Below are 72,089 nucleotides of genomic sequence, written 5' to 3'. Positions count from 1 at the left end.
TATAGTAACATTATACAGTCAGTGTCTGTTATAGTAACATTATACAGTCAGTTTGTCTGTTATAGTAACATTATACAGTCAGTGTTTGTCTGTTATAGTAACATTATACAGTCAGTGTTTGTCTGTTATAGTAACATTATACAGTCAGTGTCTGTTATAGTAACATTATGCAGTCAGTGTCTGTTATAGTAACATTATACAGTCAGTGTTTGTCTGTTATAGTAACATTATACAGTCAGTGTTTGTCTGTTATAGTAACATTATACAGTCAGTGTCTGTTATAGTAACATTATACAGTCAGTGTCTGTTATAGTAACATTATACAGTCAGTGTTTGTTATAGTAACATTATACAGTCAGTGTTTGTCTGTTATAGTAACATTATGCAGTCAGTGTTTGTCTGTTATAGTAACATTATACAGTCAGTGTTTGTTATAGTAACATTATACAGTCAGTGTTTGTCTGTTATAGTAACATTATACAGTCAGTGTTTGTTATAGTAACATTATGCAGTCAGTGTTTGTCTGTTATATTAACATTATACAGTCAGTGCTTGTCTGTTATAGTAACATTATACAGTCAGTGTCTGTCTGTTATAGTAACATTATACAGTCAGTGTTTGTCTGTTATAGTAACATTATGCAGTCAGTGTTTGTCTGTTATAGTAACATTATACAGTCAGTGTTTGTTATAGTAACATTATACAGTCAGTGTCTGTTATAGTAACATTATACAGTCAGTGTCTGTTATAGTAACATTATACAGTCAGTGTCTGTTATAGTAACATTATACAGTCAGTGTTTGTCTGTTATAGTAACATTATACAGTCAGTGTTTGTCTGTTATAGTAACATTATACAGTCAGTGTCTGTTATAGTAACATTATGCAGTCAGTGTCTGTTATAGTAACATTATACAGTCAGTGTTTGTCTGTTATAGTAACATTATACAGTCAGTGTATGTTATAGTAACATTATACAGTCAGTGTTTGTCTGTTATAGTAACATTATGCAGTCAGTGTTTGTCTGTTATAGTAACATTATACAGTCAGTGTTTGTCTGTTATAGTAACATTATACAGTCAGTGTTTGTCTGTTATAGTAACATTATACAGTCAGTGTTTGTCTGTTATATTAACATTATACAGTCAGTGTTTGTCTGTTATAGTAACATTATACAGTCAGTGTTTGTCTGTTATAGTAACATTATACAGTCAGTGTTTGTCTGTTATAGTAACATTATACAGTCAGTGTTTGTCTGTTATAGTAACATTATACAGTCAGTGTTTGTCTGTTATAGTAACATTATACAGTCAGTGTTTGTCTGTTATAGTAACATTATACAGTCAGTGTTTGTCTGTTATAGTAACATTATGCAGTCAGTGTTTGTCTGTTATAGTAACATTATGCAGTCAGTGTCTGTTATAGTAACATTATACAGTCAGTGTTTGTTATAGTAACATTATACAGTCAGTGTCTGTTATTTTAACATTATACAGTCAGTGTTTGTCTGTTATAGTAACATTATACAGTCAGTGTCTGTTATAGTAACATTATACAGTCAGTGTCTGTTATAGTAACATTATACAGTCAGTGTTTGTTATAGTAACATTATACAGTCAGTGTTTGTCTGTTATTGTAACATTATACAGTCAGTGTTTGTCTGTTATAGTAACATTATACAGTCAGTGTTTGTTATAGTAACATTATACAGTCAGTGTTTGTCTGTTATAGTAACATTATACAGTCAGTGTTTGTTATAGTAACATTATGCAGTCAGTGTTTGTCTGTTATAGTAACATTATACAGTCAGTGTCTGTCTGTTATAGTAACATTATACAGTCAGTGTTTGTCTGTTATAGTAACATTATGCAGTCAGTGTTTGTCTGTTATAGTAACATTATGCAGTCAGTGTCAATGTCCATGTTATAAACAACTCTAACTCAATTATCAGTGTACCAGACAGTCTGTTCTAGAACACTAACTCAATTATCAGTGTACCAGACAGTCTGTTCTAGAACACGAACTCAATTATCAGTGTACCAGACAGTCTGTTCGAGAACACTAACTCAATTATCAGTGTACCAGACAGTCTGTTCTAGAACACTAACTCAATTATCAGTGTACCAGACAGTCTGTTCTAGAACAGTGTACCAGACAGTGTTATTTATTATATATCTAGCAGGTTAACCCAGTGGTATATTTATTATATATCTAGCATGTTAACCCAGTGGTATATTTATTATATATTTAACCCAGTGGTACATTTATTATATATCTAGCAGGTTAACCCAGTGGTATATTTATTATATATCTAGCAGGTTAACCCAGTGGTATATTGATTATATATCTAGCAGGTTAACCCAGTGGTATATTTATTATATATCTAGCAGGTTAACACAGGGGTATATTTATTATATATCTAGCAGGATAACCCAGTGGTATATTTATTATATATCTAGCAGGTTAACACAGTGGTATATTTATTATATATTTAGCAGGTTAACCCATTGGTATATTTATTATATATCTAGCAGGTTAACCCAGTGGTATATGTATTATATATCTAGCAGGTTAACACAGGGGTATATTTATTATATATCTAGCATGTTAACCCAGTGGTGTATTTATTATATATCTAGCAGGTTAACCCAGTGGTATATTTATTATATATCTAGCAGGTTAACACAGTGGTATATTTATTATATATTTAGCAGGTTAATCCAGTGGTATATTTATTATATATTTAACCCAGTGGTATATTTATTATATATCTAGCAGGTTAACACAGTGGTATATTTATTATATATTTAGCAGGTTAATCCAGTGGTATATTTATTATATATTTAACCCAGTGGTATATTTATTATATATCTAGCAGGTTAACACAGTGGTATATTTATTATATATTTAGCAGGTTAACCCAGTGGTATATTTATTATACATTTAACCTAGTGGTATATGTATTTTATATCTAGCAGGTTAACCCAGTGGTATATTTATTATATATCTAGCAGGTTAACACAGTGGTATATTTATTATATATCTAGCAGGTTAACCCAGTGGTATATTTATTATATATTTAACCCAGTGGTATATTTATTATATATCTAGCAGGTTAACCCAGTGGTATATGTATTATATATCTAGCAGGTTAACCCAGTGGTATATTTATTATATATCTAGCAGGATAACCCAGTGGTATATGTATTATATATCTAGCAGGTTAACCCAGTGGTATATGTATTATATATCTAGCAGGTTAACACTGGTATATTTACTATATATTTAACCCAGTGGTATATGTATTATATATCTAGCAGGTTAACCCAGTGGTATATTTATTATATATCTAGCAGGTTAACCCAGTGGTATATTTATTATATATTTAACCCAGTGGTATATGTATTATATATCTAGCAGGTTAACCCAGTGGTATATTTATTATATATCTAGCAGGTTAATCCAGTGGTATATTTATTATATATCTAGCAGGATAACACAGTGGTATATGTATTATATATCTAGCAGGTTAACACAGTGGTATATTTATTATATATCTAGCAGGTTAACACAGTGGTATATGTATTATATATCTAGCAGGTTAACCCAGTGGTATATGTATTATATATCTAGCAGGTTAATCCAGTGGTATATTTATTATATATTTAACCCAGTGGTATATTTATTATATATCTAGCAGGTTAATCCAGTGGTATATTTATTATATATCTAGCAGGTTAACACAGTGGTATATTTATTATATATCTAGCAGGATAACCCAGTGGTATATGTATTATATATCTAGCAGGTTAACACAGTGGTATATGTATTATATATCTAGCAGGTTAACCCAGTGGTATATGTATTATATATCTAGCAGGATAACCCAGTGGTATATTTATTATATATCTAGCAGGATAACCCAGTGGTATATGTATTATATATCTAGCAGGTTAACACAGTGGTATATTTATTATATATCTAGCAGGTTAACACAGTGGTATATTTATTATATATTTAGCAGGTTAACACAGTGGTATATTTATTATATATCTAGCAGGTTAACACAGTGGTATATTTATTATATATTTAGCAGGTTAACACAGTGGTATATGTATTATATATCTAGCAGGATAACCCAGTGGTATATGTATTATATATCTAGCAGGTTAACCCAGTGGTATATTTATTATATATCTAGCAGGTTAACCCAGTGGTATATTTATTATATATCTAGCAGGTTAACCCAGTGGTATATTTATTATATATTTAACCCAGTGGTATATTTATTATATATCTAGCAGGTTAACCCAGTGGTATATGTATTATATATCTAGCAGGTTAACCCAGTGGTATATTTATTATATATCTAGCAGGTTAACCCATTGGTATATTTATTATATATCTAGCAGGTTAACCCAGTGGTATATTTATTATATATTTAACCCAGTGGTATATGTATTATATATCTAGCAGGTTAACCCAGTGGTATATGTATTATATATCTAGCAGGTTAACCCAGTGGTATATTTATTATATATTTAACCCAGTGGTATATGTATTATATATTAAGCAGGTTAACCCAGTGGTATATTTATTATATATTTAGCAGGTTAACCCAGTGGTATATGTATTATATATCTAGCAGGTTAACCCAGTGGTATATGTATTATATATCTAGCAGGTTAACCCAGTGGTATATGTATTATATATCTAGCAGGTTAACCCAGTGGTATATGTATTATATATCTAGCAGGTTAACCCAGTGGTATATTTATTATATATTTAACCCAGTGGAATATTTATTATATATCTAGCAGGTTAACCCGGTGGTATATGTATTATATATCTAGCAGGTTAACCCAGTGGTATATTTATTATATATTTTACCCAGTGGTATATGTATTATATATCTAGCAGGTTAACCCAGTGGTATATTTATTATATATTTAGCAGGTTAATCCAGTGGTATATTTATTATATATTTAACCCAGTGGTATATTTATTATATATCTAGCAGGTTAACCCGGTGGTATATGTATTATATATCTAGCAGGTTAACCCAGTGGTATATTTATTATATATTTAACCCAGTGGTATATTTATTATATATCTAGCAGGTTAACCCAGTGGTATATGTATTATATATCTAGCAGGTTAACCCAGTGGTATATGTATTATATATCTAGCAGGTTAACCCAGTGGTATATGTATTATATATCTAGCAGGTTAACCCAGTGGTATATTTATTATATATCTAGCAGGTTAACACAGTGGTATATTTATTATATATCTAGCAGGTTAACCCAGTGGTATATTTATTATATATCTAGCAGGTTAACCCAGTGGTATATGTATTATATATCTAGCAGGTTAACCCAGTGGTATATTTATTATATATCTAGCAGGTTAACACAGTGGTATATTTATTATATATCTAGCAGGTTAACCCAGTGGTATATTTATTATATATTTTACCCAGTGGTATATGTATTATATATCTAGCAGGTTAACCCAGTGGTATATGTATTATATATCTGGCAGGTTAACCCAGTGGTATATGTATTATATATCTAGCAGGTTAACCCAGTGGTATATGTATTATATATCTAGCAGGTTAACCCAGTGGTATATTTATTATATATTTTACCCAGTGGTATATGTATTATATATCTAGCAGGTTAACCCAGTGGTATATTTATTATATATTTAGCAGGTTAATCCAGTGGTATATTTATTATATATTTAACCCAGTGGTATATGTATTATATATCTAGCAGGTTAACCCAGTGGTATATTTATTATATATCTAGCAGGTTAACCCAGTGGTATATTTATTATATATTTAACCCAGTGGTATATGTATTATATATCTAGCAGGTTAACCCAGTGGTATATTTATTATATATCTAGCAGGTTAACCCAGTGGTATATGTATTATATATCTAGCAGGTTAACCCAGTGGTATATGTATTATATATCTAGCAGGTTAACCCAGTGGTATATGTATTATATATCTAGCAGGTTAATCCAGTGGTATATTTATTATATATTTAACCCAGTGGTATATTTATTATATATCTATCAGGTTAACCCATTGGTATATGTATTATATATCTAGCAGGTTAACCCAATGGTATATGTATTATATATCTAGCAGGTTAACCCAGTGGTATATTTATTATATATTTAACCCAGTGGTATATGTATTATATATCTAGCAGGTTAACCCAGTGGTATATTTATTATATATTTAACCCAGTGGGATATTTATTATATATTTAGCAGGTTAACCCAGTGGTCTATTTATTATATATTTAGCATGTTAACCCAGTGGTATATTTATTATATATTTAACCCAGTGGTATATTTATTATATATCTCGCAGGTTAACCCAGTGGTATATTTATTATATATTTAGCAGGTTAACCCAGTGGTATATGTATTATATATCTAGCATGTTAACCCAGTGGTATATTTCTTATATATCTAGCAGGTTAACCCAGTGGTATATGTATTATATATCTAGCAGGTTAACCCAGTGGTATATTTATTTTATATCTAGCAGGTTAACCCAGTGGTATATGTATTATATATCTAGCAGGTTAACCCAGTGGTATATGTATTATATATCTAGCAGGTTAACCCAGTGGTATATGTATTATATATCTAGCAGGTTAACCCAGTGGTATATTTATTATATATCTAGCAGGTTAACCCAGTGGTATATTTATTATATATTTAACCCAGTGGTATATGTATTATATATCTAGCAGGTTAACCCAGTGGTATATTTATTATTATTTTCTAGCAGGTTAACCCAGTGGTATATTTATTATATATTTAACCCAGTGGTATATGTATTATATATCTAGCAGGTTAACCCAGTGGTATATTTATTATATATCTAGCAGGTTAACCCAGTGGTATATGTATTATATATCTAGCAGGTTAACCCAGTGGTATATTTATTATATATCTAGCAGGTTAACCCAGTGGTATATTTATTATATATCTAGCAGGTTAACCCAGTGGTATATTTATTATATATCTAGCAGGTTAACCCAGTGGTATATTTATTATATACCTAGCATGTTAACCCAGTGGTATATGTATTATATATCTAGCAGGTTATTCCAGTGGTATATTTAGCTGGTTGTGATGAATGTTTTATCCTGCAGCGTGGGCTGAATGCAGGGCAGCTATTAAATATGTATATCTGCCACAGTCATGACCTCCTGGCGTTTCAACCAGTCATCATTGAATTAACATGATTGATTTCCATCATGCTCTCCAACAACACAACACACTCACCAACACGACACCAACACAGAGTTCTGGGTCTTGCAACAATAGATTTTTCTGCCTTTTATCTGTCCTTATTTGCGTGAAACTCCACCTCTGTGTATTGGTTGAGTGCTATTAGCTGTATCCTCTGTGTTTCATGGTTCCGTGATTCCCCACACTGTGTTTCATGGTTCCGTGACTCCCCACACTGTGTTTCATGGTTCCGTGATTCCCCACACTGTGTTTCATGGTTCCGTGACTCCCCACACTGTGTTTCATGGTTCCGTGATTCCACACACTGTGTTTCATGGTTCAGTGACTCCCCACACTGTGTTTCATGGTTCAGTGACTCCCCACACTGTGTTTCATGGTTCAGTGACTCCCCACACTGTGTTTCATGGTTCAGTGACTCCCCACATTGTGTTTCATGGTTCAGTGACTCCCCACACGGTGTGCCAGCTGTGTTTGTACCAGGTGTGTGAAAGCTGTGTTTGTACCAGGAGTGTAAAAGCTGTGTTTGTATCAGGTGTGTGAAAGCTGTGTTTCATCAGGAGTGTGAAAGCTGTGTTTGTATCAGGTGTGTGAAAGCTGTGTTTCATCAGGAGTGTAAAAGCTGTGTTTGTATCAGGTGTGTGAAAGCTGTGTTTGTATCAGGTGTGTGCCAGCTGTGTTTGTATCAGGAGTGTAAAAGCTGTGTTTGTATCAGGTGTGTGAAAGCTGTGTTTGTATCAGGTGTGTGAAAGCTGTGTTTGTATCAGGTGTGTGCCAGCTGTGTTTGTATCAGGAGTGTAAAAGCTGTGTTTGTATCAGGTGTGTGAAAGCTGTGTTTGTACCAGGTGTGTGTGAAAGCTGTGTTTGTATCAGGTGTGTGTGAAAGCTGTGTTTGTACCAGGTGTGTGTGAAAGCTGTGTTTTGTCAGGTGTGTGTGAAAGCTGTGTTTTATCAGGTGTGTAAAAGCTGTGTTTGTATCAGGTGTGTGTGTGAAAGCTGTGTTTTATCAGGTGTGTGTGAAAGCTGTGTTTTATCAGGTGTGTGTGTGAAAGCTGTGTTTGTATCAGGTGTGTGTGAAAGCTGTGTTTTATCAGGTGTGTAAAAGCTGTGTTTGTATCAGGTGTGTGTGTGAAAGCTGTGTTTTATCAGGTGTGTGTGAAAGCTGTGTTTTATCAGGTGTGTGTGTGAAAGCTGTGTTTGTATCAGGTGTGTGAAAGCTGTGTTTGATCAGGTGTGTAAAAGCTGTGTGTATCAGGTGTGTGTACCAGCTGTATGTTTTTTGGCTCTATGAGGCTGGGGCTCTTAGGCACAGTTTAGCAGCAGCTCAGCCCGCCTGCATTATTCAGCCACGACTGAGCCCCAGGATAGGGTTACCCCAAGCAGTACAGCTGATACATTAAGGTGCCCTTTGCAACTATAACGGGCCACACACACACATACACACACACGCTGTGAGGCGGTGACAGGTCCCAGGGCTGAGGTGAATGGGGGATGGAGGCTGCATAACCACAGAGAGAGTGTCGTCTCGGCTCAGTGGGAGAGACACAATGGACTGCTGCGGGACACAAAGGACCGCTGACGTGGGATATGCTTTCTCACACACCTGACACACACCTGACACACCGTGTGTAGGAGAGGATACCCCTGAGCAGGGGAGTCTCTCAGACACACTTCTCTCTGTGTGGGGGGAAACTGCTGCCAAAACTCAGGCAGCAGCCAAGAAGACAACCAACGGCTGCAGAGCACCGACAGAACACTGGCAGAACACTGGCAGAACACTGGAAGAGCACCGACAGAACACCGGCAGAACACTGACAGAACACTGACAGAACACTGGCAGAAAACTGGCAGAAAACTGGCAGAACACTGACAGAACACTGGCAGAACACTGGCAGAAAACTGGCAGAATACTGGCAGAATACTGGCAGAACACCGGCAGAACACTGACAGAACACTGACAGAACACTGACAGAACACTGGCAGAAAACTGGCAGAAAACTGGCAGAATACTGGCAGAATACTGGCAGAATACTGACAGAACACTGGCAGAACACTGACAGAATACTGGCAGAATACTGGCAGAACACTGACAGAACACTGGCAGAACACTGACAGAACACTGACAGAACACTGGAAGAGCACCGACAGAACACTGGCAGAACACTGGAAGAGCACCGACAGAACACCGGCAGAACACTGACAGAACACTGACAGAACACTGTAAGAGCACCGACAGAACACTGGCAGAACACTGGCAGAACACTGGCAGAACACTGGCAGAACACTGGCAGAACACTGACAGAACACTGACAGAACACTGGAAGAGCACCGACAGAATACTGGAATAACACTGACAGAACATTTGCAGAACACTGACAGAACACAGACAGAACACTGGCAGAACACTGACAGAACACTGGCAGAACACTGGCAGAACACTGACAGAACACTGACAGAACACTGGCAGAACACTGGCAGAACACTGGCAGAACACTGACAGAACACTGACAGAACACTGGCAGAACACTGGCAGAACACTGACAGAACACTGGCAGAACACTGGCAGAACACTGGCAGAACACTGACAGAACACTGACAGAACACTGACAGAACACTGGCAGAACACTGGCAGAACACTGGCAGAACACTGACAGAACACTGGCAGAACACTGGCAGAACACTGACAGAACACTGACAGAACACTGGCAGAACACTGGCAGAACACAGACAGAACACTGGCAGAACACAGACAGAACACTCGGACAATGGGAGACAGTCGGAGGACGATACAGCTGACATATCTGGAGCATTTTTAAACCACAGAGGAAACACTTTTGATTCTTTCTGCCTGGAAATATCCTGTATGATCATTCCTGCTATGCTAGACTGTCTGGACCCTTTTGGGCTGTTTTCAAGGGGACTTGCCTATTGAGTCTGTGTGGTAAGTGTGGCTGAGCCTCTGGCAGCCTGGTATGGTACAGTAGTGAATGATGGGAGCTGTGCTGTAAAGAGCCCCAGTCTGGATCAGTCTGCTAGACTACAGAGCTGTCTGACTTTGAGAAGTAATGTGACCAACCGCTGACCGCTGTGATTCAGACTCCGTTACTAGATCGTGTTTTGGATGGCATTGGTTTGGTTGGGCTGTTTTTTCAGTTCACGTTACAGTCTTCACAGAGAAGAGTGGGTCTGAGGCGTAGCTTCATTCAGACAGAGACAGACAGACAGGAGGAGATGCTGCTGTGTTTGACGGCCGGGTGGACAGCAACCCTCTGACCGGCTCCATCTCCCTCTAGCAGGATCCCTGGCCGGAGACAACATGCCACCTAAGAAAGGAGCAGCAGCCAAGAAAGGAGGAGGGAAGGAGGACAAGAAAGGAGGGAAGAAAGAGGAGCCGGCTAAAGATAAAGCAAAGGATGATGGGAAGAAAGGAAAAGGAAAGAAGTCAGAGGAGGAGGAGGAGGTGCCAAGCGAGGAGGAAGAGGAGGATGAACAGAGTGAGGAAGAGCAGAAAGCTCCACCGCCACAGAAAGGGAAGGGGAAGGTCGCTCTGAAGGGAGCCTCTAAAGCCGTAGCCATGAAGGCTATGGTCAAGCCGCCCCCCAAACGAGGCCAGCCCCCGCCCCCCGACGACGACGACGAGGAGGACGAGGAGGTGAAGAAGCCGCAGATGAAGAAGATGGGAGTGTTGAACCTGAAGAAGATGACTCAGGGGAACATCAAGGGAACCAAGGCCATGATGGGGTTCACTGCCGAGGGACAGAAGAAGACAGTCGCCGCCCAGAAGGTCCAGAAGAAACAGGAAGCCAAGTCTCACCTGAAGGCTCTGAGCGGTCTGACCGGTAAGGCCTCGCCCTTCTCTGCCTCCACACCTAAAACCCCCCCGCCGCCGGTGAAGACCCAGCCCAAGAGGAACATGAAGAGCACGTCTCGTCTGTTCCTCAGGATGTCAGGGCATAAGAAGACCAAACCTCCCCCCAACACCAAGCAGATCCTAGGCACCACTAAGTTCTTCGCTGGCTTCGGGAAGTCCAAATCTCCTCCTCCGGAGAAGCCAGCGCTGCCCAGCACCTCCAAGTTCTCCATGTTCACCAGGAAGGAGGAGAAGCCCAAAGAGCCTCCTGGTAACAAGGGCCTGCTGCTGTCTAACCTGGGGGCCCGTGGCCCCGCCGCGTCAGAGCAGGCTAAAGGACTGGGGGGGAAGTTTAAAGGAATGTTTGTCAAGAAGAAGGACGAGAGCTCTGAGTCTGGGTTTAAGAGTAAAGGCTGGATGCTGGGGAGGATAGCGGGAGCTACTAACTGGCTGACTGGGAGATTCCTGTCCTCTAAGGGCCAGGGGCGTCTGAGGGCAAGTAAGAAGCTGTCGTTCGCCACGCGGGACCCCCGTGCCAGGCTGAGGGGGGGCTACTACAACGAGGACTATGAGGATGATGAGGAAGAGGAAGAATTCACCTATGATGAAGATGAGTACGACCAGAGGTCCCGAGGTCGTTACGGACGACCTTTAACCTACGCCTCCTACGACCCCTACGGAGAGGTCACAGAATACTGCGAGGACAAGTACGGTTACTACGACGACAAGGGCAACTACTACGACTACTACAGCGAGGACGACTATGAGTACCGTGATGATGAGGTGGAGTACTACGACCCGTACCGTTACTACGATGACGGGTTTGACTACCTCGACCACAGGCAGGGGTTGACGATGGAGGAGTATTGTTACTACGGCGACGATGGTCTGGAGTATTACTATGGCGATGATGGACTGCTGTATCCGATGGAGACGGGGGAATACGGTTACTACTACGACACTAACGAGATGTTGGATTACTATGACGACCAGTTGGGCTATTACAACCCGCAGTACCTGGATTATGGGATGTCTGAGCAGTATGGGATGTTGCCGGGTTACGATGGTTACTATCTGTCAGACCAGTCCCTCCTGTACCACACAGACCCTGCTGCTGGGATGATGGGATATGCTGCTGTTGATCAGTTCAACCCCTATCCCCCCTACCCGCTCCACCAAGCCTACCCTCAGCCCTACCCTTTCCCCATGGAAGCTGTTCTGGAGTCAGTGCAGCCGGGGGTGGTGTACGGGGCTGACCAGCTGTCCTACCCAGCAGCTGTCCCAGGATCAGACCAGTTCCGGCTGCCGCGGCCGCAGGTCAGGCTGTTTGGCAAGGAGAGATTAGAGGTCGGCCACGCCCCCTCCTCCCCTCACCTGGCCCTCAAAGACCTGGACATTATGTCAGAGATACAGTACGAGCCGCTCCTCCTCCCCGAGTACACCCCCAGATCTCACCCCCGGCCTCCCTCGCCCACCCCCACAGCCAAGCTCATCCAGCAGGCCCACGGCCGCACCCCTCTCTCTGCCTCCCCCAGCCGGATCTCCCTCACCCCTGTTGGGGTGACACAGCTCCCACTTCATGACCCCCCCTTCTATCACCACTCCCCCATACCTCTAGAGCCTGTGTTCCAGCAATACACCCCACAGATGGGAGAGATCTCAGGGATGGGACCCTATCCACCCATGGCTTCACCTTACCCATCGATGGCTCCACAGAGGGTCACCCCATTTTCCCCCATGTTTTCCCCAATGCCAGTGCGTCGTCTCGGCCCCCACCCATACCCTCAGCTCTCTCTAAGGCCTGGTTCTCCAGGTATGGGGTGCGTCCCTCATCCCACTCACCCCATGGACCCCCACCTCTCCCCTCGGCTCTCCAGGAGGGGGATTCCTCCCCCCCATCTGCCCCCCTCTCCGCTAGCCAGGAGGCGCACCTCCCCCCCCTCCTCGCCCCTCCCAGCCAGACGAGGCCCCTCCCTCAGGGCTCAGAGTCAGCCGTCTAGGAGGAGGAGACTCCTCTCTCACCCGTCTCACCCGTCTCCCCCCTGCTCCCCCCTGGCCAGTCCCCCCTCCTCCCCCCGAGGATCCCTGAGGAAAAGGAGCCCTCCTCATTCCCCCAGGCCCCCCTCCCCTCCTCTCTCCAGAGCTCGCCTGATTGGAGGAAGGAAGCAAGGAAGCACCTTGTCTCGCCCCTCCTCCCCCTCTGCCTCCCCTCTCAGAAGGAACCCCCCCCTCGGGGAATACAGACCCCTGTCTCCAACATTCCGTCCTGCCTCCCCCTCCCCTAACCTCTCCTCTCCCACCCCCTCCTGTATGTCCAGCCGCCCCCTCCCTTCCCGCACCTCCACACGTCACCTCAGAGGGGTTCGTGGCCAGGTGCCCATGGGGGCGGTGAAGCCCTCGCCAGGTAACCCCTACCTGCAGAGACGTAGTCGGCACGGCACCCCTCTCACCCAGAACGTGGCTCCCTTCAGGTCGTCGGTTCACAGCGTCCCCGAGGGTCAACCCCCCCCAGCAGGACAGCTGCAGGGCCCCGGCCCCCCCATGTTGGCACGCTCAGTGTCCCGGCCGGGAGGGGTCAGGGAGTCGCAGCGGACCCCCAGGGAGGTTTCCATCGCCCTGTAGGGAAGGGCCACCCTCTCGTCCGCATGCCCAGGAACCCTCCTCCTGGCAGGCAGTCGTTCAGAGGCCGTCCTCTCTCCCCCCAGCCCTCCATGAAGCAGCAGGGTGGTCCTCTCTCTCCACAGCCCTCTGTTAGACGCCCCTCCTCCCCACAACACAAGCAACCCTCTTCCCCCCTGCCGCCCCGTGCCCCCTCTCCCATCCACCACTTCTCCCCAGCCTCCTTCAGACCTCCCCCCCACCACCCCAGTCTCCCCCATCACTCCCAGGTCGTGACCCAGTACAACCACACTATGGAGCCAGGGGCCTCTCCCTTACTGACCAACGCTCACCTTAGAGGAGTAAACTACACCTCCCCTCAGCAGCGGCCCCCCTCCCCCCATCCCTCCCTCCGTTACGATCCTCGTTCCTCCCCCCTCCAGAACTCTTACCTGCGTAACACGTCCTATAGTTCACCTGTACAGAGAGGTCCCTCCCCCTCGCCTGGTGGCCAGCTGATGATGTCATATGATGGACAGGTTAGCCAGGGTTCTTCCCCCCAGCTGTCTAACGCCTTACAGCAGAACACTAAGCTGTCTAACGCCTCCTACTCCTACCCCCTGGCCTCCTCTCCTCTCCAGAGGAATGCCTCCCTCTACACCCCCGTCCTCTCCCCCTATCAGACCCAGTCCTCCTCACCTCGTCTCTCCAGCACCGTGCTCAGCCCTCGGCTCCGCAACGCTTCCTACGCCTCCCCCGCTCTTCACAGACCTCATCCACCCTCCTCCCCCACGCTGTCCACCACTCTTAGCACCTCCCACCACCTACAGGGGTCAGCGTTCCGCCTACCCGATGGTTCCGTGATGATGTCGGGGGGTTCCGAGGGGAACAAGAGCAGTGGAGGTTCTCCCGGTTCTGTCTCTCTGATGTCTAATGCTCTGCAGAACACTAGCATGAGACAAGCTACCTACCGTCTACCAGACGGTTCTCTGGTCACCAGGACTGAACCCAATCCTCAACCATCCTCCTTCTCTCCAAACCTCTCCTCCGCTCTCCTCAACCCCAACATGCAACAGGCTATGTATAAATTACCAGATGGGACGCTAGTAACCCAGAACGAGCCTCAACCGATTCCCTCTCCCTCCTTCTCTCCGAATCTCTCCTCAGCTCTTCTCAACCCAAACCTCCGCCTGGCTACGTACAGATTACCGGATGGAACTCTAGTAACCAGGACGGAACAAACTCTTCAGCCATCCTCTCCTAACCTCTCCTCTGCCCTCCTCAACCAGAATCTTACCAAGGCTACGTACAGATTACCAGATGGAACTCTAGTAACCAGGAACGAGCCTCCACAACCTTCTCCTAACCTCTCCTCTGCCCTCCTCAACCAGAATCTTACCAAGGCTACGTACAGATTACCAGATGGAACTCTAGTAACCAGGAACGAGCCTCCACAACCTTCTCCTAACCTCTCCTCTGCTCTCCTCAACCAGAATCTTACCAAGGCTACATACCGTCTACCAGATGGAACTCTAGTAACCAGGAACGAGCCTCCACAACCTTCTCCTAACCTCTCCTCTGCTCTCCTCAACCAGAATCTTACCAAGGCTACGTACAGATTACCAGATGGAACTCTAGTAACCAGGAACGAACCTCCACAACCTTCTTCTCCTAACCTCTCCTCTGCCCTCCTCAACCAGAATCTTACCAAGGCTACATACAGATTACCAGATGGAACTCTAGTAACCAGGAACGAGCCTCCACAACCTTCTTCTCCTAACCTCTCCTCTGCCCTCCTCAACCAGAATCTTACCAAGGCTACGTACAGATTACCAGATGGAACTCTAGTAACCAGGAACGAGCCTCCACAACCTTCTCCTAACCTCTCCTCTGCTCTCCTCAACCAGAATCTTACCAAGGCTACGTACAGATTACCAGATGGAACTCTAGTAACCAGGAATGAGCCTCCACAACCTTCTTCTCCTAACCTCTCCTCTGCCCTCCTCAACCAGAATCTTACCAAGGCTACGTACAGATTACCAGATGGAACTCTAGTAACCAGGAACGAGCCTCCACAACCTTCTTCTCCTAACCTCTCCTCTGCTCTCCTCAACCCTAACGTCCGTGGAGCCTCCTATAGTGGGGGGTCTCTGGCCCCCCCTAGCCCCTCCCCCAACCTGTCCAATGCTCTCCAGAACCAGAACCTGCGTTCCGCCACTTACAGACTACCTGATGGGACCTTAGTGACCCGGGCCCAGCCAAGCACTCCCCAGCTCTCCAACGCTCTACAGAACCAGAACCTGCGTTCAGCCACGTACAGACTTCCTGACGGGAGCCTGATGACGAGACCTGTTCCCGCCACCCCCCAGCTTGGCAATGCCCTACAGAACCAGAACCTCCGTGGGGCCTCCTACCGCCTGCCCTCCTCGCTGGAGGAGCCTGGAGGGGGGCGATACGCCGTGGTCATGCCCCAGGTCCAGGGCTCTGGGCCGGGGCAAGGGGCAGGGCATCACTGGGCTCAGGGCCCAGGGCCTGGGACGGGGACACAGCCTAGGGGTCCAGGGGAGCAGGTGGATGTGTGGGGGTCAGAGACAGTGCTGCCCCACCCCACCGTCCAGAACCTCACCAAGTGGTCCATGTACCGGGATGAGGAGCTGCTGGATCCCCCGGGGCCCCCCCACCATGGACAGAGAGAGATGGACCTGGAGCCGGACTGGGCTCCTAACAGGGAAGGGGAACCCACTGGGCCCTGGTACGATAAGGTAATACTGGTTTAACTATAGAACCCACTGGGCCCTGGTATGACGAGGTAATACTGGTTTAACTATAGAACCCTCTGGGCCCTGGTATGATAAGGTAATACTGGTTTAACTATAGAACCCACTGGGCCCTGGTATGATAAGGTAATACAGTAACTATAGAACCCACTGGGCCCTGGTATGACGAGGTAATACTGGTTTAACTATAGAACCCACTGGGCCCTGGTACGATAAGGTAATACTGGTTTAACTATAGAACCCACTGGGCCCTGGTATGACGAGGTAATACTGGTTTAACTATAGAACCCTCTGGGCCCTGGTATGATAAGGTAATACTGGTTTAACTATAGAACCCACTGGGCCCTGGTATGATAAGGTATTACCGTAATACTGAAAATTTAATTTTAATTTTACCTTTATTTAACCAGGCAACTCAGTTAAGAACACATTCTTATTTTCAATGACGGCCTGGGAACAGTGGGTTAACTGCCTGTTCAGGGGCAGAACGGCAGATTTGTACCTTGTCAGCTCGGGGGTTTGAACTCACAACCTTCCAGTTACTAGTCCAACACTCTAACCACTAGGCTTTTACTGTTATGATATGGTAATACAGTAAGCTACTACTGGTATGATATGGTAATACAGTAAGCTACTACTGGTATGATAAGGTAATACAGTAAGCTACTACTGGTATGATATGGTAATACAGTAAGCTACTACTGGTATGATATGGTAATACAGTAAGCTACTACTGATATAAGGTAATACAGTACGCCACTACTGGTATGATATGGTAATACAGCAAGCTACTACTGGTATGATATGGTAATACAGTACGCCACTACTGTTATGATATGGTAATACAGTACGCCACTACTAGTATGATATGGTAATACAGTAAGCTACTACTGGTATGATAAGGTAATACAGTAAGCTACTACTGGTATGATAAGGTAATACAGTAAGCTAGTACTGGTATGATATGGTAATACAGTAAGCTACTACTGGTATGATAAGGTAATACAGTAAGCTACTACTGTTTTGATAAGGTAATACAGTAAGCTACTACTGGTATGATAAGGTAATACAGTAAGCTACTACTGTTTTGATAAGGTAATACAGTAAGCTACTACTGATATGATAAGGTAATACAGTAAGCTAGTACTGGTATGATATGGTAATACAGTAAGCTACTACTGGTATGATAAGGTAATACAGTAAGCTAGTACTGGTATGATAAGGTAATACAGTAAGCTACTACTGATATGATAAGGTAATACAGTAAGCTAGTACTGGTATGATATGGTAATACAGTAAGCTACTACTGGTATGATAAGGTAATACAGTACGTCACTACTGGTATGAGAAGGTAATACCGGTGATATTAGTAATACTGGTACGATGAGATAATACAGTAACCTACTATTGGTACGATATGGTAGTACAGTAATCCTCTACTGTAATGATAAGGTAATACAGTAGGCTGCTACTGATATGATAAGGTAATACAGTACGCACTACTGGTATGATATGGTAATACAGCAAGCTACTACTGGTATGATATGGTAATACAGTACGCCACTACTGTTATGATATGGTAATACAGTAAGCTACTACTGGTATGATAAGGTAATACAGTAAGCTACTACTGGTATGATAAGGTAATACAGTAAGCTAGTACTGGTATGATATGGTAATACAGTAAGCTACTACTGGTATGATATGGTAATACAGTAAGCTACTACTGTTTTGATAAGGTAATACAGTAAGCTACTACTGGTTTGATAAGGTAATACAGTAAGCTACTACTGGTATGATATGGTAATACAGTAAGCTACTACTGTTTTGATAAGGTAATACAGTAAGCTACTACTGGTATGATAAGGTAATACAGTAAGCTAGTACTGGTATGATATGGTAATACAGTAGGCTACTACTGATACGGTATGGTAAAACAGTAAACTGCCTCTGGTATGATATGGTAGTACAGTAATCCACTACTGTTGTGATACAGAAGGCTACTACTGTTGTGATAAGGTAACACAGTATGCTGCTACTGGTACGGTATGGTAAAACAGTAATCCACTACTGGTATGATATGGTAATACAGTAGGCTACTACTGTCTTGATAAGGTAATACAGTAGGCTACTACTGTTGTGATAAGGTAATACAGTAGGCTGCTACTGTTGTGATAAGGTAATACAGTAGGCTACTACTGTTGTGATAAGGTAACACAGTAGGCTACTACTGTTGTGATAAGGTAACACAGTAGGCTACTACTGTTGTGATAAGGTAACACAGTAGGCTACTACTGTTGTGATAAGGTAATACTGCTACTACTGTCTTGATAAGGTAATACAGTAGGCTACTACTGTTATGATAAGGTAATACAGTAGGCTGCTACTGATACGGTGCATTAATACTGGTACTATTGGTAATACTGCTACTACTGTTGTGATAAGGTAATACAGTAGGCTACTACTGCTGTGATAAGGTAATACAGTAGGCTACTACTGGTACGGTGCATTAATACTGGTACTATTGGTAATACTGCTACTACTGTTGTGATAAGGTAATACTGCTACTACTGTTGTGATAAGGTAATACAGTAGGCTACTACTGTTATGATAAGGTAATACAGTAGGCTGCTACTGATACGGTGCATTAATACTGGTACTATTGGTAATACTGCTACTACTGCTGTGATAAGGTAATACAGTAGGCTGCTACTGTTGTGATAAGGTAATACAGTAGGCTACTACTGTAATGATAAGGTAATACAGTAGGCTACTACTGGTATGATAAGGTAATACAGAAGGCTGCTACTGGTATGATAGGGTAATACTGTTACTACTGGTAATACTGGTACGATGATTTCATACAGTAGGCTGCTACTGTTATGATAAGGTAGTACTGGTACTATTGGTACAATGAGGTCATACAGTAGCCTGCTACTGTTATGATAAGGTAGTACTGGTACTACTGGTGCAATATGGTACATTTGGTATTACTGGTACTACTGGTACAATAAGTTAACACTCAATCAATCAAATGTATTTATAAAGCCCTTCTTACATCAGCGGATGTCACAATGTGCTAAACAGAAATCCAGCCTAAAACCCCAAACAGTAATCAATGCAGGTGCAGAAGCACAGTGACTAAGAAAAACTCCATAGAAAGGCCAGAACCTATGAAGAAACCTAGAGAGGAACCAGGCTATGAGGTGTGGCCAGTCCTCTTCTGGCTGTGCCGGGTGGAGATTATAACAGAACATGGCCAAGATGTTCAAATGTTCATAGATGACCAGCAGAGTCAAAAATAATAATCACAGTAGTTGTCTGAGGTGCAGCAAGTCAGCACCTCAGGAGTAAATGTCAGCTGGCTTTTCATAGCTGATCATTCAGAGTGTCTCTACCGCTCTTGCTGTCTCTAGAGAGTTGAAAACTGCAGGTCTGGGACAAGATAGCACGTCCGGTGAACAGGTCAGGGTTCCATAGCCACAGGCAGAACAGTTGAAACTTGAGCAGTAGCATGACCAGGTGGACTGGGAGTCATGCTAGGAGTCATCAGGCCAGGTAGTCCTGAGGCATGGTCCTAGGACTCAGGTCCACCGAGAGAGAGAGAAAGAAAGAAAGAAAGAAAGAAAGAGAGAGAAAAATAGAGAGAATTAGAGAGAGCATACTTAAATTCACACAGGACACCGTATAAGACAGGAGAAATACTCCAGATATACAGTGGGGCAAAAAAGTATTTAGTCAGCCACCATGTATGTCTTGTATGTCTTCCATTTCCTAATAATTGCTCCCACAGTTGATTTCTTCAAACCAAGCTGCTTACCTATTGCAGATTCAGTCTTCCCAGCCTGGTGCAGGTCTACAATTTTGTTTCTGGTGTCCTTTGACAGCTCTTTGGTCTTGGCCATAGTGGAGTTTGGAGTGTGACTGTTTGAGGTTGTGGACAGGTGTCTTTTATACTGATAACAAGTTCAAACAGGTGCCATTAATACAGGTAACGAGTGGCATTTCAAGGTCCTGGGACAGAGGAGCCATGGAGGAATGGGCCAAAATACCAGCAACAGTGTGTGAAAACCTTGTGAAGACTTAAAGAAGAAATTACAGGTCTGTGAGAGCCAGAAATCTTGCTTGTTTGTCGGTGACCAAATACTTATTTTCCACCATAATTTGCAAATAATTTTTTTTTTAAATCATACGATGTGATTTTCTGGATTTCTTTTCTTCTCATTTTTTCTGTCATAGTTGAAGTGTACCTATGATGAAAATTACAGGCCTAATCTCATCTTTTTAAGTGGGAGAACTTGCACAATTGGTGGCTGACTAAATACTTTTTTGCCCCACTGTAACAGACTGGCCCTAGCCCCCCGACACATAAACTACTGCAGCATAAATACTGGAGGCTGAGACAGGAGTGGTCGGGAGACACTGTGGCCCCGTCCGACAATACCCCCGGACAGGGCCAAACAGGCAGGACATAACCCCACCCACTTTGCCAAAGCACAGCCCCCACACCACTAGAGGGATATCTTCAAACACCAACTTACCATCCTGAGACAAGGCAGTATAGCCCACAAAGATCTCCGCCACGGCACAACCCAAGGGACGACGCCAACCCAGACAGGAAGATCACATCAGTGACTCAACCCACTCAAGTGACGCACCCCTCCTAGGAACGGCATGAAAGAGCACCAGTAAGCCAGTGACTCAGCCCCTTTAATAGGGTTAGAGGCAGAGAATCCCAGTGGAAAGAGGGGAACCGGCCAGGCAGAGACAGCAAGGGCGGTTCGTTGCTCCAGAGCCTTTCCGTTCACCTTCACACTCCTGGGCCAGACTACACTCAATCATATGACCCACTGAAGAGATGAGTCTTCAGTAAAGACTTAAAGGTTGAGACCGAGTTTGCGTCTCTCACATGGGTAGGCAGACCATTCCATAAAAATGGATCTCTATAGGAGAAAGCCCTGCCTCCAGGTGTTTGCTTAGAAGTTCTAGGAACACTTAGGAGGCCTGCGTCTTGTGACCGTAGCATATGTGTAGGTATGTACGGCAAGACCAAATCGGAAAGATAGGTAGGAGCAAGCCCATGTAATGCTTTGTAGGTTAGCAGTAAAATCTTGAAATTAGCCCTTGCCTTAACAGGAAGCCAGTGTAGGGAGGCTAGCACTGGAGTAATATGATCAAATGTTTTGGTTCTAGTCAGGATTCTAGCAGCCGTATTTAACTAACTGAAGTTTATTTAGTGCTTTATCCGGGTAGCCGGAAAATAGAGCATTGCCGTTGTCTAACGTTGAAGTAACAAAAGCATGGATTCATTTTTCTGCATCATTTCTGGACAGAAAGTTTCTGATTTTTGCAATGTTACGTAGATGGAAAAAAGCTGTCCTTGAAACAGTCTTGATATGTTCGTCAAAAGAGAGATCAGGGTCCAGAGTAACGCCAAGGTCCTTCACAGTTTTATTTGAGACGACTGTACAACCATTAAGATTAATTGTCAGATTCAACAGAAGGTCTATTTGTTTCTTGGGACCTAGAACAAGCATCTCTATTTTGTCCGAGTTTAAAAGTAGAAAGTTTGCAGCCATCCACTTCCTTATGTCTGAAACATAGGCTTCTAGCGAGGGCAATTTTGGGGCTTCACCATGTTTCATTGAAATGTACAGCTGTGTGTCATCCGCATAGCAGTGAAAGTTAACATTATGTTTTCGAATGACATCCCCAAGAGGTAAAATATATAGTGAAAACAATAGTGGTCCTAAAAGGGAACCTTGAGGAACACCAAAATTTACAGTTGATTTGTCAGAGGACAAACCATCCACAGAGACAAACTGATATCTTTCTGACAGACAAGATCTAAACCAGTGCAGAACAGTGTAGACCAATTTGGGTTTCCAATCTCTTCAAAATAATGTGGTGATCGATGGTATCAAAAGCAGCACTAAGGTCTAGGAGCCTCAGTCTGAGGCCATTAAACGGTAATTTACTACATTTCCAAGTGCAGTCTAATTGCTATGATGTGGTCTAAAACCAGACTGAAGCATTTCATATACATTGTTTGTCTTCAGGAAGGCAGTGAGTTTTATTTCACCTTTATTTAACCAGGTAGGCTTGTTGAGAACAAGTTCTCATTTGCAACTGCGACCTGGCCAAGATAAAGCATAGCAGTGTGAACAGACAACACAGAGTTACACATTGAGTAAACAATAAACAAGTCAATAACACAGTAGAAAAAAAGGGTCTATATACATTGTGTGCAAAAAGGCATGAGGAGGTAGGCAAATAATTACAATTTTGCAGATTAACACTGGAGTGATAAATGATCAGATGGTCATGTACAGGTAGAGATATTGGTGTGCAAAAGAGCAGAAAAGTAAATAAATAAAAACAGTATGGGGATGAGGTAGGTATAATTGGGTGGGCTATTTACCGATAAGCCTATGTACAGCTGCAGCGATCGGTTAGCTGCTCTGATAGCAGATGTTTGAAGTTGGTGAGGGAGACAAAAGTCTCCAACTTCAGCAATTTCTGCAATTCATTCCATTCACAGGCAGCAGAAAACTGGAACGAAAGGTGGCCAAATGAGGTGTTGGCTTGAGGGATGATCAGTGAGATACACCTGCTGGAGCGCGTGCTACCGGTGGGTGTTGCCATCGTGACCAGGGAACTGAGATAAGGCGGAGCTTTACCTAGCATGGACTTGTAGATGACCTGGAACCAGTGGGTCTGGCGACGAATATGGAGCGAGGGCCAGCCGACTAGAGCATACAAGTCGCAGTGGTGGGTGGTATAAGGTGCTTTAGTGACAAAATGGATGGCACTGTGATAAACTGCATCCAGTTTGCTGAGTAGAGTGTTGGAAGCTATTTTGTAGATGACGTCGTCGAGGATCGGTAGGATAGTCAGTTTTACTAGGGTAAGTTTGGCGGCATGAGTGAAGGAGGCGTTGTTGTGGAATAGAAAGCCGATTCTGGATTTGATTTTCGATTGGAGATGTTTGATATGAGTCTGGAAGGAGAGTTTACAGTCAAGACAGACACCTAGGTACTTATAGATGTCCACATATTCAAGGTCAGAACCATCCAGGGTGGTGATACTAGTCAGGCGTGCAGGTGCAGGCAGCGAACGGTTGAAAAGCATACATTTGGTTTTACTAGCGTTTAAGAGCAGTTGGAGGCCACGGAAGGAGTGTTGTATGGCATTGAAGCTTGTTTGGAGGTAAGATAGCACAGTGTCCAAGGACGGGCCGGAAGTATATGGAATGGTGTCGTCTGCGTAGAGGTGGATCAGGGAATCGCCTGCAGCAAGAGCAACATCATTGATATATACAGAGAAAAGAGTCGGCCCGAGAATTGAACCCTGTGGCACCCCCATAGAGATTGCCAGAGGACCGGACAGCATGCCCTCCGATTTGACACACTGCACTCTGTCTGAAAAGTAGTTGGTGAACCAGGCAAGGCAGTCATCAGAGAAACCAAGGCTACTGAGTCTGCCGATAAGAATATGGTGATTGACAGAGTCGAAAGCCTTGGCAAGGTCGATGAAGACGGCTGCACAGTACTGTCTTTTATCGATGGCCGTTATGATATCGTTTAGTACCTTGAGCGTGGCTGAGGTGCACCCGTGACCGGCTCGGAAACCCGATTGCACAGCGGAGAAGGTACGGTGTGATTCGAGATGGTCGGTGACCTGTTTGTTGACTTGGCTTTCGAAGACCTTAGATAGGCAGGGCAGGATGGATATAGGTCTGTAACAGTTTGGGTCCAGGGTGCTCCCCCTTTGAAGAGGGGGATGACTGCGGCAGCTTTCCAATCCTTGGGGATCTCAGACGATATGAAAGAGAGGTTGAACAGGCTGGTAATAGGGGTTGCGACAATGGCGGCGGATAGTTTCAGAAATAGAGGGTCCAGATTGTCAAGCCCAGCTGATTTCTACGGGTCAAGGTTTTGCAGCTCTTTCAGAACATCTGCTATCTGGATTTGGGTAAAGGAGAACCTGGAGAGGCTTGGGCGAGTAGCTGCGGGGGGGGGGGATCTGTTGGCCGAGGTTGGAGTAGCCAGGTGGAAGGCATGGCCAGCCGTTGAGAAATGCTTGTTGAAGTTTTCGATAATCATGGATTTATCGGTGGTGACCGTGTTACCTAGCCTCAGTGCAGTGGGCAGCTGGGAGGAGGTGCTCTTGTTCTCCATGGACTTCAGTGTCCCAGAACTTTTTGGAGTTGGAGCTACAGGATGCAAATTTCTACCTGAAGAAACTGGCCTTAGCTTTCCTGACTGACTGAGTGTATTGGTTCCTGACTTCCCTGAACAGTTGCACATCACGGGGACTATTCGATGCTATTGCAGTCCACCACAAGATGTTTTTGTGCTGGTCGAGGGCAGTCAGGCCTGGAGTGAACCAAGGGCTATATCTGTTCTTAGTTCTGCATTTTTTGAACGGAGCATGCTTATCTAAAATGGTGAGGAAGTTACTTTTAAAGAATAACCAGGCATCCTCAACTGACGGGATGAGGTCAATGTCCTTCCAGGATACCCGGGCCAGGTCGATTAGGAAGGCCTGCTCACAGAAGTGTTTTAGGGAGCGTTTGACAGTGATGAGGGGTGGTCGTTTGACTGCGGCTCCGTAGCGGATACAGGCAATGAGGCAGTGATCGCTGAGATCCTGGTTGAAGACGGCGGAGGTGTATTTGGAAGGCCAGTTGGTCAGGATGGATCTTGACGAAAAATGTTATAGTTGGGTATGGAAATCTCAGAATTATTGGTGCCCTTCCTAAGCCAGGATTCAGACACGGCAAGGACATCAGGGTTCGCAGAGTGTGCTAAAGCAGTGAGTAAAACAAACTTAGGGAGGAGGCTTCTGATGTTGACATGCATGAAACCAAGGCTTTTTCGATCACAGAAGTCAACAAATGAGGGTGCCTGGGGACATGCAGGGCCTGGGTTTACCTCCACATCACCCGCGGAACAGAGGAGGAGTAGTATGAGGGTGCGGCTAAAGGCTATCAAAACTGGTCGCCTAGAGCGGTGGGGACAGAGAATAAAAGGGGCAGATTTCTGGGCATGGTAGAATATATTCAGGGCATAATGCGCAGACAGGGGTATGGTGGGGTGCGGGTACAGCGGAGGTAAGCCCAGGCACTGGGTGATGATGAGAGAGGTTGCATCTCTGGACATACTGGTTGTAATGAATGAGGTCAACGCATGTGTGGGAGGTGGGGCAAAGGGGGTGCCAGGGGTATGAAGAGTGGAACTAGGGGCACCATTGTAAACTAAAACAATGATAACTAACCTGAACAACAGTATACAAGGCATATTGACATTTGAGAGAGACATATCGGGAAGCATACAGTAATCACAGGTGTTGAATTGGGAGAGCTAGCTAAAACAGTAGGTGAGACAACAACAGCTAATCAGCTAGCACAACAACAGCAGGTAAAATGGCGTTGACTAGGCAGGGAGGGTCGGATTAACTACACACAGAGACTGAGTGCGGCTGGGGTCGACAGATAAAACATAAACAAGCAGAATGGAGTACCGTGATTAATGGACAGTCCAGCATGCATCAGCTATGTAGCCAGGTGATTGGTGTCCAGGGGGCAGCGGTGGATGGGGCAGGGAAGCAGAAGGTGCAGAGGGTAAAGCCGCTAGCAGTGGCTAACCATGGCTAAATAGCTTGTAGCGAGTTAGCTTCTGGAGGTTCTTGAATGTGTTCTACAAATTAAAAATAACAGCAGATTCCGTATCACATTGGGTGAGGCAGGTTACCGCGAGGTATAATCGAATTAAAGTTCTAAAATGTTTGAGAGGAATGTTTGAGAGGAATGGGAGATTCGATATAGGCGATAGTTTTTGATATTTTCTGGGTCAAGGTTTGGCTTTTTCAAGAGAGGCTTTATTACTGCCACTTTTTAGTGAGTTTGGTACACATCCGGTGGATAGAGAGCCATTTATTATGTTCAACATAGGAGGGCCAAGCACAGGAAGCAGCTCTTTCATTAGTTTAGTTGGAATAGGGTCCAGTATGCAGCTTGAAGGTTTAGAGGCCATGATTATTTTCATCATTGTGTCAAGAGATATAGTACTAAAACACTTGAGTGTCTCTCTTGATCCTAGGTCCAGGCAGAGTTGTGCAGACTCAGGACAACTGAGCTTTGAAGGAATATGCAGATTTAAAGAGGAGTCCGTATTTTGCTTTCTAATGATAATGATCTTTTCCTCAAAGAAGTTCATGAATTTATTACTGCTAAAGTGAAAGCCATCCTCTCTTGGGGAATGCTGCTTTTTAGTTAGCTTTGCGACAGTATCAAAAATACATTTAGGATTGTTATTATTCTCCTCAAGGTTAAATGGAGTTCCTCAGTTAGGTGGTTAACTGATTTTTTGTCCTCTTCTGTCCTTGGGGAAGGCAGAGGGAGTCTGGAAGGGAATCAAGGAATCTTTGGGTTGTCTGAGAATTTATAGCACGGCTTTTGATGATCCTTGGTTGGGGTCTGAGCAGATTATTTGATGTGATTGCAAACGTAACAAAATGGTGGTCCGATAGTCCAGGATTATGAGGAAAAACATTAAGATCCACAACGTTTATTCCATGGGACAAAACTAGGTCCAGAGTATGACTGTGACAGTGAGTAGGTCCAGAGACATTTTGGACAAAACCCGCTGAGTCGATGATGGCTCCGAAAGCCTTTTGGAGTGGGTCTGTGGATTTTTTCCATGTGAATATTAAAGTCACCAACGATTAGAATATTATCTGCTATGACTACAAGGTCCGATAGGAATTCAGGGAACTCAGTGAGGAACGATGTATATGGCCCAGGAGGCCTGTAAACAGTAGCTATAAAAAGTGATTGAGTAGGCTGCATAGATTTCATGACTAGAAGCTCAAAAGACAAAACCTGTAACGCACTTCTATAAGTAGTGGGTGTGGAGTCAGGCACAGGAAGCAGAGAGTAAAGAACAATGTTTTATTCCGGGGCAGGAAAAATGGCCAAAACACCAGGCGCAATAACAAGACCGGCCCAAAACCAGGACCCAACCAGTCCGGAGAAAACAAAGGAAATTGCTCAACCACAAACATAAACAGAGGAAAAATAAGCCTGCACAAAGAGCAGGTGGGCATTACCAGCATAAATAGCCCAACTAAAACCTAAACAAGAAACAGGTGTAACCAATAAGACAAAACCAACAGAAAAGGGAAAGGGGTTGGTGGCAGCTAGTAGACCGGTGACAACGAACACCGAGCGCCGCCCGAACAGTGAGAGGACAAAAAATGATTTTTTTGTTGTTATAAATTGACATTTGCTATCGTAAATGTTAGCTACACCTCCGCCTTTGCGGGATGGGTAGGGGATATGGTCACTAGTGTGACACAGTTACACTCGCCAGTTTTGGCTTAAGCCAGCACCATCTTCAGAATGGCCTTAACGTCGGTAGCCCTGCCCCCTGGTAAACAGTGTATGATCGTTGGATGATTCGTTTTAAGTCTAATACTGTGTGTAATGGAGTCACCAGTGTCTAGGGTTTTCAATTTGTCAGAGCGACTACCGACCCGGTGGGAGGCTTTGGCATCTCAGACCCCGTTACGGGAGAAGTAGAGACAAGAGAAGGCTCGGCCTCTGACTCCGACTCGCTGCTTAATGGGGAAAACCGGTTGAAAGTTTCTGTCGGCTGAATGAGCGACATCGAAGCCATGAGAAAATTGTCTGGCTGCGGGGACCGTGCGAGGGGATTTATACTACTATCTGTACTTACTGGTGGCCCAGACGCTGTTTCATCCTTTCCTACACTTAAATGACCCTTGCCTAACTATTGCGTCTGAAGCTGGGCTTGTAGCACAGCTATCCTCGCCGTAAGGTGATCGTTCTCCTGTATATTATGAGTACAGCGACTGCAATTAGAAGGCATCATGTTAATGTTACTACTGAGCTTCGGCTGGTGGAGGTCCTGACGAACCACGTCCAGATAAAGCGTCCGGAGTGAAAAAGTTGAATGAAAAAAGTTGAGTGAGGGAAAAACTACAAATATAAACGGTAATTAAAAAGTAAAAACCGTAAAGTTGTCAGGTAGCAAAATAGGTTGGCAACAAAATGCACAGCAATACATCAAATCAAATAAAATGTATTTGTCACATACACATGGTTAGCAGATGTTAATGTGAGTGTAGCGAAATGCTTGTGCTTCTAGTTCCGACAATGCAGTAATAACCAACAAGTAATCTAACTAACAATTCCAAAACTACTACCTTATACACACAAGTGTAAAGGGATAAAGAATATGTACATAAAGATATATGAATGAGTGATGGTACAGAGCGGCATAGGCAAGATGCAGTAGATCGTATCGAGTACAGTATGTACATATGAGATGAGTAATGTAGGGTATGTAAACATTATATTAAGTAGCATTGTTTAAAGTGGCTAGTGATGTATTTTACATCAATTTCCATCAATTCTCATTATTAAAGTGGCTGGAGTTGAGTCGGTGTGTTGGCAGCAGCCACTCAATGTTAGTGGTGGCTGTTTAACAGTCTGATGGCCTTGAGATAGAAGCTGTTTCTCAGTCTCTCGGTCCCAGCTTTGATGCACCTGTACTGACCTCGCCTTCTGGATGATAGCGGGGTGAACAGGCAGTGGCTCGGGTGGTTGATGTCCTTGATGATCTTTATGGCCTTCCTGTAACATCGGGTGGTGTAGGTGTCCTGGAGGGCAGGTAGTTTGCCCCCGATGATGCGTTGTGCAGACCTCACTACCCTCTGGAGAGCCTTCCGGTTCTGGGCGGAGCAGTTGCCGTACCAGGCGGTGATGCAGCCCGACAGGATGCTCTCGATTGTGCATCTGTAGAAGTTTGTGAGTGCTTTTGGTGACAGGCTGAATTTCTTCAGCCTCTTGAGGTTGAAGAGGCGCTGCTGGGCCTTCTTCACGACGCTGTCTGTGTGGATGGACCAACTCAGTTTGTCCGTGATGTGTACGCCGAGGAACTTAAAACTTACTACCCTCTCCACTACTGTCCCGTCCATGTGGATAGGGGGGTGCTCCCTCTGCTGTTTCCTGAAGTCCACAATCATCTCCTTAGTTTTGTTGACGTTGAGTGTGAGGTTATTTTCATGACACCACACTCCAAGGGCCCTCACCTCCTCCCTGTAGGCAGTTTCGTCGTTGTTGGTAATCAAGCCTAGCACTGTTGTGTCGTCCACAAACTTGATGATTGAGTTGGAGGCGTGCATGGCCACGCAGTCATGGGTGAACAGGGAGTACAGGAGAGGGCTCAGAACGTACCCTTGTGGGGCCCCAGTGTTGAGGATCAGCGGGGTGGAGATGTTGTTACCTACCCACACCACCTGGGGGCGGCCTGTCAGGAAGTCCAGTACCCAGTTGCACAGGGCGGGGTCGAGACCCAGGGTCTCAAGCTTGATGACGATTTTGGAGGGTACTATGGTGTTAAATGCTGAGCTGTAGTCGATGAACAGCATTCTCACATAGGTATTCCTCTTTTCCAGATGGGTTAGGGCAGTGTGCAGTGTGGTTGAGATTGCATTGTCTGTGGACCTATTTGGACGGTAAGCAAATTGGAGTGGGTCTAGGGTGTCAGGTAGGGTGGAGGTGATATGGTCCTTGACTAGTCTCTCAAAACACTTCATGATGACGGAAGTGAGTGCTACGGGGCGGTAGTCATTTAGCTCAGTTACCTTAGCTTTCTTGGGAACAGGGACAATGGTGGCCCTCTTGAAGCATGTGGGAACAGCAGACTGGGATAAGGATTGATTGAATATGTCCGTAAACACACCAGCCAGCTGGTCTGCGCATGCTCTGAGGACGCGGCTGTGGATGCCGTCTGGGCCTGCAGCCTTGCGAGGGTTAACACGTTTAAATGTTTTCCTCACGTCGGCTGCAGTGAAGGAGAGTCCGCAGGTTTTGTTTGCAGGCCGTGTCAGTGGCACTGTATTGTCCTCAAAGCGGGCAAAAAAGTTATTTAGTCTGCCTGGGAGCAAGACAACCTGGTCCGTGACAGGGCTGGTTTTCTTTTTGTAATCCGTGATTGACTGTAGACCCTGCCACATACCTCTTGTGTCTGAGCCGTTGAATTGTAACTCTACTTTGTCTCTATACTGATGCTTAGCTTGTTTGATTGCCTTGCGGAGGGAATAGCTACACTGTTTGTATTCGGTCATGTTTCCGGTCACCTTGCACTGGTTAAAAGCAGTGGTTTGAGCTTTCAGTAAACAAATCTGCAAGTTGTGACCTGAAATTATGAAACAAAACACACTCTATCATTTACAAGCGCATACCATTGGTAGTACTGGTATGATAAGGTACTACTGGTACGATAAGGTACCATTGGTAGTACTGGTATGATAAGGTACTACTGGTATGATAAGGTACCACCGGTAACCTGGGGACGATAAGGCAATACTGGTATGCTAAGGTAATACTGGTACGATAATGTAATACTGGTAATACTGGCACGATAAGGTAATACTGGTACGATAAGGTAATACTGGTACGATAAAGTAATACTGGTACGATAAGGTAATACTGGTAATACTGGTAATACTGGTACAATAAGGTAATACTGGTAATACTGGTAATACTGGTACGATAGGGTAATACTGGTACGATAAAGTAATACTGGTACGATAAGGTAATACTGGTATGATAAGGTAATACTGGTATGATAAGGTAATACTGGTAATACTGGTACGATAGGGTAATACTGGTACGATAAGGTAATACTGGTACGATAAGGTAATACTGGTATGATAAGGTAATACTGGTACGATAAAGTAATACTGGTACGATAAGGTAATACTGGTACGATAAGGTAATACTGGTACGATAAGGTAATACTGGTAATACTGGTATGATAAGGCAATACTGGCACGATAAGGTAATACTGGTACGATAAGGTAATACTGGTACGATAAGGTAATACTGGCACGATAAGGTAATACTGGTACGATAAGGTAATACTGGTACGATAAAGTAATACTGGTACGATAAGGTAATACTGGTACGATAAGGTAATACTGGTATGATAAGATAATACTGGTATGATAAGATAATACTGGTACGATAAAGTAATACTGGTACGATAAGGTAATACTGGTAATACTGGTACGATAGGGTAATACTGGTAATACTGGTACGAAAAGGTAATACTGGTACGATAAGGTAATACTGGTAATACTGGTACGAAAAGGTAATACTGGTACGATAAGGTAATACTGGTACGATAAGGTAATACTGGTACGATAAAGTAATACTGGTACGATAAGGTAATACTGGTAATACTGGTACGATAGGGTAATACTGGTAATACTGGTACGAAAAGGTAATACTGGTACGATAAGGTAATACTGGTAATACTGGTACGAAAAGGTAATACTGGTAATACTGGTACGATAAGGTAATACTGGTAATACTGGTACGATAAGGTAATACTGGTACGAAAAGGTAATACTGGTACGATAAGATAATACTTTTACTATAAAGTAATACTGGTAATGCTGATATGATAAGGTAATACTGGTAATACTGGTACGATAAGGTAATACTGGTAATACTGGTACGATAAGGTAATACTGGTACGATAAGGTAATACTGGTAATACTGGTACGATAAGGTAATACTGGTACGATAAGGTTATACCGGAATGATAAGGTAATACTGGTAATACTGGTACGATAAGGTAATACTGGTAATACTAATATGATAAGGTAATACTGGTACGATAAGGTAATACTGGTAATACTGGTACGATAAGGTAATACTGGTAATACTGGTACGATAAGGTTATACCGGAATGATAAGGTAATACTGGTAATACTGGTATGATAAGGTAATACTGGTAATACTGGTACGATAAGGTAATACTGGTATGATAAGGTAATACTGGTAATACTGGTACGATAAGGTAATACTGGTATGATAAGGTAATACTGGTAATACTGGTACGAAAAGGTAATACTGGTACGATAAGGTTATACCGGAATGATAAGGTAATACTGGTAATACTGGTACGATAAGGTAATACTGGTAATACTGGTAATACTGGTACGATAAGGTAATACTGGTATGATAAGGTAATACCGGTAATACTGGTACGATAAGGTAATACTGGTACGATAAGGTAATACTGGTACGATAAGGTAATACTGGTAATACTGGTACGATAAGGTAATACTGGTAATACTGGTACGATAAGGTAATACTGGAATGATAAGGTAATACTGGTAATACTGGTACGATAAGGTAATACTGGTATGATAAGGTAATACTGGTACGAAAAGGTAATACTGGTATGATAAGGTAATACTGGTATGATAAGGTAATACTGGTAATACTGGTACGATAAGGTAATACTGGTACGAAAAGGTAATACTGGTACGATAAGGTAATACTGGTACGATAAGGTAATACTGGTACGATAAGGTAATACTGGTACGATAAGGTAATACTGGTAATACTGGTACGATAAGGTAATACTGGTAATACTGGCACAATAAGGTAATACTGTTACGATAAGGTAATACTGGTACGATAAGGTAATACTGGTAATACTGGCACAATAAGGTAATACTGGTACAATAAGGTAATACTGGTACGATAAGGTAATACTGGTAATACTGGCACGATAAGGTAATACTGGTACGATAAGGTAATACTGGTACAATAAGGTAATACTGGTACGATAAAGTAATACTGGTAATACTGGTACGATAAGGTAATACTGGTAATACTGGTACGATAAGGTAATACTGGTATGATAAGGTAATACTGGTATGATAAGGTAATACTGGTAATACTGGTACGATAAGGTAATACTGGTATGATAAGGTAATACTGGTAATACTGGTACGATAAGGTAATAGTGGTAATACTGGTACGATAAGGTAATACTGGTATGATAAGGTAATACTGGCATGATAAGGTTATACCGGAATGATAAGTGGTACTGGATGCGATGTCTTGTGAATGTCGGTAGATGAACTCAACGGTGTGTCTGTGTGTAGATGTACTCCATCCGCAGCCTGCCCAGCATGGTGTACCGGGAGCAGCCAGAGGAAGACGGAGTAGAGGACATGACGCAGCTGGAGTGAGAACACAACACAACACAACAGCCTTATTTAAAGGATGTGGAAGCTGCTATTTCAGCTGGTCTGTGTGCTTCTGTGTCTGTTGTTCCAGGGAGCTGTCTGAGGGATCTGTGCTGCTCAACCTGAAGAAGAGGTTTGAGAGAGAGATCATCTATGTGAGTTTACTAACAACACACTGGACACTGTACACTTATTACCTGATAAATTAATAACATTCACACATGTCCCTCTATCCCCTGTACAGACGTATAGCTAGGATCCTGGTGTGTGTGTTATGAGCGGTGTGTGTGTGTGTGTGTGTGTGTGTGTGTGTGTGTGTGTGTGTGTGTGTGTTATGAGTGGTGTGTGTGTGTGTGTGTTATGAGTGGTGTGTGTGTGTGTGTGTGTGTGTGTGTGTGTGTTATGAGTGGTGTGTGTGTGTGTGTGTGTGTGTGTGTGTTATTAGTGGTGTGTGTGTGTGTGTGTGTACAGGGGTGGAAAAACTACCCAATTCTCATACTTGAGTAAAAGTATAGATACCTTAATATAAAATGACTCAAATTAAAGTGAAAGTCACCCAGTAAAATACTACTTTAGTAAAAATCTAAAAGTATTTGGTTTTAAATATACTAAAGTATCAAAAGTGAAAGTATAAATAATTTGAAATTCCTTTTATGAAGCAAACCAGACGGCAGCATATTGTTTTGTATTTATTTACGGATAGCCAGGGGCACACTCCAAAACTCAGACATCATTTACAAACCAAGCATGTGTGTTTAGTGAGTCTGCCAGATCAGAGGCAGTAGGGATGACCAGGGATGTTCTCTTGATCAGAGGCAGTAGGGATGTTCTCTTGATCAGAGGCAGTAGGGATGACCAGAGATGTTCTCTGTTTAGTGAGTCCTCCAGATCAGAGGCAGTAGGGATGACCAGGGATGTTCTCTTGATCAGAGGCAGTAGGGATGACCAGGGATGTTCTCTTGATCAGAGACAGTAGGGATGTTCTCTTGATCAGAGGCAGTAGGGATGACCAGAGATGTTCTCTGTTTAGTGAGTCCTCCAGATCAGAGGCAGTAGGGATGACCAGGGATGTTCTCTTGATCAGAGGCAGTAGGGATGACCAGGGATGTTCTCTTGATCAGAGGCAGTAGGGATGTTCTCTTTATCAGAGGCAGTAGGGATGATCTCTTTATCAGAGGCAGTAGGGATGATCTCTTGATCAGAGGCAGTAGGGATGACCAGGGATGTTCTCTTGATCAGAGGCAGTAGGGATGTTCTCTTGATCCGAGGCAGTAGGGATGACCAGGGATGTTCTCTTGATCAGAGGCAGTAGGGATGTTCTCTTGATCAGAGGCAGTAGGAATGACCAGGGATGTTCTCTTGATCAGAGGCAGTAGGGTTGACCAGGGATGTTCTCTTGATCCGAGGCAGTAGGGATGACCAGGGATGTTCTCTTGATCCGAGGCAGTAGGGATGTTCTCTTGATCAGAGGCAGTAGGGATGTTCTCTTGATCAGAGGCAGTAGGAATGACCAGGGATGTTCTCTTGATCAGAGGCAGTAGGAATGTTCTCTTGATCAGAGGCAATAGGGATGATCTCTTGATCAGAGGCAGTAGGGATGACCAGGGATGTTCTCTTGATCAGAGGCAGTAGGGATGTTCTCTTGATCCGAGGCAGTAGGGATGTTCTCTTGATCAGAGGCAGTAGGGATGTTCTCTTGATCCGAGGCAGTAGGGATGATCTCTTGATCCGAGGCAGTAGGGATGTTCTCTTGATCCGAGGCAGTAGGGATGTTCTCTTGATCCGAGGCAGTAGGGATGTTCTCTTGATCCGAGGCAGTAGGGATGATCTCTTGATCCGAGGCAGTAGGGATGATCTCTTGATCCGAGGCAGTAGGGATGTTCTCTTGATCCGAGGCAGTAGGGATGTTCTCTTGATTCGAGGCAGTAGGGATGTTTTCTTGATCCGAGGCAGTTGGGATGTTCTCTTGATCCGAGGCAGTAGGGATGTTCTCTTGATCCGAGGCAGTAGGGATGTTCTCTTGATCCGAGGCAGTAGGGATGTTCTCTTGATCCGAGGCAGTAGGGATGTTCTCTTGATCCGAGGCAGTAGGGATGTTTTTACTTAAGTACTTTACACCACTGTGTGTGTGCCGTCTTTCCCCTGTCTCAGACATACACCACTGGTCACTTAGAAATGTCCTCGTTTTAGAAAGAATTGATCAGAAATACAGTGTAGACATTGTTAATGTTGTAAATGACTGTTGTAGCTGGAAACTCCAGATTCTATCTGGAATATCTACATAGGAGTACAGAGGCCCATTATCAGCAACCATCACTCCTGTGTTCCAATGGCACGCTGTGTTAGCTAATCCACGTTTATCATTTTATAAAGGCTAGTTGATCATTAGAAAACCCTTTTGCGATTATGCACAGCTGAAAACTGTTGTCCTGATTAAAGAAGCAATAAAACTGTCCTTCTTTAGACTAATTGAGTATCTGGAGCATCAGCATTTGTGGATTCGATTACAGGCTCAAAATGGCCAGAAACAAAGACCTTTCTTCTGAAACTCGTCAGTCTATTCTTGTTCTGAGAAATGAAGGCTGTTCCATGCGAGAAATTGCCAAGAAACTGAAGATCTCGTACAACGCTGTGTACTACTCCCTTCACAGAACAGCGCAAACTGGCCCTGACCAGAATAGAAAGAGGAGTGGGAGGCCCCGGTGCACAACTGAGCAAGAGGCCAAGTACATTAGAGTGTCTAGTTTGAGAAACAGACGCCTCACAAGTCCTCAGCTGGCAACTTCATTAAATAGTACACGCAAAACACTAGTCTCAACGTCAATAGTGAAGAGGCGACTCTGGGATGCTGGCCTTCTCTCTAGCCTCAGTGAACCCCTATAAAATGTTCAACATGTATCTCTCTGTCTCTAGACATATATAGGCAGTATCCTGGTCTCAGTGAACCCCTATAGGATGTTCAACATGTATCTCTCTGTCTCTAGACATATGTAGGTAGTATCATGGTCTCAGTGAACCCCTATAGGATGTTCAACATGTATCTCTCTGTCTCTAGACATATATAGGTAGTATCCTGGTCTCGGTGAACCCCTATAGGATGTTCAACATGTATCTCTCTGTCTCTAGACATATATAGGTAGTATCCTGGTCTCAGTGAACCCCTATAGGATGTTCAACATGTATCTCTCTGTCTCTAGACATATATAGGCAGTATCCTGGTCAACATGTATCTCTCTGTCTCTAGACATAAATAGGTAGTATCCTGGTCTCGGTGAACCCCTATAGGATGTTCAACATGTATCTCTCTGTCTCTAGTCATATATAGGTAGTATCCTGGTCTCGGTGAACCCCTATAGGATGTTCAACATGTATCTCTCTGTCTCTGGTCATATATAGGTAGTGTCCTGGTCTCGGTGAACCCCTATAGGATGTTCAACATGTATCTCTCTGTCTCTAGACATATATAGGCAGTATCCTGGTCAACATGTATCTCTCTGTCTCTAGACATATATAGGTAGTATCCTGGTCTCAGTGAACCCCTATAAGATGTTCAACATGTATCGCTCTGTCTCTAGTCATATATAGGCAGTATCCTGGTCAACATGTATCTCTCTGTCTCTAGACATATACAGGTAGTATCCTGGTCTCGGTGAACCCCTATAGGATGTTCAACATGTATCTCTCTGTCTCTAGACATATATAGGTAGTATCCTGGTCTCAGTGAACCCCTATAGGATGTTCAACATGTATCTCTCTGTCTCTAGACATATATAGGTAGTATCCTGGTCAACATGTATCTCTCTGTCTCTAGACATATATAGGTAGTATCCTGGTCTCGGTGAACCCCTATAGGATGTTCAACATGTATCTCTCTGTCTCTAGACATATATAGGTAGTATCCTGGTCAACATGTATCTCTCTGTCTCTAGACATATATAGGTAGTATCCTGGTCTCAGTGAACCCCTATAGGATGTTCAACATGTATCTCTTTGTCTCTAGACATATACAGGTAGTATCCTGGTCTCGGTGAACCCCTATAGGATGTTCAACATGTATCTCTCTGTCTCTAGTCATATATAGGTAGTATCCTGGTCTCGGTGAACCCCTATAGGATGTTCAACATGTATCTCTCTGTCTCTAGACATATATAGGCAGTATCCTGGTCAACATGTATCTCTCTGTCTCTAGACATAAATAGGTAGTATCCTGGTCTCAGTGAACCCCTATAAGATGTTCAACATGTATCGCTCTGTCTCTAGTCATATATAGGCAGTATCCTGGTCAACATGTATCTCTCTGTCTCTAGACATATGTAGGTAGTATCATGGTCTCAGTGAACCCCTATAGGATGTTCAACATGTATCTCTCTGTCTCTAGACATATATAGGTAGTATCCTGGTCTCGGTGAACCCCTATAGGATGTTCAACATGTATCTCTCTGTCTCTAGTCATATATAGGTAGTATCCTGGTCTCGGTGAACCCCTATAGGATGTTCAACATGTATCTCTCTGTCTCTAGACATATATAGGTAGTATCCTGGTCAACATGTATCTCTCTGTCTCTAGACATATATAGGTAGTATCCTGGTCTCAGTGAACCCCTATAGGATGTTCAACATGTATCTCTTTGTCTCTAGACATATACAGGTAGTATCCTGGTCTCGGTGAACCCCTATAGGATGTTCAACATGTATCTCTCTGTCTCTAGTCATATATAGGTAGTATCCTGGTCTCGGTGAACCCCTATAGGATGTTCAACATGTATCTCTCTGTCTCTAGACATATATAGGCAGTATCCTGGTCAACATGTATCTCTCTGTCTCTAGTCATATATAGGTAGTATCCTGGTCTCAGTGAACCCCTATAGGATGTTCAACATGTATCTCTCTGTCTCTAGACATATATAGGTAGTATCCTGGTCAACATGTATCTCTCTGTCTCTAGTCATATATAAGTAGTATCTTGGTCTCAGTGAACCCCTATAGGATGTTCAACATGTATCTCTCTGTCTCTAGACATATATAGGCAGTATCCTGGTCAACATGTATCTCTCTGTCTCTAGACATATATAGGTAGTATCCTGGTCTCGGTGAACCCCTATAGGATGTTCAACATGTATCTCTCTGTCTCTAGACATATATAGGTAGTATCCTGGTCTCGGTGAACCCCTATAGGATGTTCAACATGTATCTCTCTGTCTCTAGTCATATATAGGCAGTATCCTGGTCAACATGTATCTCTCTGTCTCTAGACATATATAGGTAGTATCCTGGTCTCGGTGAACCCCTATAGGATGTTCAACATGTACGGAACTGACATGGTGCTGAAGCACAAGGGAACCGCTCTGGGAGAGAACCCTCCGTAAGAACACTTCCTGTTCCTGTGTTGTTGTGATGCGTGTCTGTTTGTTAGAAGTGTATTATGTGTGTGTGTGTGTGTGTGTGTTTTGTGTCTATGTGTGTATGTGTTAATGCAATGTGGCGTGTGTGTGTTGTTGGTGTATTGTGTGTTGTTGGTGTATTGTGTGTTGTTGGTGTATTGTGTGTATTAGTGGTGTGTTATTGGTGTATTGTGTGTATTATTTGTGTATTGTGTATTATTGGTGTATTGTGTATTTTTGGTGTATTGTGTGTTATTGGTGTATTATTGGTGTATTGTGTGTTATTGGTGTATTGTGTGTATTATTGGTGTATTGTGTGTATTAGTGGTGTGTTATTGGTGTATTGTGTGTATTATTGGTGTATTGTGTGTGTTATTGGTGTATTGTGTGTGTTATTGGTGTATTGTGTGTGTTATTGGTGTATTGTGTGTGTTATTGGTGTATTGTGTGTATTATTTGTGTATTGTGTGTGTTATTGGTGTATTGTGTGTGTTATTGGTGTATTGTGTGTGTTATTGGTGTATTGTGTGTGTTATTGGTGTATTGTGTGTTATTGGTGTATTGTGTGTTATTGGTGTATTGTGTGTGTTATTGGTGTATTGTGTATTATTGGTGTATTGTGTGTTATTGGTGTATTGTGTGTTATTGGTGTATTATTGGTGTATTGGTGTGTTTTTGGTGTATAGTGTGTATTAGTGGTGTGTTATTGGTGTATTGTGTGTTATTGGTGTATTGTGTGTTATTGGTGTATTATTGGTGTATTGGTGTGTTATTGGTGTATTGTGTGTATTAGTGGTGTGTTATTGGTGTATTGTGTGTATTATTGAAGTATTATTGGTGTATTGTGTGTATTATTGAAGTATTATTGGTGTATTATTGGTGTAATGGTGTGTTATGTGTGTGTTATTGGTGTATTATTGGTGTAGTATTGGTGTATTGTGTGTGTTATTGGGGATTTTTGTGTGTTATTGGTGTATTGTGTGTGTGTTATTGGGGATTTTTGTGTGTTATTGGTGTATTATTGGTGTGTTATGTGTGTTATTGGTGTATTATTGGTGTATTGTGTATTGTGTGTGTTATTGGTGTATTATTGGTGTGTTAGTGGTGTATTGGTGTATTATTGGTGCATTGTTGGTGTATTGGTGTATTGTGTGAGTTATTGGTGTACTATTGGTGTACTATTGGTGTATTGTGTGTGTTATTGGTGTATAATTGGTGTGTTATTGGTGTATTGTGTGTGTTATTGGTGTATTGTCTGTTATTGGTGTATTATTGGTGTATTGTGCGCTTGTGTATTGTGTTTGTTATTGGTGTATTGTGTGTGTTACTGGTGTATTGTGTATTATTGGTGTATTATTGGTGTGTTATTGGTGTATTGTGTGTGTTATTGGTGTATTGTGTGTGTTATTGGTGTATTATTGGTGTATTGTGTGTTATTGGTGTATTGTGTGTTATTGGTGTATTGGTGTGTTTTTGGTGTATAGTGTGTATTAGTGGTGTGTTATTGGTGTATTGTGTGTGTTATTGGTGTATTGTGTGTTATTGGTGTATTGTGTGTTATTGGTGTATTATTGGTGTATTGGTGTGTTATTGGTGTATTGTGTGTATTAGTGGTGTGTTATTGGTGTATTGTGTGTATTATTGAAGTATTATTGGTGTATTGTGTGTATTATTGAAGTATTATTGGTGTATTATTGGTGTAATGGTGTGTTATGTGTGTGTTATTGGTGTATTATTGGTGTAGTATTGGTGTATTGTGTGTGTTATTGGGGATTTTGTGTGTTATTGGTGTATTGTGTGTGTGTTATTGGGGATTTTTGTGTGTTATTGGTGTATTATTGGTGTGTTATGTGTGTGTTATTGGTGTATTATTAATGTATTATTGGTGTATTGTGTGTGTTATTGGTGTATTATTGGTGTATTGTGTATTGTGTGTGTTATTGGTGTATTATTGGTGTGTTAGTGGTGTATTGGTGTATTATTGGTGCATTGTTGGTGTATTGGTGAAGTATTGGTGTATTGTGTGAGTTATTGTGTGTGTTATTGGTGTACTATTGGTGTACTATTGGTGTATTGTGTGTGTTATTGGTGTATAATTGGTGTGTTATTGGTGTATTGTGTGTGTTATTGGTGTATTGTCTGTTATTGGTGTATTATTGGTGTATTGTGCGCTTGTGTATTGTGTTTGTTATTGGTGTATTGTGTGTGTTACTGGTGTATTGTGTATTATTGGTGTATTATTGGTGTGTTATTGGTGTATTGTGTGTGTTATTGGTGTATTGTGTGTGTTATTGGTGTGTTATTGGTGTATTGTGTATTATTGGTGTATTATTGTTGTGTTATTGGTGTTATTGTAGTACTGTGTGTATTATTGGTGTATTGTGTGTGTTATTGGTGTATTGTGTGTGTTATTGGTGTGTTATTGGTGTATTGTGTGTGTTATTGGTGTATTGTGTATTATTGGTCTATTATTGGTGTGTTATTGGTGTATTGTGTGTGTTATTGGTGTATTGTGTGTGTTATTGGTGTATTGTGTATTATTGGTGTATTATTGTTGTGTTATTGGTGTTATTGTAGTACTGTGTGTATTATTGGTGTATTGTGTGTGTTATTGGTGCATTGTGTGTGTTATTGGTGTATTGTGTGTGTTATTGGTGTGTTGTGTGTGTTATATGTGTATTATTGGTGTGTTATTGGTCTATTGTGTGTGTTATTGGCGTATTGTCTGTTATTGGTGTATTATTGGTGTATTGTGTGTTTGTGTATTGTGTTTGTTATTGGTGTATTGTGTGTGTTATTGGTGTATTATTGGTGTGTTATTGGTGTATAATTGGTGTGTTATTGGTGTATTGTGTGTGTTATTGGTGTATTGTTTGTTATTGTTGTGTTTTTGGTGTATTGTGTGTTATCGGTGTATTATTGGTGTATTGTGTGTGTTATTGGTGTATTGTGTGTGTTATTGGTGTATTGTGTGTGTTATTGGTGTATTGTGTATTATTGGTGTATTATTGTTGTGTTATTGGTGTTATTGTAGTACTGTGTGTATTATTGGTGTATTGTGTGTGTTATTGGTGTATTGTGTGTGTTATTGGTGTGTTATTGGTGTATTGTGTGTGTTATTGGTGTATTGTGTATTATTGGTGTATTATTGGTGTGTTATTGGTGTATTGTGTGTGTTATTGGTGTATGGTGTGTGTTATTGGTGTATTGTGTATTATTGGTGTATTATTGTTGTGTTATTGGTGTTATTGTAGTACTGTGTGTATTATTGGTGTATTGTGTGTGTTATTGGTGTATTGTGTGTGTTATTGGTGTGTTGTGTTTGTTATTGGTGTATTATTGGTGTGTTATTGGTCTATTGTGTGTGCTATTGGTGTATTGTCTGTTATTGGTGTATTATTGGTGTATTGTGTGTTTGTGTATTGTGTTTGTTATTGGTGTATTGTGTGTGATATTGGTTTATTATTGGTGTATTGTGTGTGTTATTGGTGTTATTGGTGTATTGTGCTATTGGTGTATTGTGTGTATTATTGGTGTATTGTGTGTGTTATTTGTGTATTGTGTGTATTGGAGTATTATTGGTGTATTGTGTGTGTTATTTGTGTATTGTGTGTATTGGAGTATTATTGGTGTATTGTGTGTGTTATTGGTGTGTTATTGGTGTGTTATTGGTGTATAATTGGTGTGTTATTGGTGTATTGTGTGTGTTATTGGTGTATTGTGTGTTATTGTTGTGTTTTTAGTGTATTGTGTCTTATTTGTGTATTATTTGTGTATTGTGTTTGTTTTTTGTGTATTGTGTGTGTTATTGGTTTATTGTGTGTGTTATTGGTGTATTGTGTGTGTTATTGGTGTATTATTGGTGTGTTATTGGTGTTTTGTGTGTGTTATTGGTGTATTGTGTGTTATTGTTGTGTTTTTGGTGTAGTGTGTGTTATTGGTGTATTATTTGTGTATTGTGTTTGTTTTTTGTGTATTGTGTGTGTTATTGGTGTATTGTGTGTGTTATTGGTATATTGTGTATTATTGGTGTATTATTGGTGTATTGTGTGTATTATTGGTGTATTGTGTGTGTTATTGGTGTTATTGGTGTATTGTGTGTTATTGTTGTGTTTTTGGTGTATTGTGTGTTATTGGTGTATTATTTGTGTATTGTGTTTGTTTTTTGTGTGTTGTGTGTGTGTTATTGGTGTATTGTGTGTGTTATTGGTATATTGTGTATTATTGGTGTGTTATTGGTGTTTTGTGTGTGTTATTGGTGTATTGTGTGTTATTGTTGTGTTTTTGGTGTATTGTGTGTTATTTGTGTATTGTGTTTGTTTTTTGTGTATTGTGTGTGTTATTGGTGTATTGTGTGTGTTATTGGTATATTGTGTATTATTGGTGTATTATTGGTGTATTGTGTGTGTTATTTGTGTATTGTGTGTATTATTGGTGTATTGTGTGTGTTATTGGTGTTATTGGTGTATTGTGTGTTATTGTTGTGTTTTTGGTGTATTGTGTGTTATTGGTGTATTATTTGTGTATTGTGTTTGTTTTTTGTGTATTGTGTGTGTTATTGGTGTATTGTGTGTATTATTGGTGTATTGTGTGTATTATTGGTGTATTGTGTGTAATAGTTTTATATTATTGGTGTATTGTGTGTGTTATTGGTGTATTGTGTGTTATTGGTGTTATTGTTGTATAGTGTGTGTTATTGGTGTATTATTGGTTTATTATTGGTGTATTGTGTGTGTTATTGGTGTATTGTGTGTGTTATTGGTGTATTGTGTGTATTATTGGTGTATTGTGTGTTATTGGTGTTATTGTTGTATAGTGTGTGTTATTGGTGTATTATTGGTTTATTATTGGTGTATTGTGTGTGTTATTGGTGTATTGTGTGTGTTATTGGTGTACTGTGTGTATTATTGGTTTATTATTGGTGTATTGTGTGTGTTATTGGTGTATTATTGGTGTGTTATTTGTGTATTGTGTTTATTTTTTGTGTTTTGTGTGTGTTATTGGTGTTTTGTGTGTGTTATTGGTATATTGTGTGTTTTATTGGTGTACTGTGTGTGTTTTTGGTGTATTGTGTGTTTTATTGGTGTATTGTGTGTTTTATTGGTTTATTATTGGTGTATTGTGTGTGTTATTGGTGTACTGTGTGTATTATTGGTGTATAGTGTGTATTATTGGTGTATTGTGTGTATTATTGGTGTATTGTGTGTTATTGGTGTACTGTGTGTATTATTGGTGTATTGTGTGTATTATTGGTGTATTGTGTGTGTTATTGGTGTACTGTGTGTATTATCGGTGTATTGTGTGTTATTGGTGTATAGCGTGTATTATGGGTGTATTGTGTGCTAAATTATGTGTTATTCATGCTAATGTTTTATCTTTGTGTCCATTCTGTGGTCCTCCTCAGACACCTGTTTGCCATAGCAAACGTCTCCTACACCAAAATGATGGATGCCAAACAGAACCAGGTTATTATAATCAGGTGACTACACAACACGGCTGCTCCCTCCTGATACGCTCTAGCCCAGCGTTTCCTAAACTTGGTCCTGGGGACCCAGATGGGAAGACACCTGCTGTCTGGGACACTCTAGCTGTGTTCTGAAGGACCCCCCCCCCCCTTCTGTCGTGGACACTCTAGCTGTGTTCTGAAGGACCCCCCCCCCCCCCGTCTGGGACTCTCTCGCTGTGTTCTGAAGGACCCCCCCCCCCTGTCTGGGACTCTCTCGCTGTGTTCTGAAGGACCCCCTGTCTGGGAATCTCTAGCTGTGTTCTGACGGACCCCCTGTTTGGGACACTCTAGCTGTGTTCTGAAGGACCCCCTGTCTGGGACTCTCTCGCTGTGTTCTGAAGGACCCCCTGTTTGGGACTCTCTCGCTGTGTTCTGAAGGACCCCCTGTCTGGGAATCTCTAGCTGTGTTCTGACGGACCCCCTGTTTGGGACACTCTAGCTGTGTTCTGAAGGACCCCCCTGTCTGGGACACTCTAGCTGTGTTCTGAAGGACCCCCCTGTCGGGGACACTCTATCTTTGTTCTGAAGGAACCCCCCCCCTGTCTGGGACACTCTAGCTGTGTTCTGACGGACCCCCCCTGTCTGGGACACTCTAGCTGTGTTCTGACGGACCCCCCTGTCTGGGACACTCTAGCTGTGTTCTGACGGACCCCCCCTGTCTGGGACACTCTAGCTGTGTTCTGACGGACCCCCTGTCTGGGACACTCTAGCTGTGTTCTGACGGACCCCCCTGTCTGGGACACTCTAGCTGTGTTCTGACGGACCCCCCCTGTCTGGGCCACTCTAGCTGTGTTCTGACTGACCCCCCCTGTCTGGGGCACTCTAGCTGTGTTCTGACGGACCCCCCCTGTCTGGGACTCTAGCTGTGTTCTGACGGACCCCCCTGTCTGGGACACTCTAGCTGTGTTCTGACGGACCCCCTGTCTGGGACACTCTAGCTGTGTTCTGACGGACCCCCTGTCTGGGACACTCTAGCTGTGTTCTGACTGACCCCCTGTCTGGGACACTCTAGCTGTGTTCTGACGGACCCCCTGTCTGGGACACTCTAGCTGTGTTCTGACGGACCCCCTGTCTGGGACACTCTAGCTGTGTTCTGACGGACCCCCTGTCTGGGACACTCTAGCTGTGTTCTGACGGACCCCCCCTGTCTGGGCCACTCTAGCTGTGTTCTGACTGACCCCCCCTGTCTGGGGCACTCTAGCTGTGTTCTGACGGACCCCCCCTGTCTGGGACTCTAGCTGTGTTCTGACGGACCCCCCTGTCTGGGACACTCTAGCTGTGTTCTGAAGGACGCCCCCTGTCTGGGACACTCTAGCTGTGTTCTGAAGGACCCCCTGTCTGGGACACTCTAGCTGTGTTCTGACTGACCCCCTGTCTGGGACACTCTAGCTGTGTTCTGAAGGACCCCCTGTCTGGGACACTCTAGCTGTGTTCTGAAGGAACCCCCCTGTCTGGGACACTCTAGCTGTGTTCTGACGGACCCCCCTGTCTGGGACACTCTAGCTGTGTTCTGACGGGACCCCCCTTGTCTGGGACACTCTAGCTGTGTTCTGAAGGACCCCCCTGTCTGGGACTCTCTCGCTGTGTTCTGAAGGACCCCCCTTTTTGGGAAACTCTAGCTGTGTTCTGACGGAACCCCCCCCCCCCTGTCTGGGACTCTCTCGCTGTGTTCTGACGGACCCCCTGTCGGGGACACTCTAGCTGTGTTCTGACGGACCCCCCCTGTCTGGGACACTCTAGCTGTGTTCTGACGGACCCCCCCTGTCTGGGACACTCTAGCTGTGTTCTGAAGGACCCCCTGTCTGGGACACTCTAGCTGTGTTCTGACGGACCCCCTGTCTGGGACACTCTAGCTGTGTTCTGACGGACCCCCCCTGTCTGGGACACTCTAGCTGTGTTCTGACGGACCCCCTGTCTGGGACACTCTAGCTGTGTTCTGAAAGACCCCCCTTCTGTCTGGGACACTCTAGCTGTGTTCTGACGGGCCCCCCTGTCTGGGACACTCTAGCTGTGTTCTGAAGGTCACCCCCTGTCTGGGACACTCTAGCTGTGTTCTGACGCACCCCCTGTCTGGGACACTCTAGCTGTGTTCTGACGGACCCCCCTGTCTGGGACACTCTAGCTGTGTTCTGACTGACCCCCCCTGTCTGGGACACTCTAGCTGTGTTCTGACGGACCCCCTGTCTGGGACTCTAGCTGTGTTCTGACTGACCCCCTGTCTGGGACACTCTAGCTGTGTTCTGAAGGACCCCCTGTCTGGGACACTCTAGCTGTGTTCTGACGGACCCCCTGTCTGGGACACTCTAGCTGTGTTCTGACGGACCCCCTGTCTGGGACACTCTAGCTGTGTTCTGACTGACCCCCTGTCTGGGACACTCTAGCTGTGTTCTGACGGACCCCCTGTCTGGGACACTCTAGCTGTGTTCTGACGGACCCCCTGTCTGGGACACTCTAGCTGTGTTCTGAAGGACCCCCTGTCTGGGACACTCTAGCTGTGTTCTGAAGGACCCCCTGTCTGGGACACTCTAGCTGTGTTCTGACGGACCCCCTGTCTGGGACACTCTAGCTGTGTTCTGAAGGACCCCCTGTCTGGGACACTCTAGCTGTGTTCTGAAGGACCCCCCTGTCTGGGACACTCTAGCTGTGTTCTGAAGGACCCCCTGTCTGGGACACTCTAGCCGTGTTCTGACGGACCCCCCCTGTCTGGGACACTCTAGCTGTGTTCTGAAGGACCCCCCTGTCTGGGACACTCTAGCTGTGTTCTGACGGACCCCCCTGTCTGGGACACTCTAGCTGTGTTCTGACGGACCCCCTGTCTGGGACACTCTATCTTTGTTCTGAAGGACCCCCCTGTCTGGGACACTCTAGCTGTGTTCTGACTGACCCCCCTGTCTGGGACACTCTAGCTGTGTTCTGACGGACCCCCTGTCTGGGACACTCTAGCTGTGTTCTGACGGACCCCCCTGTCTGGGACACTCTAGCTGTGTTCTGACGGACCCCCTGTCTGGGACACTCTAGCTGTGTTCTGACTGACCCCCCTGTCTGGGACACTCTAGCTGTGTTCTGACGGACCCCCTGTCTGGGACACTCTAGCTGTGTTCTGACGGACCCCCTGTCTGGGACACTCTAGCTGTGTTCTGACGGACCCCCCTGTCTGGGACACTCTAGCTGTGTTCTGACGGACCCCCTGTCTGGGACACTCTAGCTGTGTTCTGACGGACCCCCTGTCTGGGACACTCTAGCTGTGTTCTGACGGACCCCCTGTCTGGGACACTCTAGCTGTGTTCTGACGGACCCCCCTGTCTGGGACACTCTAGCTGTGTTCTGAAAGACCCCCCTGTCTGGGACACTCTAGCTGTGTTCTGAAGGACCCCCTGTCTGGGACACTCTAGCTGTGTTCTGACGGACCCCCTGTCTGGGACACTCTAGCTGTGTTCTGACGGACCCCCCTGTCTGGGACACTCTAGCTGTGTTCTGACGGACCCCCCCTGTCTGGGACACTCTAGCTGTGTTCTGACTGACCCCCCTGTCTGGGACACTCTAGCTGTGTTCTGACGGACCCCCTGTCTGGGACACTCTAGCTGTGTTCTGACGGAGACATCTGTAAGGAAAGACCAGCCATGTCGGTGCCGGTATCATATCACGTCTCAGAGGGAGTGTGAAGTTGGCCCAGTGAGCACATTCCAGCGTTAAGTTTCAGCTCTCCGTCTCTGGTTAACTGAAAACCTCCCCGTTACCGTCACCCTACACCGAGCACACAGGTCCACTCTGGACTGGATCATAATGATGGTGTTTAGTGGTAAGCTGTTGGCAGGGGTGGTAAGGAAAGGCTTGTTGTTTTTTGACCTTCATTTTGACAGGGAAGTCATTCTGAGACCAGGGTATCTTTTCCAGATGAGCCCTGCAGAAACACATCCAACGCATACCAAATAAAATGAAACAGACAGGTTTATCTGAACGACCCAGGTGGACCAGAACATCTCAGACAGCTCTGTAACTTGTTCCCCATAAAGGGCCCCAAAACAGTAAAATTAGCTTTACCCAACTCTGTGGAGACCGAAGGGGCCTCCAGTGTTATCTAAGCTTGAGACCAGGGTTGGTCATTTGGAAGTCTAAATTGAATTAATGATGATAGATACATAGGAAGTTTATGCCTGAATGATTTGTAAATAAACACAAGAGAATGCTGCTCTTTCCTTACATACCTAAAGGCCCAACCCACTTTTTAATAAAAAACACAATGGTGAGTTCTAGAACCATCACCAGTAATAAACCTCAGGGAACAATGGTGAGTTCTAGAACCATCACCAGTAATAAACCTAAGGGAACAATGGTGAGTTCTAGAACCATCACCAGTAATAAACCTAAGGGAACAATGGTGAGTTCTAGAGCCATCACCAGTAATAAACCTAAAGGAACAATGGTGAGTTCTAGAACCATCACCGGTAATAAACCTCAGGGAACAATGGTGAGTTCTAGAACCATCACCAGTAATAAACCTAAGGGAACAATGGTGAGTTCTAGAACCATCACCAGTAATAAACCTAAGGGAACAATGGTGAGTTCTAGAACCATCACCTGTAACAAATCTAAGGGAACAATGGTGAGTTCTGGAACCATCACCAGTAATAAACCTCAGGGCCCAATGGTGAGTTCTAGAACCATCACCGGCAATAAACCTAAGGGAACAATGGTGAGTTCTAGAACCATCACCGGTAATAAACCTAAGGGAACAATGGTGAGTTCTAGAACCATCACCGGCAATAAACCTAAGGGAACAACGGTGAGTTCTAGAACCATCACCGGCAATAAACCTAAGGGCACAGTGGAAAACAGCATCTAGGGGTTTAAGTATAGTGCTGCGTGCATATAGATAATATCCCCAGAATCTAAAATAGACATAAAAGTGTCCTGGACAATTTCCTTCCTATTAACAAAAGTCAGACATGCTTTGTTTCTGTAAAAGAAACCAACCTTGACCAACTTCTTCACTGAAAAAAAGCATGTGTCTTGTTTTATTTGTACTTAGAACTTCAGATCCAGTAGTGACCTGTGTGTTGGTGGTGTTTTAGTGTTTATATTGACATTAAGTTCTGTGTGTGTTTCAGTGGGGAGAGTGGATCAGGGAAGACTGAGGCCACTAAACTGCTGCTGCGTTACCTAGCAGCAATACACCACAAACACAACATTACACAACAGGTAAACACACACACTCACACACACTCTCACACACACTTCTGTATCCTAACCTTGTCTTCCTGTGTATGACTCCCTGTGTCTGTGCTGCTCAGATTAAGGTAGCTGGTTTCTGCATGCCTCTCTGTCTGTCAGTGTTCAGTAAAGCTTGGTTTGTGTCCCAATTACCATACTATCATTCCATTCTATTACCATACTATCATTCCATTATATTACCATACTATCATTCCATTCTATTACCATAATATCATTCCATTATATTACCATACTATCATTCCATTCTATTACCATACTATCATTCCATTCTATTACCATACTATCATTCCATTCTATTACCATACTATCATTCCATTCTATTACCATACTATCATTCCATTCTATTCATACTATCATTCCATTACTATCATTCCATTCTATTACCATACTATCATTCCATTCTATTACCATACTATCATTCCATTCTATTACCATACTATCATTCCATTCTATTACCATACTATCATTCCATTCTATTACCATAATATCATTCCATTCTATTACCATAGTATCATTCCATTCTATTACCATAATATCATTCCATTCTATTACCATAATATCATTCCATTCTATTACCATACTATCATTCCATTCTATTACCATACTATCATTCCATTCTATTACCATACTATCATTACATTCTATTACCATAATATCATTCCATTCTATTGCCATACTATCATTCCATTCTATTACCATACTATCATTCCATTCTATTGCCATACTATCATTCCATTCTATTACCATTGTGACTGTGTCTCTGTTGTGACTGTGTCTCTGCTGTACTGTTGTGACTGTTCTGACTGTGTCTCTGTTTACTGTTGTGACTGTTCTGATTGTCTCTGCGCTGTGCTGTTGTGACTGTTCTGACTGTCTCTGCAGAGTAGCTAGCTGTCTGCATGCTCTACCTGCTGTGTTCTGAAGAGTAGCTAGCTGTCTGCATGTTCTACCTGCTGTGTTCTGTAGAGTAGCTAGCTGTCTGCATGTTCTACCTGCTGTGTTCTGAAGAGTAGCTAGCTGTCTGCATGTTCTACCTGCTGTGTTCTGTAGAGTAGCTAGCTGTCTGCATGTTCTACCTGCTGTGATCTGTAGAGTAGCTAGCAGTCTGCATGTTCTACCTGCTGTGTTCTGAAGAGTAGCTAGCAGTCTGCATGTTCTACCTGCTGTGTTCTGTAGAGTAGCTAGCTACACTGTCTGCATGTTCTACCTGCTGTGTTCTGTAGAGTAGCTAGCTCCACTGTCTACATGTTCTACCTGCTGTGTTCTGTAGAGTAGCTAGCTGTCTGCATGTTCTACCTGCTGTGTTCTGTAGAGTAGCCAGCTACACTGTCTGCATGTTCTACCTGCGGTGTTCTGTAGAGTAGCTAGCTACACTGTCTGCATGTTCTACCTGCTGTGTTCTGAAGAGTAGCTACACTGTCTGCATGTTCTACCTGCTGTGTTCTGTAGAGTAGCTAGCTACACTGTCTGCATGTTCTACCTGCTGTGTTCTGTAGAGTAGCTAGCTGTCTACATGTTCTACCTGCTGTGTTCTGAAGAGTAGCTAGCTGTCTACATGTTCTACCTGTTGTGTTCTGTAGAGTAGCTAGCTACACTGTCTGCATGTTCTACCTGCTGTGTTCTGTAGAGTAGCTAGCTGTCTACATGTTCTACCTGCTGTGTTCTGAAGACTAGCTAGCTGTCTACATGTTCTACCTGTTGTGTTCTGTAGAGTAGCTAGCTACACTGTCTGCATGTTCTACCTGCTGTGTTCTGTAGAGTAGCTACACTGTCTGCATATTCTAACTGCTGTGTTCTGTAGAGTAGCTAGCTACACTGTCTGCATGTTCTACCTGCGGTGTTCTGTAGAGTAGCTAGCTACACTGTCTGCATGTTCTACCTGCGGTGTTCTGTAGAGTAGCTAGCTACACTGTCTGCATGTTCTACCTGCTGTGTTCTGTAGAGTAGCTAGCTGTCTACATGTTCTACCTGCTGTGTTCTGAAGACTAGCTAGCTGTCTACACGTTCTACCTGTTGTGTTCTGTAGAGTAGCTAGCTGTCTACATGTTCTACCTGCTGTGTTCTGTAGAGTAGCTAGCTGTCTACATGTTCTACCTGCTGTGTTCTGTAGAGTAGCTAGCTACACTGTCTACATGTTCTACCTGTTGTGTTCTGTAGAGTAGCTAGCTGTCTACATGTTCTACCTGCTGTGTTCTGTAGAGTAGCTAGCTGTCTACATGTCTACCTGCTGTGTTCTGTAGAGTAGCTAGCTGTCTACAGGTCTACCTGCTGTGTTCTGTAGAGTAGCTAGCTACACTTTCTACATGTTCTACCTGCTGTGTTCTGTAGATTAGCTAGCTCCACTGTCTGCATGTTCTATCTGCTGTGTTCTGTAGAGTAGCTAGCTACACTGTCTACATGTCTACCTGCTGTGTTCTGTAGAGTAGCTAGCTACACTGTCTACATGTTCTACCTGCTGTGTTCTGTAGAGTAGCTAGCTACACTGTCTATATGTCTACCTGCTGTGTTCTGTAGAGTAGCTAGCTACACTGTCTGCATGTTCTACCTGCTGTGTTCTGAAGAGTAGCTAGCTGTCTACATGTCTACCTGCTGTGTTCTGTAGAGTAGCTAGCTGTCTACATGTCTACCTGCTGTGTTCTGTAGAGTAGCTAGCTGCACTGTCTACATGTTCTACCTGCTGTGTTCTGTAGAGTAGCTAGCTGCACTGGACTTGTTCTACATGATGATATTTTCATTCTGATGTTTTATCTCTGAATACGCTGCCAGATTCTTGAGGCAGCTCCTCTTCTAGAATCCTTTGGAAATGCCAAAACAGTTCGCAACGACAACTCCAGTCGCTTCGGGAAATACGTGGAGATCTATCTGGAGGAGTGAGTATGATCTGGTATATATAGATCTATCTGGAACAGTGAGTATGATCTGGTATACATAGATCTATCTGGAACAGTGAGTATGATCAATAACTCTATACTCTGGTCTATAACCTCTATCTATAACCTCTATACTCTGGTCTATAACCTCTATCTATAAGCTCTATCCTCTGGTCAACATCCTCTATCCTCTGGTCTATAACCTCTATCCTCTGGTCTATAACCTCTATCCTCTGGTCTATAACCTCTATCCTCTGGTCTATAACCTCTATCCTCTATCTATAACCTCTATTTATAACCTCTATCCTCTGGTCTATAACCTCTATCCTCTGGTCTATATCCTCTATCCTCTGGTCTATATCCTCTATCCTCTGGTCTATAACCTCTATCCTCTGGTCTATAACCTCTATCCTTTGGTCTATATCCTCTATCCTCTGGTCTATAACCTCTATTTATAACCTCTATCCTCTGGTCTATAACCTCTATCCTCTGGTCTATAACCTCTATCCTCTGGTCTATAACCTCTATTTATAACCTCTATCCTCTGGTCAACATCCTCTATCCTCTGGTCTATAACCTCTATCCTCTATCTATAACCTCTATCTATAACCTCTATCCTCTGATAATAATAATATATAATATATCCGATTTAGCAGACGCTTTTGTCCAAAGCGACTTACAAGTCGGCTGGGGCCACTACTTTTGCATATGGGTGGCCCCAGTGGGAAACGAACCCACGACGCTTGGCGTTGCAAGCGCCATGCTCTACCGACTGAGCCACACAGGACCCTCTGGTCTATAACCTCTATCCTCTGGTCTATATCCTCTATCCTCTGGTCTATAACCTCTATCCTCTGGTCTATAACCTCTATCCTCTATCTATAACCTCTATCTATAACCTCTATTCTCTGGTCTATAAGCTCTATCTTGAACCTCTATCCTCTGCTCTATAACCTCTATCCTCTGGTCTATAATCTCTATCTATAACCTCCATCCTCTGGTCTATTACCTCTATCTATAACCTCTATCGTCTGGTCTATAACCTCTATCCTCTATCTATAACCTCTATCCTCTGGTCTATAACCTCTATCCTCTGGTCTATATCCTCTATCCTCTGGTCTATAACCTCTATGCTCTGGTCTATAACCTCTATCCTCTGGTCTATAACCTCTATCCTCTGGTCTATAACGTCTATCCTCTGGTCTATATCCTCTATCCTCTGGTCTATAACTTCTATCCTCTGGTCTATAACCTCTATTTATATCCTCTATCCTCTGGTCTATAACCTCTATGCTCTGGTCTATAACCTCTATCCTCTGGTCTATAACCTCTATCCTCTGGCCTCTTACCTCTATCTATAACCTCTATACTCTGGTCTATAACCTCTATTTATAACCTCTATCCTCTGGTCAACATCCTCTATCCTCTGGTCTATAACCTCTATCCTCTGGTCTATAACCTCTATCCTCTGGTCTATAACCTCTATCCTCTGGTCTATAACCTCTATCCTCTGGTCTATATCCTCTATCCTCTGGTCTATAACCTCTATCTATAACCTCTATCCTCTGGTCTATAAACTCTATCCTCTGGTCTATAACCTCCATCCGCTGGTCTATAACCTCCATCCTCTGGTCTATAACCGCTATCTATAACCTCTATCTATAACCTCTATCCTCTGGTCTATAACTCTATCTATAACCTCTATCCTCTGGTCTATAATCTCTATCCTCTGGTCTTTAACCTCCTATCTATAACCTCTATCCTCTATCTATAACCTCTATCCTCTGGTTTATAACCTCTATGCTCTGGTCTATAACCTCTATCCTCTGGTCTATAACCTCTATCTATTACCTATTTCCTCTTGTCTATTATCTCTATTCTCTGGTCTATAACCTCTATCCTCTGGTCTATAACCTCTATCCTCTGGTCTAAAACCTATATCCTCTGATCTATAACCTCTATCCTCTGGTCTATAACCTCTATCCTCTGGCCTATAACCTCTATGCTCTGGTCTATAATCTCTATCTATAAACTCTATCCTCTGGTCTATAACCTCTATCCTCTGGTCTATAATCTCTATCTATAACCTCTATCCTCTATCTATAACCTCTATCCTCTGGTCTATAACCTCCATGCTCTGGTCTATAACCTCATTCTATAACCTCTATCGTCTGGTCTATAACCTCTATCCTCTGGTCTATAACCTCTATCTATAACCTCTATCCTCTGGTCTATAACCTCTATCCTCTGGTCTATAACCTCTATCGTCTGGTCTGTAACATCTATCCTCTGGTCTATAACCTCTATCCTCTGGTCTATAACCTCTATCCTCTATCTATAACCTCTATCTATAACCTCTATCCTCTGGTCTATAACCTCTATTCTCTGGTCTATAAGCTCTATCTTGAACCTCTATCCTCTGGTCTATAACCTCTATCCTCTGGTCTATAACCTCTATCTATAACCTCCATCCTCTGGTCTACTACCTCTATCTATAACCTCTATCCTCTATCTATAACCTCTATCCTCTGGTCTATAACCTCTATCCTCTGGTCTATATCCTCTATCCTCTGGTCTATAACTTCTATCCTCTGGTCTATAACCTCTATTTATATCCTCTATCCTCTGGTCTATAACCTCTATGCTCTGGTCTATAACCTCTATCCTCTGGTCTATAACCTCTATCCTCTGGTCTATATCCTCTATCCTCTGGTCTATAACCTCTATGCTCTGGTCTATAACCTCTATCCTCTGGCCTATAACCTCTATGCTCTGGTCTATAATCTCTATCTATAAACTCTATCCTCTGGTCTATAACCTCTATCCTCTGGTCTATAATCTCTATCTATAACCTCTATCCTCTATCTATAACCTCTATCCTCTGGTCTATAACCTCCATGCTCTGGTCTATAACCTCATTCTATAACCTCTATCGTCTGGTCTATAACCTCTATCCTCTGGTCTATAACCTCTATCTATAACCTCTATCCTCTGGTCTATAACCTCTATCCTCTGGTCTATAACCTCTATCGTCTGGTCTGTAACATCTATCCTCTGGTCTATAACCTCTATCCTCTGGTCTATAACCTCTATCCTCTATCTATAACCTCTATCTATAACCTCTATCCTCTGGTCTATAACCTCTATTCTCTGGTCTATAAGCTCTATCTTGAACCTCTATCCTCTGGTCTATAACCTCTATCCTCTGGTCTATAACCTCTATCTATAACCTCCATCCTCTGGTCTATTACCTCTATCTATAACCTCTATCGTCTGGTCTATAACCTCTATCCTCTATCTATAACCTCTATCCTCTGGTCTATAACCTCTATCCTCTGGTCTATATCCTCTATCCTCTGGTCTATAACTTCTATCCTCTGGTCTATAACCTCTATTTATATCCTCTATCCTCTGGTCTATAACCTCTATGCTCTGGTCTATAACCTCTATCCTCTGGTCTATAACCTCTATCCTCTGGTCTATATCCTCTATCCTCTGGTCTATAACCTCTATGCTCTGGTCTGTAACCTCTATCCTCTGGTCTATAACCTCTATCCTCTGGTCTATATCCTCTATCCTCTGGTCTATAACCTCTATCTATAACCTCTATCCTCTGGTCTATAAACTCTATCCTCTGGTCTATAACCTCCATCCGCTGGTCTATAACCTCCATCCTCTGGTCTATAACCGCTATCTATAACCTCTATCTATAACCTCTATCCTCTGGTCTATAACTCTATCTATAACCTCTATCCTCTGGTCTATAATCTCTATCCTCTGGTCTATAACCTCCTATCTATAACCTCTATCCTCTATCTATAACCTCTATCCTCTGGTTTATAACCTCTATGCTCTGGTCTATAACCTCTATCCTCTATCTATAACCTATTTCCTCTTGTCTATTATCTCTATTCTCTGGTCTATAACCTCTATCCTCTGGTCTATAACCTCTATCCTCTGGTCTATAACCTCTATCCTCTGGTCTAAAACCTATATCCTCTGATCTATAACCTCTATCCTCTGGTCTATAACCTCTATCCTCTGGCCTATAACCTCTATGCTCTGGTCTATAACCTCTATCCTCTGGCCTATAACCTCTATGCTCTGGTCTATAATCTCTATCTATAAACTCTATCCTCTGGTCTATAACCTCTATCCTCTGGTCTATAATCTCTATCTATAACCTCTATCCTCTGGTCTATAACCTCCATGCTCTGGTCTATAACCTCATTCTATAACCTCTATCGTCTGGGCTATAAACTCTATCCTCTGGTCTATAACCTCTATCTATAACCTCTATCCTCTGGTCTATAACCTCTATCCTCTGGTCTATAACCTCTATCGTCTGGTCTGTAACATCTATCCTCTGGTCTATAACCTCTATCCTCTGGTCTATAACCTCTATCCTCTATCTATAACCTCTATCTATAACCTCTATCCTCTGGTCTATAACCTCTATTCTCTGGTCTATAAGCTCTATCTTGAACCTCTATCCTCTGGTCTATAACCTCTATCCTCTGGTCTATAACCTCTATCTATAACCTCCATCCTCTGGTCTATTACCTCTATCTATAACCTCTATCGTCTGGTCTATAACCTCTATCCTCTATCTATAACCTCTATCCTCTGGTCTATATCCTCTATCCTCTGGTCTATAACCTCTATGCTCTGGTCTATAACCTCTATCCTCTGGTCTATAACCTCTATCCTCTGGTCTATATCCTCTATCCTCTGGTCTATAACTTCTATCCTCTGGTCTATAACCTCTATTTATATCCTCTATCCTCTGCTCTATAACCTCTATGCTCTGGTCTATATCCTCTATCCTCTGGTCTATAACCTCTATGCTCTGGTCTATAACCTCTATCCTCTGGTCTATAACCTCTATCCTCTGGTCTATAACCTCTATCCTCTGGTCTATAACCTCTATCCTCTGGTCTATATCCTCTATCCTCTGGTCTATAACTTCTATCCTCTGGTCTATAACCTCTATTTATATCCTCTATCCTCTGGTCTATAACCTCTATGCTCTGGTCTATAACCTCTATCCTCTGGTCTATAACCTCTATGCTCTGGTCTATAACCTCTATCCTCTGGTCTATATCCTCTATCCTCTGGTCTATAACCTCTATCTATAACCTCTATCCTCTGGTCTATAACCTCTATCCTCTGGTCTATAACTTCTATCCTCTGGTCTATAACCTCTATTTATATCCTCTATCCTCTGGTCTATATCCTCTATCCTCTGGTCTATAACCTCTATCTATAACCTCTATCCTCTGGTCTATAAACTCTATCCTCTGGTCTATAACCTCCATCCTCTGGTCTATAACCTCCATCCTCTGGTCTATAACCTCTATCTATAACCTCTATCCTCTATCTATAACCTCTATCTATAACCTCTATCTATAATCTCTATCCTCTGGTCTATAACTCTATCTATAACCTCTATCCTCTGGTCTATAATCTCTATCCTCTGGTCTATAACCTCCTATCTATAACCTCTATTCTCTGGTCTATAACCTCTATCTATAACCTCTATCCCCTGGCCTATAACCTCTATTTATAACCTCTATCCTCACGTCTATAAACTCTATCCTCTGGTCTATATCCTCTATCTATAATCTCTACTCTCTGGTCTATAACCTCTATCTATAACCTCTATCTTCTGGTCTATTACCTCTATCCTCTGGTCTATAACCTCTATCCTCTGGTCTGTAACAGCTATCCTCTGGTCTATAACCTCTATCGTCTGGTCTATAACCTCTATCCTCTGGTCTATAACCTCTATCTATAACCTCTATCCTCTGGTCTATAACCTCTATCCTCTGGTCTATAACCTCTATCGTCTGGTCTGTAACATCTATCCTCTGGTCTATAACCTCTATCCTCTGGTCTATAACCTCTATCCTCTATCTATAACCTCTATCTATAACCTCTATCTTCTGGTCTATAACCTCTATTCTCTGGTCTATAAGCTCTATCTTGAACCTCTATCCTCTGGTCTATAACCTCTATCCTCTGGTCTATAACCTCTATCTATAACCTCCATCCTCTGGTCTATTACCTCTATCTATAACCTCTATCGTCTGGTCTATAACCTCTATCCTCTATCTATAACCTCTATCCTCTGGTCTATATCCTCTATCCTCTGGTCTATAACCTCTATGCTCTGGTCTATAACCTCTATCCTCTGGTCTATAACCTCTATCCTCTGGTCTATATCCTCTATCCTCTGGTCTATAACTTCTATCCTCTGGTCTATAACCTCTATTTATATCCTCTATCCTCTGCTCTATAACCTCTATGCTCTGGTCTATAACCTCTATCCTCTGGTCTATAACCTCTATCCTCTGGTCTATATCCTCTATCCTCTGGTCTATAACCTCTATGCTCTGGTCTATAACCTCTATCCTCTGGTCTATAACCTCTATCCTCTGGTCTATAACCTCTATCCTCTGGTCTATAACCTCTATCCTCTGGTCTATATCCTCTATCCTCTGGTCTATAACTTCTATCCTCTGGTCTATAACCTCTATTTATATCCTCTATCCTCTGGTCTATAACCTCTATGCTCTGGTCTATAACCTCTATCCTCTGGTCTATATCCTCTATCCTCTGGTCTATAACCTCTATCTATAACCTCTATCCTCTGGTCTATAACCTCTATGCTCTGGTCTATAACCTCTATCCTCTGGTCTATATCCTCTATCCTCTGGTCTATAACCTCTATCTATAACCTCTATCCTCTGGTCTATAACCTCTATCCTCTGGTCTATAACTTCTATCCTCTGGTCTATAACCTCTATTTATATCCTCTATCCTCTGGTCTATATCCTCTATCCTCTGGTCTATAACCTCTATGCTCTGGTCTATAACCTCTATCCTCTGGTCTATAACCTCTATCCTCTGGTCTATAACCTCTATCCTCTGGTCTATATCCTCTATCCTCTGGTCTATAACTTCTATCCTCTGGTCTATAACCTCTATTTATATCCTCTATCCTCTGGTCTATAACCTCTATCCTCTGGTCTATAACCTCTATCCTCTGGTCTAAAACCTATATCCTCTGATCTATAACCTCTATCCTCTGGTCTATAACCTCTATCCTCTGGCCTATAACCTCTATGCTCTGGTCTATAACCTCTATCCTCTGGCCTATAACCTCTATGCTCTGGTCTATAATCTCTATCTATAAACTCTATCCTCTGGTCTATAACCTCTATCCTCTGGTCTATAATCTCTATCTATAACCTCTATCCTCTGGTCTATAACCTCCATGCTCTGGTCTATAACCTCATTCTATAACCTCTATCGTCTGGGCTATAAACTCTATCCTCTGGTCTATAACCTCTATCTATAACCTCTATCCTCTGGTCTATAACCTCTATCCTCTGGTCTATAACCTCTATCGTCTGGTCTGTAACATCTATCCTCTGGTCTATAACCTCTATCCTCTGGTCTATAACCTCTATCCTCTATCTATAACCTCTATCTATAACCTCTATCCTCTGGTCTATAACCTCTATTCTCTGGTCTATAAGCTCTATCTTGAACCTCTATCCTCTGGTCTATAACCTCTATCCTCTGGTCTATAACCTCTATCTATAACCTCCATCCTCTGGTCTATTACCTCTATCTATAACCTCTATCGTCTGGTCTATAACCTCTATCCTCTATCTATAACCTCTATCCTCTGGTCTATATCCTCTATCCTCTGGTCTATAACCTCTATCCTCTGGTCTATATCCTCTATCCTCTGGTCTATAACCTCTATGCTCTGGTCTGTAACCTCTATCCTCTGGTCTATAACCTCTATCCTCTGGTCTATATCCTCTATCCTCTGGTCTATAACCTCTATCTATAACCTCTATCCTCTGGTCTATAAACTCTATCCTCTGGTCTATAACCTCCATCCGCTGGTCTATAACCTCCATCCTCTGGTCTATAACCGCTATCTATAACCTCTATCTATAACCTCTATCCTCTGGTCTATAACTCTATCTATAACCTCTATCCTCTGGTCTATAATCTCTATCCTCTGGTCTATAACCTCCTATCTATAACCTCTATCCTCTATCTATAACCTCTATCCTCTGGTTTATAACCTCTATGCTCTGGTCTATAACCTCTATCCTCTGGTCTATAACCTCTATCTATAACCTATTTCCTCTTGTCTATTATCTCTATTCTCTGGTCTATAACCTCTATCCTCTGGTCTATAACCTCTATCCTCTGGTCTATAACCTCTATCCTCTGGTCTAAAACCTATATCCTCTGATCTATAACCTCTATCCTCTGGTCTATAACCTCTATCCTCTGGCCTATAACCTCTATGCTCTGGTCTATAACCTCTATCCTCTGGCCTATAACCTCTATGCTCTGGTCTATAATCTCTATCTATAAACTCTATCCTCTGGTCTATAACCTCTATCCTCTGGTCTATAATCTCTATCTATAACCTCTATCCTCTGGTCTATAACCTCCATGCTCTGGTCTATAACCTCATTCTATAACCTCTATCGTCTGGGCTATAAACTCTATCCTCTGGTCTATAACCTCTATCTATAACCTCTATCCTCTGGTCTATAACCTCTATCCTCTGGTCTATAACCTCTATCGTCTGGTCTGTAACATCTATCCTCTGGTCTATAACCTCTATCCTCTGGTCTATAACCTCTATCCTCTATCTATAACCTCTATCTATAACCTCTATCCTCTGGTCTATAACCTCTATTCTCTGGTCTATAAGCTCTATCTTGAACCTCTATCCTCTGGTCTATAACCTCTATCCTCTGGTCTATAACCTCTATCTATAACCTCCATCCTCTGGTCTATTACCTCTATCTATAACCTCTATCGTCTGGTCTATAACCTCTATCCTCTATCTATAACCTCTATCCTCTGGTCTATATCCTCTATCCTCTGGTCTATAACCTCTATGCTCTGGTCTATAACCTCTATCCTCTGGTCTATAACCTCTATCCTCTGGTCTATATCCTCTATCCTCTGGTCTATAACTTCTATCCTCTGGTCTATAACCTCTATTTATATCCTCTATCCTCTGCTCTATAACCTCTATGCTCTGGTCTATATCCTCTATCCTCTGGTCTATAACCTCTATGCTCTGGTCTATAACCTCTATCCTCTGGTCTATAACCTCTATCCTCTGGTCTATAACCTCTATCCTCTGGTCTATAACCTCTATCCTCTGGTCTATATCCTCTATCCTCTGGTCTATAACTTCTATCCTCTGGTCTATAACCTCTATTTATATCCTCTATCCTCTGGTCTATAACCTCTATGCTCTGGTCTATAACCTCTATCCTCTGGTCTATATCCTCTATCCTCTGGTCTATAACCTCATTCTATAACCTCTATCCTCTGGTCTATAACCTCTATGCTCTGGTCTATAACCTCTATCCTCTGGTCTATATCCTCTATCCTCTGGTCTATAACCTCTATCTATAACCTCTATCCTCTGGTCTATAACCTCTATCCTCTGGTCTATAACTTCTATCCTCTGGTCTATAACCTCTATTTATATCCTCTATCCTCTGGTCTATATCCTCTATCTATAACCTCTATCCTCTGGTCTATAAACTCTATCCTCTGGTCTATAACCTCCATCCTCTGGTCTATAACCTCCATCCTCTGGTCTATAACCTCTATCTATAACCTCTATCCTCTATCTATAACCTCTATCTATAACCTCTATCTATAATCTCTATCCTCTGGTCTATAACTCTATCTATAACCTCTATCCTCTGGTCTATAATCTCTATCCTCTGGTCTATAACCTCCTATCTATAACCTCTATTCTCTGGTCTATAACCTCTATCTATAACCTCTATCCCCTGGCCTATAACCTCTATTTATAACCTCTATCCTCACGTCTATAAACTCTATCCTCTGGTCTATATCCTCTATCTATAATCTCTACTCTCTGGTCTATAACCTCTATCTATAACCTCTATCTTCTGGTCTATTACCTCTATCCTCTGGTCTATAACCTCTATCCTCTGGTCTGTAACAGCTATCCTCTGGTCTATAACCTCTATCGTCTGGTCTATAACCTCTATCCTCTGGTCTATAACCTCTATCTATAACCTCTATCCTCTGGTCTATAACCTCTATCCTCTGGTCTATAACCTCTATCGTCTGGTCTGTAACATCTATCCTCTGGTCTATAACCTCTATCCTCTGGTCTATAACCTCTATCCTCTATCTATAACCTCTATCTATAACCTCTATCTTCTGGTCTATAACCTCTATTCTCTGGTCTATAAGCTCTATCTTGAACCTCTATCCTCTGGTCTATAACCTCTATCCTCTGGTCTATAACCTCTATCTATAACCTCCATCCTCTGGTCTATTACCTCTATCTATAACCTCTATCGTCTGGTCTATAACCTCTATCCTCTATCTATAACCTCTATCCTCTGGTCTATATCCTCTATCCTCTGGTCTATAACCTCTATGCTCTGGTCTATAACCTCTATCCTCTGGTCTATAACCTCTATCCTCTGGTCTATATCCTCTATCCTCTGGTCTATAACTTCTATCCTCTGGTCTATAACCTCTATTTATATCCTCTATCCTCTGCTCTATAACCTCTATGCTCTGGTCTATAACCTCTATCCTCTGGTCTATAACCTCTATCCTCTGGTCTATATCCTCTATCCTCTGGTCTATAACCTCTATGCTCTGGTCTATAACCTCTATCCTCTGGTCTATAACCTCTATCCTCTGGTCTATAACCTCTATCCTCTGGTCTATAACCTCTATCCTCTGGTCTATATCCTCTATCCTCTGGTCTATAACTTCTATCCTCTGGTCTATAACCTCTATTTATATCCTCTATCCTCTGGTCTATAACCTCTATGCTCTGGTCTATAACCTCTATCCTCTGGTCTATATCCTCTATCCTCTGGTCTATAACCTCTATCTATAACCTCTATCCTCTGGTCTATAACCTCTATGCTCTGGTCTATAACCTCTATCCTCTGGTCTATATCCTCTATCCTCTGGTCTATAACCTCTATCTATAACCTCTATCCTCTGGTCTATAACCTCTATCCTCTGGTCTATAACTTCTATCCTCTGGTCTATAACCTCTATTTATATCCTCTATCCTCTGGTCTATATCCTCTATCCTCTGGTCTATAACCTCTATCTATAACCTCTATCCTCTGGTCTATAAACTCTATCCTCTGGTCTATAACCTCCATCCTCTGGTCTATAACCTCCATCCTCTGGTCTATAACCTCTATCTATAACCTCTATCCTCTATCTATAACCTCTATCTATAACCTCTATCTATAATCTCTATCCTCTGGTCTATAACTCTATCTATAACCTCTATCCTCTGGTCTATAATCTCTATCCTCTGGTCTATAACCTCCTATCTATAACCTCTATTCTCTGGTCTATAACCTCTATCTATAACCTCTATCCCCTGGCCTATAACCTCTATTTATAACCTCTATCCTCACGTCTATAAACTCTATCCTCTGGTCTATATCCTCTATCTATAATCTCTACTCTCTGGTCTATAACCTCTATCTATAACCTCTATCTTCTGGTCTATTACCTCTATCCTCTGGTCTATAACCTCTATCCTCTGGTCTGTAACAGCTATCCTCTGGTCTATAACCTCTATCGTCTGGTCTATAACCTCTATCCTCTGGTCTATAACCTCTATCTATAACCTCTATCCTCTGGTCTATAACCTCTATCCTCTGGTCTATAACCTCTATCGTCTGGTCTGTAACATCTATCCTCTGGTCTATAACCTCTATCCTCTGGTCTATAACCTCTATCCTCTATCTATAACCTCTATCTATAACCTCTATCTTCTGGTCTATAACCTCTATTCTCTGGTCTATAAGCTCTATCTTGAACCTCTATCCTCTGGTCTATAACCTCTATCCTCTGGTCTATAACCTCTATCTATAACCTCCATCCTCTGGTCTATTACCTCTATCTATAACCTCTATCGTCTGGTCTATAACCTCTATCCTCTGGTCTATATCCTCTATCCTCTGGTCTATAACCTCTATGCTCTGGTCTATAACCTCTATCCTCTGGTCTATAACCTCTATCCTCTGGTCTATAACCTCTATCCTCTGGTCTATATCCTCTATCCTCTGGTCTATATCCTCTATCCTCTGGTCTATAACTTCTATCCTCTGGTCTATAACCTCTATTTATATCCTCTATCCTCTGGTCTATAACCTCTATGCTCTGGTCTATAACCTCTATCCTCTGGTCTATAACCTCTATCCTCTGGTCTATAACTTCTATCCTCTGGTCTATAACCTCTATTTATATCCTCTATCCTCTGGTCTATAACCTCTATCCTCTGGTCTATAACTTCTATCCTCTGGTCTATAACCTCTATTTATATCCTCTATCCTCTGGTCTATAACCTCTATGCTCTGGTCTATAACCTCTATCCTCTGGTCTATATCCTCTATCCTCTGGTCTATAACCTCTATCTATAACCTCTATCCTCTGGTCTATAACCTCTATTCTCTGGTCTATATCCTCTATCCTCTGGTCTATAACTTCTATCCTCTGGTCTATAACCTCTATTTATATCCTCTATCCTCTGGTCTATAACCTCTATGCTCTGGTCTATAACCTCTATCCTCTGGTCTATATCCTCTATCCTCTGGTCTATAACCTCTATCTATAACCTCTATCCTCTGGTCTATAAACTCTATCCTCTGGTCTATAACCTCCATCCTCTGGTCTATAACCTCCATCCTCTGGTCTATAACCTCTATCTATAACCTCTATCCTCTATCTATAACCTCTATCTATAACCTCTATCCTCTGGTCTATAACTCTATCTATAACCTCTATCCTCTGGTCTATAATCTCTATCCTCTGGTCTATAACCTCTATCTATAACCTCTATCCTCTGGTCTATAAACTCTATCCTCTGGTCTATAACCTCCATCCTCTGGTCTATAACCTCCATCCTCTGGTCTATAACCTCTATCTATAACCTCTATCCTCTATCTATAACCTCTATCTATAACCTCTATCCTCTGGTCTATAACCTCCTATCTATAACCTCTATTCTCTGGTCTATAACCTCTATCTATAACTTCTATCCTCTATCTATAACCTCTATCTATAACCTCTATCCTATGGTCTATAACCTCTATCTATAACCTCTATCCCCTGGCCTATAACCCCTATTTATAACCTCTATCCTCACGTCTATAAACTCTATCCTCTGGTCTATATCCTCTATCTATAATCTCTACCCTCTGGTCTATAACCTCTATCTATAACCTCTATCTTCTGGTCTATTACCTCTATCCTCTGGTCTATTACCTCTATCCTCTGGTCTATAACCTATATCCTCTGGTCTATAACCTCTATCCTCTGGTCTATAACCTATATCCTCTGGTCTATAACCTATATCGTCTGGTCTATAACCTCTATCCTCTGGTCTATAACCTCTATCTATAACCTATATCCTCTATCTATTATCTCTATCCTCTATCTATAACCTCTATCTATAAGCTGTATCTACAACCTCTATCTATAACCTCTATCCTCTATCTTTAACCTCTATCCTCTATCTATAACCTCTATCTGCAACCTCTATCTATAACCTCTTCCTCTATCTATAACTCCTCCTTACTTCCGGCGCCGACAGAGATGGCCGCCTCGCTTCGCATTCCTAGGAAACAATGCAGTTTTTTGTTTTTTTTACGTGTTATTTCTTACATTAGTACCTCAGGTCATCTTAGGTTTCATTACATACAGTCGAGAAGAACTACTGTATATAAGATCAGCGTCAACTCACCATCAGTACGACCAAGAATATGTTTTTCGCGACGCAGATCCTGTGTTCTGCCTTACAAACAGGACAACGGAATGGATTGCATGCAGCGACCCAAAAAAACGACTCAGAAAAAGAGGGAAACGAGGCGGTCTTCTGGTCAGACTACGGAGACGGGCACATCGTGCCCCACTTCCTAGCATTCTTCCTGCCAATGTCCAGTCTCTTGACAACAAGGTTGATGAAATCCGAGCAAGTGTAGCATTCCAGAGGGACATCAGAGACTGTAACGTTCTGTGCTTCACGGAAACATGGCTCACTGGAGAGACGCTATCCGAAGCGGTGCAGCCAACGGGTTTCTCCACGCATCGCGCCGACAGAAACAAACACCTTTCTGGTAAAGAAGAGGGGTGGGGGTGTATGCCTTATGGCTAACGAGGCATGGTGCGATGAAAGAAACATACAGGAACTCAAATCCTTCTGTTCACCTGATTTAGAATTCCTCACAATCAAATGTAGACCGCATTATCTACCATGAGAATTCTCTTCGATTATAATCACAGCCGTATATATCCCCCCCCAAGCAGACACATCGATGGCTCTGAACAAACTTTATTTAACTCTTTGCAAACTGGAAACCATTTATCCGTAGGCTGCATTCATTGTTGCTGGAGATTTTAACAAGGCTAATCTGAAAACAAGACTCCCTAAATTTTATCAGCATATCGATTGCGCAACCAGGGGTGGAAAAACCTTGGATCACTGTTACTCTAACTTCTGTGACGCATATAAGGCCCTGCCCCGCCCCCCTTTCGGAAAAGCTGACCACGACTCCATTTTGCTGATACCTGCCTACAGACAAAAATTTAAAAAAGAAGCTCCCACGCTGAGGTCTGTCCAACGCTGGTCCGACCAAGCTGACTCCACACTCCAAGACTGCTTCCATCATGTGGACTGGGACATGTTTCGTATTGCATCAGATAACAACATTACCGAATACGCTGATTCGGTGTGTGAGTTCATTAGAACGTGCGTTGAAGATGTCGTTCCCATAGCAACGATTAAAACATTCCCTAACCAGAAACCGTGGATTGATGGCAGCATTCGCGTGAAACTGAAAGTGTGAACCACTGCTTTCAATCAGGGCAAGGTGTCTGGTAACATGTCTGAATACAAACAGTGCAGCTATTCCCTCCGTAAGGCAATCAAACAAGCTAAGCGTCAGTATAGAGACAAAGTAGAATCTCAATTCAACGGCTCAGCCACAAGAGGCATGTGGCAGGGTCTACAGTCAATCACGGACTACAGGAAGAAATCCAGCCCAGTCACGGACCAGGATGTCTTGCTCCCAGGCAGACTAAATAACTTTTTTGCCCGCTTTGAGGACAATACAGTGCCACTGACACGGCCTGCAACGGAAACATGCGGTCTCTCCTTCACTGCAGCCGAGGTGAGTAAAACATTTAAACGTGTTAACCCTCGCAAGGCTGCAGGCCCAGACGGCATCCCCAGCCGCGCCCTCAGAGCATGCGCAGACCAGCTGGCTGGTGTGTTTACGGACATATTCAATCAATCCCTATACCAGTCTGCTGTTCCCACATGCTTCAAGAGGGCCACCATTGTTCCTGTTCCCAAAAAAGCTAAGGTAACTGAGCTAAACGACTACCGCCCCGTAGCACTCACTTCCGTCATCATGAAGTGCTTTGAGAGACTAGTCAAGGACCATATCACCTCCACCCTACCTGACACCCTAGACCCACTCCAATTTGCTTACCGCCCAAATAGGTCCACAGACGATGCAATCTCAACCACACTGCACACTGCCCTAACCCATCTGGACAAGAGGAATACCTATGTGAGAATGCTGTTCATCGATTACAGCTCGGCATTCAACACCATAGTACCCTCCAAGCTCGTCATCAAGCTCGAGACCCTGGGTCTCGACCCCGCCCTGTGCAACTGGGTACTGGACTTCCTGACGGGCCGCCCCCAGGTGGTGAGGGTAGGTAACAACATCTCCTCCCCGCTGATCCTCAACACTGGGGCCCCACAAGGGTGCGTTCTGAGCCCTCTCCTGTACTCCCTGTTCACCCACGACTGCGTGGCCACGCACGCCTCCAACTCAATCATCAAGTTTGCGGACGACACAACAGTGGTAGGCTTGATTACCAACAACGACGAGACGGCCTACAGGGAGGAGGTGAGGGCCCTTGGAGTGTGGTGTCAGGAAAATAACCTCACACTCAACGTCAACAAAACTAAGGAGATGATTGTGGACTTCAGGAAACAGCAGAGGGAACACCCCCTATCCACATCGATGGAACAGTAGTGGAGAGAGTAGCAAGTTTTAAGTTCCTCGGCATACACATCACAGACAAACTGAATTGGTCCACTCACACAGACAGCATCGTGAAGAAGGCGCAGCAGCGCCTCTTCAACCTCAGGAGGCTGAAGAAATTCGGCTTGTCACCAAAAGCACTCACAAACTTCTACAGATGCACAATCGAGAGCATCCTGGCGGGCTGTATCACCGCCTGGTACGGCAACTGCTCCGCCCTCAACCGTAAGGCTCTCCAGAGGGTAGTGAGGTCTGCACAACGCATCACCGGGGGCAAACTACCTGCCCTCCAGGACACCTAAACCACCCGTTGTTACAGGAAGGCCATAACGATCATCAAGGGCATCAACCACCCAAGCCACTGCGTGTTCACCCCGCTATCATCCAGGAGGCGAGGTCAGTACAGGTGCATCAAAGCTGGGACCGAGAGACTGAAAAACAGCTTCTATCTCAAGGCCATCAGACTGTTAAACAGCCACCACTAACATTGAGTGGCTGCTGCCTACACACTGACTCAACTCCAGCCACTTTAATAATGGGAATTGATGGGAAATGATGTAAATATATCACTAGCCACTTTAAACAATGCTACCTTATATAATGTTACTTACCCTAAATTATTCTTCTCATATGCATATGTATATACTGTACTCTATATCATCGACTGCATCCTTATGTAATACATGTATCACTAGCCACTTTAACTATGCCACTTTGTTTACATACTGCCGTGTTAACTCTAGGGGTGTGTGTGTGTTAACTCTAGGGGGTGTTAACTCTAGGGGTGGTGTGTGTGTTAACTCTAGGGGTGTGTGTGTGTGTTAACTCTAGCAGTGTGTGTGTGTTAACTCTAGGGGTGTGTGTGTGTTAACTCTAGGGGGTGTGTGTGTGTGTTAACTCTAGGGTTGTGTGTGTGTTAACTCTAGCGGTGTGTGTGTGTTAACTCTAGGGGTGTGTGTGTGTGTGTTAACTCTAGGGGTGTGTGTGTGTTAACTCTAGGGGTGTGTGTGTGTTAACTCGTGTGTGTGTGTGTGTGTGTGTGTGTGTGTGTGTGTCTAGGGGTGTGATCAGCGGTGCCATAACCTCTCAGTATCTGATGGAAAAGTCCCGTATAGTCTTCCAGGTGAGATACACACACCACACCACACACACACACACACACACCACACCACACCCCACAGTCACATGGACACATGTGTCTTTGAATAGGTGCTAAATGACTGAGATGTTTCTACAGGCCAGAGATGAGAGGAACTATCATATCTTCTATGAGATGCTGTCAGGTCTCCCCCCCCAGCAGAGGCAGGCCTTCTACCTGCAGGAGGCTGAGACCTACTATTACCTGAACCAGGTAGACACACACACACACACACACACACACACACACACACACACACACACACACACACACACACACACACACACACACTACACACACACACACACACACAGCTGATGGCGATGTTCATGTGTGTCCAGGGAGGGGATTGTGGGATAGCAGGAAAGAGTGACAGGGAGGACTTCCTCCGTCTGCTGGCTGCTATGGAGATCCTTCACTTCACCCCTGACGACCAGGCGTCCATCTTTAGAGTCCTGTCTTCTATTCTACACCTGGGGAACGTCTACTTCCAAAGATATGAGGTATGACTGTCTAACCCGAACCTTAAAGGGATAGTCTGGAGAATGTCTACTACCAAAGATATGAGGTATGTTAGTCTAACCCGAACCTTAAAGGGATAGTCTGGGGAATGTCTACTTCCAAAGATATGAGGTATGGTAGTCTAACCCAAGCCTTAAAGGGATAGTCTGGAGAATGTCTACTTCCAAAGATATGAGGTATGACTGTCTAACCCCAACCTTAAAGGGATAGTCTGGGGAATGTCTACTTCCAAAGATATGAGGTATGACTGTCTAACCCGAACCTTAAAGGGATAGTCTGGAGAATGTCTACTTCCAAAGATATGAGGTATGGTAGTCTAACCCAAACCTTAAAGGGATAGTCTGGGGAATGTCTACTCCCAAAGATATGGCTGTCTAACCCAAACCTTAAAGGGATAGTCTGGAGAATGTCTTCTTCCAAAGATATGAGGTATGACTGTCTAACCCGAACCTTAAAGGGATAGTCTGGGGAATGTCTACTTCCAAAGATATGAGGTATGGTAGTCTAACCCGAACCTTAAAGGGATAGTCTGGGGAATGTCTACTTCCAAAGATATGAGGTATGGTAGTCTAACCCGAACCTTAAAGGGATAGTCTGGGGAATGTCTACTTCCAAAGATATGAGGTATGACTGTCTAACCCGAACCTTAAAGGGATAGTCTGGGGAATGTCTACTTCCAAAGATATGAGGTATGGTAGTCTAACCCCAACCTTAAAGGGATAGTCTGGGGAATGTCTACTTCCAAAGATATGAGGTATGACTGTCTAACCCGAACCTTAAAGGGATAGTCTGGGGAATGTCTACTTCCAAAGATATGAGGTATGGTCGTCTAACCCCAACCTTAAAGGGATAGTCTGGAGAATGTCTACTCCCAAAGATATGGCTGTCTAACCCAAACCTTAAAGGGATAGTCTGGGGAATGTCTACTTCCAAAGATATGAGGTATGACTGTCTAACCCGAACCTTAAAGGGATAGTCTGGAGAATGTCTACTTCCAAAGATATGAGGTATGACTGTCTAACCCGAACCTTAAAGGGATAGTCTGGAGAATGTCTACTCCCAAAGATATGGCTGTCTAACCCAAACCTTAAAGGGATAGTCTGGGGAATGTCTACTTCCAAAGATATGAGGTATGACTGTCTAACCCGAACCTTAAAGGGATAGTCTGGAGAATGTCTACTCCCAAAGATATGGCTGTCTAACCCAAACCTTAAAGGGATAGTCTGGAGAATGTCTTCTTCCAAAGATATGAGGTATGACTGTCTAACCCGAACCTTAAAGGGATAGTCTGGAGAATGTCTACTCCCAAAGATATGGCTGTCTAACCCAAACCTTAAAGGGATAGTCTGGGGAATGTCTACTACCAAAGATATGAGGTATGACTGTCTAACCCGAACCTTAAAGGGATAGTCTGGAGAATGTCTACTCCCAAAGATATGGCTGTCTAACCCAAACCTTAAAGGGATAGTCTGGAGAATGTCTTCTTCCAAAGATATGAGGTATGGCTGTCTAACCCGAACCTTAAAGGGATAGTCTGGGGAATGTCTACTTCCAAAGATATAAGGTATGACTGTCTAACCCAAACCTTAAAGGGATAGTCTGGAGAATGTCTTCTTCCAAAGATATGAGGTATGACTGTCTAACCCGAACCTTAAAGGGATAGTCTGGGGAATGTCTACTTCCAAAGTTATGAGGTATGGTAGTCTAACCTGAA

The 72,089-nt window shown here is 43.1% G+C and overlaps 1 protein-coding gene across 1 annotated transcript; it reads left to right on the top strand.

Annotated features, from left to right (window-relative positions):
• Nucleotides 1-13,772: 13,772 nt before the first annotated feature.
• Nucleotides 13,773-70,362, top strand: LOC135535729 (unconventional myosin-XV-like). Its single transcript, XM_064962160.1, has 12 exons — nt 13,773-15,845; nt 15,921-16,487; nt 33,501-33,583; nt 33,676-33,739; nt 38,837-38,946; nt 44,370-44,444; nt 49,580-49,670; nt 49,763-49,768; nt 52,470-52,573; nt 69,775-69,838; nt 69,953-70,066; nt 70,195-70,362. The coding sequence occupies exons 1-12, from the start codon at nt 13,773-13,775 to the stop codon at nt 70,360-70,362; spliced, it is 3,519 nt and encodes a 1,172-aa protein (XP_064818232.1).
• The last annotated feature ends 1,727 nt before the right edge of the window (nt 70,363-72,089 follow it).

This window comes from Oncorhynchus masou, unplaced genomic scaffold (assembly GCF_036934945.1).
Source record: "Oncorhynchus masou masou isolate Uvic2021 unplaced genomic scaffold, UVic_Omas_1.1 unplaced_scaffold_506, whole genome shotgun sequence".
Classification (NCBI taxonomy): Eukaryota; Metazoa; Chordata; class Actinopteri; order Salmoniformes; family Salmonidae; genus Oncorhynchus; species Oncorhynchus masou.
This window is presented reverse-complemented; position numbering and strand designations above follow the sequence as displayed.

Excerpts from the sequence above, each read along its gene's own strand:
- LOC135535729 (XM_064962160.1), top strand. The coding sequence starts at position 13,773 with ATGCCCAGGAACCCTCCTCCTGGCAGGCAGTCGTTCAGAGGCCGTCCT. Across the intron at positions 38,947-44,369 it reads GCTCTGGGAGAGAACCCTCC|ACACCTGTTTGCCATAGCAA; the intron begins GTAAGAACACTT and ends GGTCCTCCTCAG. Across the intron at positions 69,839-69,952 it reads AGTCCCGTATAGTCTTCCAG|GCCAGAGATGAGAGGAACTA; the intron begins GTGAGATACACA and ends ATGTTTCTACAG.